General features: G+C 41.8%; 1 long non-coding RNA gene across 2 annotated transcripts; it reads left to right on the top strand.

Moving 5' to 3' along the window:
- Positions 1 to 29,980: 29,980 nt before the first annotated feature.
- Positions 29,981 to 60,358, top strand: Gm34576. 2 transcript variants are annotated; one of them, XR_867344.3, is made up of 4 exons: positions 29,981 to 30,225; positions 46,779 to 46,913; positions 58,907 to 59,088; positions 59,799 to 60,358. It is a non-coding gene; the product is annotated as a predicted gene, 34576 (long non-coding RNA). The 2 variants fall into 2 exon arrangements; XR_867345.2 differs by lacking the exon at positions 29,981 to 30,225 and adding an exon at positions 41,967 to 42,500.
- Positions 60,359 to 60,948: the final 590 nt, after the last annotated feature.

Here is a 60,948-nt window from a genome sequence, read left to right on the forward strand (position 1 = left end):
ACATCTAGTACTGACCACATGAACTCGCCATGAGGCAAGACATTTGCCCTCAGTTAGTGCTAGAAAACTGTCAGCCCAGGCCAGACAGGGCGGGGCTGTCTCCCAGGTTTGGCTTTGAGCACTGAAGGAATTACTTATCCTGTCTGCTTGTCCATCTGCCAGTAATTTTTTATTATCTAAATGAAGACTCCCAAGACTCGTACATTTTTTAAAATTTCATTTCTACTCTAAAAGCACTACTCATTAGTGAATTTACTATACAAATGCAAAAAAAAAAAAAAAAAACCCATAAACTGAAAAAAAAATCACTCAGTATATCAACATCAAGTCATTGGTATATAAAACGATTTTACATTACCTACCTATTTATTGGTATGCAGATTGTGCAAATGAGTTCATGCCAGGGTAGGTATGTAGAGACCAAAGGACATTTTGCAGGGGTCAGTTCTTTCCACCAAGCATGAAGCGGACTTTGGCCAGGTTTAGTATCAGGCACCTTTCCCCTAAGCACTGTTTCCCCGACCCAATGCCCAGTATTTTTAAGTGTGCTTCTTTTAGGACTTTATACATACTGCCCCCCACAACTATTTTATAAATTGTTTTATATGTCAATTTTCCCACTTGACATTGCATCACATTATCAGGGTTGGCATACAGACTAGTCCAATGGTTGCATTTTATAACCTAACTAGTAAGGTCCCTATAGTAAAATATAGGTATTGGTTTCTAATTTCTCACTGTGGTCCTAATTTACTTATTCTTAAGCTTTTTACAAATGTGTCAAAATATTTCATTCAAAAGACTAAGAAATATGAACATTTTGAAGCTACTGCTTTAATTGGTAAAATGGCTTTCCATACTGAGTCCTCTCGGTCTGTTCAGAGGACAGACTTTGGCATCTATCTATCTGGGCTGAATCCTGACTCCACAGCTGGATGCAAGCAAGCTCCCAGCACTGGTACGAATCTGTGGTGCTGCCTGCTCCCTTGCAAGATAAATACAAAATAAGTACAATACTCATCTGAAAATAAGTTGCGATGGAGGCTAAGATTAGGTATTTCCCAATGATTTATACTTTTTATATTAAATTCCAAATTTCAGAAAAAAAAAAAGAAAACCCACAAAAATCTCAATTGTTTGGAGGCCTTCCTGCTTTATCAGTGCTCAGCAAGGAGGTCCTAGAGATGCACCCTAGGTACCCCGAAGACCTCAGTATACCAGGGCTCTTCGAATTTTCTTTTTGAACTGAAGATAATCACATAACTTTCTCAGGTTTATAGTTAAATCATTCTACTTGCTTTGTCTAGTACTCAATGTGTAGTAAGCTTCCCAAAATGATAAAGTATAGCCGCTGCTGTTGTTTTCTAAAGGCTATGATAAGGACTGAAGAGGTGGCTCAGCTGTGAAGAACAACTGCTGTCCTTGGAGAATACTAGAATTAGTTCCCAGCACCTACGTCATACAGCTTACAACCTCCTGTAACCCCAGCTCCTGGAAATCCAGGGCCCTCTTCTGGCTTCAAGGGCACCCATACACACATGCCAGACCTCACATACACATAATGTTTTTAAATAATAAAATAGTTTAAAAGATTTTAAAAGGCTCAAGAGAGATCGCTCAGTGCTTAAGAACACTGGCTGCTCCCGCAGAGAACCAGGGTTTGACTCCCAGCACCCACATGGTGGTTCAGGGCCAGCTGAAACTCCAGTTCTAGGAGATCCAACACTTTTTTTCTGGCTTCTTCACCCACCAGGCATGCATGCATGCAGTGCACATATATACCCACAGCCAAAACATTCATACATATAAAATAGAAAAAAATTTTAATGTAAAGGCTATGGCAGGGCCAGCAATGTAACTCAGGAATTAAAAATGCTTAGGTTGGCAAACCTGAGGACCTGAGACTGGTCGCCTGAACCCACACAGTGGAAGAAGAGAACTGACTCCTGCAGTTGTCTTCTGAACTCTATGCACAAGCTGTGATCGCCACCCCCCTCAATAAAATAAATAAATAAACAGATAGAAGAAGGAGAAGGAGGAGGAGGAGGAAGAAGAGGAGGAAGAGGAGAAGAGGAAGAGGAAGAGGAAGAGGAAGAGGAAGAGGAAGAGGAAGAGGAAGAGGAAGAGGAAGAGGAAGAGGAAGAAGAAGAAGAAGAAGAAGAAGAAGAAGAAGAAGAAGAAGAAGAAGAAGAAGAAGAAGAAGAAAAGTTGTTATGACAGTTTTTTCTCAAATTCCAGAAAATTATAACTGGACTTAACATAATATCTCCTCTTTGCTTGCTTTCATTCTGAGGGAGCAGAGGCTTTCTGTTTCTGTACTGTTTCTTATAAATGGAGCCTCAATCTCAATGAGTATGCATATCTTTCCTTGCTAACAGAACTGAACCTTTCCCCAGGAAATGTGAGTTAATCCACTAATCTCACTTATGCTTTGTTGGATCAGATCTCAGGTCTTCATCTGCTTTTTTGTAAGCATAGAATGCTCAGTCTTCACAAGGCTAAGTACTAAAAAAGGTACGATCTCTCCAAAACTGAAACCCTTATTTAAAGCCATTTGGCCAGGAGTGGTATATTTAATGAGAATTTATTTCACTTTTTTTTTTTTTTTTTTTTGGTGAGGGCTCTTGGTTCTACCTAGTCTATGTAATTGTGAGATGTCTATCACTCTTTTGGGTATCCCACGACAAAAGCATGACTGGGCAACACAATGAGTTAAAAGCCAGCCTACACTACATATTGAGATCTTGCCTCAAGAAAAAGGAAAGGACAGGGCGCTGTGTGTTTCTAAGCAGGATACACCATGTCCCCAAAGCCCCTGAGATCATTTTTCCCTCACTGCAGTGACTGGACTTTACCATGTGTGCATCCTTAACCAATCACTGCAACCACGCCACGAATCCCACATGGAGAGCATGTTACACGCTACTTGGGGCTCACCTGCTGCCCTGAGAGGGATCCAATTCCCCTGATCCAAATGCCAGCAGAGAATGGGGAAGTGGCCGGAAGAGGAAACTGAGCCTACTTTGACCAAGGTGGTGCTGGGAGGGATGTTACTCAGCTTACATACACTTCTAACCCTCGGCTTCCCCTGGGTCTACCAGAAGTCTGTTCACCTTGTAAATGTCTTTATTTTAACTGAATGTCTGTCTGAAAGGTATCCAACACAAGCTGACCTAACATAGTTGCTCAGAAATTTTATTCTACCATGTTTTTTAATCTTTTCGATTTAATTTCTCTTCCAAAAGCTGCTTATATAAGTACTGGCTGCATTTCATACTAGTGCAGGGTTTTGTCTTTTGTTTTGTTTTTTTTTTTCTTCCTTTCTTTCTTTCTTTCTTTCTTTCTTTCTTTCTAAGTTTATTTCAAATTCGATCCAGGCAACAAGATATCTAGAGAAATTTGTAGGTTTTGTGGACAAGTACATTCTACCTTTAAATTTTTCTTCCAACAGCTTTAAGCTTAGAAAGCACCCTCTGCCTCTTTCACTGAGACCTGGTTACAAAGTCACACTATTTGCTTCTAGCCTTTTATGATGCAGGGTGTTTTGTACCTTGTCATCGGGGTCAAAGTATTGACTGAAAGATGCAGATCTAGTCTTTCCTAAACACGAAGCCACTCACTCCCACATCAATCACTTAATGATGCTTTGCCTCATTAACTGTGGTACCTTCTTGACAAGAGATCATATTCTTTTTTTTTTTTTTTTCCATTTTTTATTAGGTATTTAGCTCATTTACATTTCCAATGCTATACCAAAAGTCCCCCTTACCCACCCACCCCCACTCCCCTACCCACCCACTCCCCCCCTTTGGCCCTGGCGTTCCCCTGTACCGGGGCACACAAAGTCTGCGTGTCCAATGGGCCTCTCTTTCCAGTGATGGCCGACTAGGCCATCTTTTGATACATATGCAGCTAGAGTCAAGAGCTCAGGGGTACTGGTTAGTTCATAATGTTTTTCCACCTATAGGGTTGAAGATCCCTTTAGCTCCTTGGATACTTTCTCTAGCTCCTCCATTGGGAGCCCTGTGATCCATCCATTAGCTGACTGTGAGCATCCACTTCTGTGTTTGCTAGGCCCCGGGATAGTCTCACAAGAGACAGCTACATCTGGGTCCTTTCGATAAAATCTTGCTAGTATATGCAATGGTGTCAGCGTTTGGATGCTGATTATGGGGTGGATCCCTGGATATGGCAGTCTCTACATGGTCCATCCTTTCATCTCAGCTCCAAACTTTGTTTCTGTAACTCCTTCCATGGGTGTTTTGTTCCCACTTCTAAGGAGGGGCATAGTGTCCACACTTCAGTCTTCATTTTTCTTGAGTTTCATGTATTTAGGAAATTGTATCTTATATCGTGGGTATCCTAGGTTTTGGGCTAGTATCCACTTATCAGTGAGTACATATTGTGTGAGTTCCTTTGTGATTGTGTTACCTCACTCAGGATGATGCTCTCCAGGTCCATCCATTTGGCTAGGAATTTCATAAATTCATTCTTTTTAATAGCTGAGTAGTACTCCATTGTGTAGATGTACCACATTTTCTGTATCCATTCCTCTGTTGAGGGGCATCTGGGTTCTTTCCAGTTTCTGGCTATTATAAATAAGGCTGCTATGAACATAGTGGAGCATGTGTCCTTCTTACCAGTTGGGGCTTCTTCTGGATATATGCCCAGGAGAGGTATTGCTGGATCCTCCGGTAGTACTATGTCCAATTTTCTGAGGAACCGCCAGACTGATTTCCAGAGTGGTTGTACAAGCCTGCAATCCCACCAACAATGGAGGAGTGTTCCTCTTTCTCCACATCCTCGCCAGCATCTGCTGTCACCTGAATTTTTGATCTTAGCCATTCTCACTGGTGTGAGGTGGAATCTCAGGGTTGTTTTGATTTGCATTTCCCTGATGATTAAGGATGTTGAACATTTTTCAGGTGCTTCTCTGCCATTCGGTATTCCTCAGGTGAGAATTCTTTGTTCAGTTCTGAGCCCCATTTTTTAAGGGGGTTATTTGATTTTCTGAGGTCCACCTTCTTGAGTTCTTTATATATGTTGGATATTAGTCCCCTATCTGATTTAGGATAGGTAAAGATCCTTTCCCAGTCTGTTGGTGGTCTTTTTGTCTTATAGACAGTGTCTTTTGCCTTGCAGAAACTTTGGAGTTTCATTAGGTCCCACTTGTCAATTCTCGATCTTACAGCACAAGCCATTGCTGTTCTGTTCAGGAATTTTTCCCCTGTGCCCATATCTTCAAGGCTTTTCCCCACTTTCTCCTCTATAAGTTTCAGTGTCTCTGGTTTTATGTGAAGTTCCTTGATCCACTTAGATTTGACCTTAGTACAAGGAGATAAGTATGGATCGATTCGCATTCTTCTACATGATAACAACCAGTTGTGCCAGCACCAATTGTTGAAAATGCTGTCTTTCTTCCACTGGATGGTTTTGGCTCCCTTGTCGAAGATCAAGTGACCATAGGTGTGTGGGTTCATTTCTGGGTCTTCAATTCTATTCCATTGGTCCACTTGTCTGTCTCTATACCAGTACCATGCAGTTTTTATCACAATTGCTCTGTAGTAAAGCTTTAGGTCAGGCATGGTGATTCCACCAGAGGTTCTTTTATCCTTGAGAAGAGTTTTTGCTATCCTCGGTTTTTTGTTATTCCAGATGAATTTGCAAATTGCTCCTTCTAATTCGTTGAAGAATTGAGTTGGAATTTTAATGGGGATTGCATTGAATCTGTAGATTGCTTTTGGCAAGATAGCCATTTTTACAATGTTGGTCCTGCCAATCCATGAGCATGGGAGATCTTTCCATCTTCTGAGATCTTCTTTAATTTCTTTCTTCAGGGACTTGAAGTTTTTATCATACAGATCTTTCACTTCCTTCGTTAGAGTCACGCCGAGATATTTTATATTATTTGTGGCTATTGAGAAGGGTGTTGTTTCCCTAATTTCTTTCTCAGCCTGTTTATTCTTTGTGTAGAGAAAGGCCATTGACTTGTTTGAGTTAATTTTATATCCAGCTACTTCACCGAAGCTGTTTATCAGGTTTAGGAGTTCTCTGTTGGAATTTTTAGGGTCACTTATATATACTATCATATCATCTGCAAAAAGTGATATTTTGACTTCCTCTTTTCCAATTTGTATCCCCTTGATCTCCTTTTGTTGTCGAATTGCTCTGGCTAATACTTCAAGTACTATGTTGAAAAGGTAGGGAGAAAGTGGGCAGCCTTGTCTAGTCCCTGATTTTAGTGGGATTGCTTCCAGCTTCTCTCCATTTACTTTGATGTTGGCTACTGGTTTGCTGTAGATTGCTTTTATCATGTTTAGGTATTGGCCTTGAATTCCTGATCTTTCCAGAACTTTTATCATGAATGGGTGTTGGATCTTGTCAAATGCTTTTTCTGCATCTAACGAGATGATCATGTGGTTTTTGTCTTTGAGTTTGTTTATATAATGGATTACATTGATGGATTTTCGTATATTAAACCATCCCTGCATCCCTGGAATAAAACCTACTTGGTCAGGATGGATGATTGCTTTAATGTGTTCTTGGATTCGGTTAGCGAGAATTTTATTAAGGATTTTTGCATCGATGTTCATAAGAGAAATTGGTCTGAAGTTCTCTATCTTTGTTGGATCTTTCTGTGGTTTAGGTATCAGAGTAATAGTGGCTTCATAAAATGAGTTGGGTAGAATACCTTCTACTTCTATCTTGTGAAAAAGTTTGTGCAGAACTGGAGTTAGATCTTCTTTGAAGGTCTGATAGAACTCTGCACTAAACCCGTCTGGTCCTGGGCTTTTTTTGGCTGGGAGACTATTAATAACTGCTTCTATTTCTTTAGGGGATATGGGACTGTTTAGAAGGTCAACTTGATCCTGATTCAACTTTGGTACCTGGTATCTGTCCAGAAATTTGTCCATTTCGTCCAGGTTTTCCAGTTTTGTTGAGTATAGCCTTTTGTAGAAGGATCTGATGGTGTTTTGGATTTCTTCAGGATCTGTTGTTATGTCTCCCTTTTCATTTCTGATTTTGTTAATTAGGATTTTGTCCCTGTGCCCTTTAGTGAGTCTAGCTAAGGGTTTATCTATCTTGTTGATTTTCTCAAAGAACCAACTCCTCGTTTGGTTAATTCTTTGAATAGTTCTTCTTGTTTCCACTTGGTTGATTTCACCCCTGAGTTTGATTATTTCCTGCCGTCTACTCCTCTTGGGTGAATTTGCTTCCTTTTTTTCTAGAGCTTTTAGATGTGTTGTCAAGCTGCTAGTATGTGCTCTCTCCCGTTTTTTCTTGAAGGCACTCATAGCTATGAGTTTCCCTCTTAGAAATGCTTTCATTGTGTCCCAAAGGTTTGGGTACGTTGTGGCTTCATTTTCATTAAATGCTAAAAAGTCTTTAATTTCTTTCTTTATTCCTTCCTTGACCAAGGTATCATTGAGAAGAGTGTTGTTCAGTTTCCATGTGAATGTTGGCTTTCTGTTATTTATTTTGTTATTGAAGATCAGCCTTAGTGCATGGTGATCTGATAGGATACATGGGACAATTTCAATATTTTTGAATCTGTTGAGGCCTGATTTGTGACCTATTATGTGGTCAATTTTGGAGAAGGTACCATGAGGTGCTGAGAAGAAGGTATATCCTTTTGTTTTAGGGTAAAATGTTCTGTAGATATCTGTCAGATCCATTTGTTTCATCACTTCTGTTAGTTTCAGTGTGTCTCTGTTTAGTTTCTGTTTCCATGATCTGTCCATTGGTGAAAGTGGTGTGTTGAAGTCTCCCACTATTATTGTGTGAGGCGCAATGTGTGCTTTGAGCTTTACTAAAGTTTCTTTAGTGAATGTGGCTGCTCTTGTATTTGGAGCATAGATATTCAGAATTGAGAGTTCCTCTTGGAGGATTTTACCTTTGATGAGAATGAAGTGTCCCTCCTTGTCTTTTTTGATGACTTTGGGTTGGAAGTCAATCTTATCAGATATTAGGATGGCTACTCCTGCTTGTTTCTTCATACCATTTGCTTGGAAAATTGTTTTCCAGCCTTTCATTCTGAGGTAGTGTCTATCTTTTTCTCTGAGATGAGTTTCCTGTAAGCAGCAAAATGTTGGGTCTTGTTTGTGTAGCCAGTTTGTTAGTCTATGTCTTTTTATTGGCGAGTTGAGACCATTGATGTTAAGAGATATTAAGGAAAAGTAATTGTTGCTTCCTGTTATTTTAGTTGTTAAAGGTGGCATTCTGTTCTTGTGGCTGTCTTCTTTTAGGTTTGTTGAGGGATTACCTTCTTGTTTTTTCTAGGGCGTTGTTCCCGTTCTTGTATTGGTTTTTTTCTGTTATTATCCTTTGAAGGGCTGGATTCGTGGAGAGATAATGCGTGAATTTGGTTTTGTCGTGGAATACTTTGGTTTCTCCCTCTATGATAATTGAGAGTTTGGCTGGGTATAGTAGCCTGGGCTGCAGTTTGTGTTCTCTTAGTGTCTGTATAACATCTGTCCAGGCTCTTCTGGCTTTCATAGTCTCTGGTGAAAAATCTGGTGTGATTCTGATAGGCTTGCCTTTATATGTTACTTGACCTTTTTCCCTTACTGCTTTTAGTATTCTATCTTTATTTAGTGCATTTGATGTTCTGATTATTATGTGTCGGGAGGAATTTCTTTTCTGGTCCAGTCTATTTGGAGTTCTGTAGGCTTCTTGTATGTTCATATGCATCTCATTCTTTAGATTTGGGAAGTTTTCTTCAATAATTTTGTTGAAGATGTTTGCTGGACCTTTGAGTTGAAAATCTTCATTCTCATCCACTCCTATTATCCGTACGTTTGGTCTTCTTATTGTGTCCTGGATTTCCTGGATATTTTGAGTTAGGATCTTTTTGCATTTTCCATTTTCTTTGATTGTTGTGCCGATGTTCTCTATGGAATCTTCTGCACCTGAGATTCTCTCTTCCATCTCTTGTATTCTGTTGCTGATGCTCAAATCTATGGTTCCAGATTTCTTTCCTAGGGTTTCTATCTCTAGTGTTGCCTCGCTTTGAGTTTTCTTTATTGTGTCTACTTCCCTTTTTAGGTCTAGTATGGTTTTGTTCATTTCCATCACCTGTTTGTATGTTTTTTCCTCTTTTTCTGTAAGGACTTCTACCTGTTTGATTGTGTTTTCCTGTTTTTCTTTAAGGACTTGTAACTCTTTAGCAGTGTTCTCCTGTATTTCTTTAAGTGATTTATTAAAGTCCTTCTTGATGTCCTCTACCATCATCATGAGATATGCTTTTAAATCTAGGTCTAGGTTCTCAGGTGTGTTGGGGTTCCCTGGACTGGGCGAAGTGGGTGTGCTGGGTTCTGGTGATGGTGAGTGGTCTTGGTTCCTGTTAGTAAGATTCCTCCGTTTACCTTTCGCCATCTGGTAATCTCTGGAGTTAGTATTTATAGTTGACTCTGTTTAGAGATTGTTCTTCTGGTGATTCTGTTACCGTCTATCAGCAGACCTGGGAGACAGATTCTCTCCTCTGAGTTTCAGTGCTCAGAGCACTCTCTGCTGGCAAGCTCTCTTACAGGGAAGGTGCGCAGATATCTTGTATTTGGACCTCCTCCTGGCCGAAGAAGAAGGCCCAAAACAGGACCTTTCTCAGACACTGTGTTGCTTTGGCAGTTCCCAGGTGGTACAGACTCTCACCTAAGCAGACTAAATTCCTAAGTTCCTTGGAGTCCCGGGACCAAGATGGCGACCGCTGCTGCTGTGGCTTAGGCTGCCTCCCCTGCCGGGTGGGCACCTGTCCTCCGGTCCGGAAGGTGGCCGGCTGTCCCCGGCCCACACAGGGTGCTGCCTCAGCGCCTCTGTGCTTCTGCCTGTTCCAGAAGCTGTCAGGTTCTCTGGCGCACCCTCTCACCTGTTCAGACTAATTCCCTAAGTTCGGCGGGTCCCGGACCAAGATGGCGACCGCTGCTGCTGTGGCTTAGGTCGCCTCCCCAGCCGGGCGGGCACCTGTCCTCCGGTCCGGACGGTGGCTGGCTGTCCCCGGCCCACAAAGGGTGCTGCCTCAGCGCCTCTGTGCTTCTGCCTGTTCCAGAAGCTGTCAGGTTCTCTGGCGCACCCTCTCACCTGTTCAGACTAATTTCCTAAGTTCGGCGGGTCCCGGACCAAGATGGCGACCGCTAAGAGATCATATTCTTGTGAAAGCTGGGACACCAACCAGGAAAATCTCTTCTCCAAAAGCCAAAGGAATAAGGAAGAAACACCCATTCCACCCACTACACGTACTACAACCAAATCCATAAACCCAACAACTGTACACAATTCAGTCTGTCTATGGCCAGCTATACACGTCCTCAAGTATTCCTTGAGGTGGCTTTCCACAGTTCCTTCACATTCAGTTCTGTGCTGCTCATGCAGATGGCTGGAGGTGCGATCATTCTTTCTGAAGCACCTAATGTGGAACTTTGAGGACAGCAAACTGGAGTTGCCATGCAGCTGCTCCGTGATTTGGTTCCCATTGCCATCCTTTTTAAAAAAATTTTTTTTAAAAAAGCAATGTGTCCAATACAAATCCACATGCTGTTTTTTGTTTCATGTGCCCTACCATTAGAACACCATGGGTTCGGTTTGTAGTTATTTCTGTTCCTGCTATTCCTCAGCTCCAGCCAAATAAGATTATTTGTTAATCCTTAAACATGGTGTGTACTTTCTCGCCTCCACATCTTTTTAATACCATTCACTGAACTGGCAAGCACTGTGCTGCCACATTCTAACCACAGGGTCTAGCATTTTGTAAATAATCTAATGGTTAAGCAAAAAAAGACATTTCAAGCCAGTGGAACATTATGTAATGACCAAAATGGACAAAAGAAGCGAGGAAGAAGAAGAAAAGAAATGTAGACTAAAATAAGTATAAATAAGTTGTTAAGGACAGGTAAACTAGCTGGCCAGTCGTGGTGCATGCTTTTAATCCCTGCATTCAGGAGGTAGAGACAGGCAGATCTCTAAGTTTGAGGGTAACCTGATCTACAGACTGAGTTCCAAGACAGCCAGGGCTATACAGAACCAACAACATCAACAAAAGAACAGTTTGATTGTGGCAAGGGTGGGGCTTGTACATCCTTGAGATTTTTTCTGTCTTTCTCTGCCTCTTTCATCTTCTGTCTTTTACTATTGTTGTTTCTACTTTTCTTTCTTCACAGACAGAGCTTCTAGGCATCCTCTGGTGTGGAGGTGAGGGATGACTTTGTAAGCCAGCTGTAAAATTGCAAAAATCTTCAGAATAGACTTTGAGCTGGGTTGAGTTGAGCTCACTGTATAATGATGGTCACTGGATTGGTCAGTGTGAGACCTAGAGCAAGAGCTTGCCTCTGTCATCAGGAATGAGGATGTTGGGGCTTACAATAATTTTAAAATCATGCAATTTGAACACAGAAGAGATGTATGTGTGCACACATATATGCATGCCTGTGTGAGAGAGGGATGAGGGAGAGAGGGGGAGAAGGAAGGCAAGAAAGAGGAGGAGGGAGAGAGAAGAGAGAAGAGAAAAGAGAGAAAGGGAGAGGGAGAACAAGAAGACTGGGAAAGGAAGAAAAGAAGAAAACAGCCGTGATGCAGAGCACACAAAACACAGCCATCATGGCTACCATCATGGTCGTTGAAGGCCATCTATGATGCATGCCAACAATGTAACAACATTATTATCCCATATGCCTCATCCTGTGTGGGGGACTGAGAGAGGAGGGGAGTGCAGATGACATTAAGGGTGAGCAAATGGAAGTCAGGGCTCTCCTGGATAGCTTCTACTGTCACTAAATCAGAAGGCAGGATCTATGCTGAAGAGGAGAGGGGCATGAAGGGTGAAGAAGCTTGGCACTCACTCCTCACCTATCTCAGATCCCACCTGGCTCCCATTCTACTTATACTTTATTCACAGCCTACAAGGCCTCCCGGGTCCCTCACTGCCTGCCTTGCTGATGCCACATCTGCAGTTGAAAGCTTGAGTGAACCTGGCAGCTGCTCACATGTGGCGGAAGTTGTGCCCTACATTAAGAAGAGTAGATAGACAGCGAGATGCCACGTGATTCTTCACTCCTTTGTGCCTCTCTCCTCTTCAGTGTGTGACCCCGACTCCTGCTTTAACAGCAGTAGAAGCCATGCAGGAGAGCTCTAACATTTCTGTTTGCTCAGCCACAGTCACCTGCATTCCCTCCATACTCCTTGCTCAGCCTCACAGGGAACAATGACCTGCCTCTGCTCTAGATCAGCTTTGCAATACCGTCCGTCGTTACTATTTTGTCTCCTGTGTTTTCAATCATCCCTCATTGCACCCTTAGACAATATTTGCTAACTTATAAATCGTTTGCTTTTAGTATTTACTTATAAATGTTTATAGAGTAAATAAAAGAAGAATTTGTTAATGAATGGTAAGTGCATCTGCCCAGAAGGATAGTTACATGGCAATAGCTATGTTTCCATTTAAGATACTTTAAAGACTATCTTAAATTATAAACACTAAAGTGTATAACTTTCAGTAGACACTCGAAGGTAATATCAATTTATAGAAGAAATACCTGGTTGTGGTTCGTTGTGGTTTTGTTTTTACATGGTTGGAATTGAACCTGAGTCCTTACATGCTGGGAAAGTGCTCTACCATAGAGCTATCTACCGACCTTATATAACAAATATCTAAATCTTATGGTTGCCATATTCTGGGTGCTGCAGGTATAGGAACTAACACTAACAAGTCATCTAACCTAATAAGACTAATGTTGTGGATGTGGAGGTCAGAAAATCACTTAATAATAAGGAAATAGCAAATGTTCAAGTGGTGGAAGAGATTGTGAAGGAACCAAATATAGTAATGAATAGGAAGCAGCATGTTTGAGAGAAACCGGAAGCTCAGGCTTGTGTGGCAAGAACATAAGACCATGGAAGATGGGCTGAAGAAGTAGGTCAGTTGTTAAAAGCACTGGCTACTCCTCCAGAGGACTCAGGTTCGATCCCCCACCACCCACATGGCAACTGACAACTGTCTGTAACTCCAGTCCTAGAAGATCTGACACCCTCTTCTGGCCTTCATGGGTACTGCGCACATGTAATACATGTATATTTGGGTAAAATAGCCATATACACAAAATAATAAAATGAAATGATTTGTTTTAAAAGACCATGAGGAATAGTTAGGCGTAAGGAGAGGAAAACAGGAGCCAGGCCATGACATGACTCACCGACAGAGATCCCTGGGCCTCGCTAGACATAATCCTATCTATACTTCACCACTAAACTATCCCCCAGGCCCAGTGTGAACTATCTTCAGTGTCAGAACACAGTCCAAAAATAGAGTAGTGTGAGAATTCTGAATGTTTGTGAGAAAACTCCAGGAAAAGAAGACATGATTTTCATGACCTCAGCTCCTCCATAATGCAGAATTATTCTTGGAATGTGTTTTCATGCTCCTTCCAAGGGTAGGGGATAAGAGTGAGTTTCCTTCAGCTATTGATATGCATATACCTCTATGGAAAAACATGTTTTGCCACATGAAACTTGTCCTTATGATTGTACACTTTACTCAAGTGACTTCTCTTAACCCTCAGATTGTAAAGTACCTGTTGTTTCTGAATGAACTTGGCTATTGCATGAGTCTTTAGTCTACCTCGTTTTTAAGCCCTGGGAGGCCTTGGTTCACGTGGCCAACTAAAGCAGCAAATACTTCAACATCTTTGTATGGCTATAAGGAGCCATCGACTCTGGGTATTTTTTTTAACTATTTAGGAAGGATTAGGAGATATAGCCTTGTTGGAGAAGGTGTCACTGGAGTGGGCTTGAGGTTTCAAAAGGCCACATCAGGCCCAGTCTCTCTATCTGCCTGCTGTTTCTAAGATGTAAGTGCCTTCCCGTCTGGGTGGGTGCCTTGAACAGACCTTGGGCTCGAAATTCACAGTCAGTCCCACTCCCAAGTGCTCTAACACACCTAGGATCACAGGATCTCAGGAGCTTGGTCACACCAGGATCTCAGGATCCCAGAGGTAGCTTGACTCCCAGGAACTCTGACATACCCAAGATCTCAGGATCACAAGATCCCTGAATCACAGAACCACAGAGGCAGCTGGACTCTGAGGAGTTCTGACACAACCAGGATCACAGGAAGGACAAGGAAGAAATAAAGAAAGAAATTAAAGGCTTTTTAGAATTTAATGAAAATGAAAGACACGTATACCAAACTTATGTGACACAATGAAAGCAGTGGTGAGAGGAAACTCATAGCTCTAAGTGCCTCCAAAAAGAACCCGGAGAGAGCTTACACTAGCAGCTTGACAGCACACCTGAAAGCTCTAGAACAAAAAGAAGTAAATGTACCCAAGAGGGGCAGGAAATAATCAAACTCAAGGCTGAAATCAATCAAATAGAAACAAAAAGAACTAAACAAAGAATCAACAAAACCAGCAGCTGGTTCTTCGAGAAAAACAACAAGATAGATAAACCCTTAGCCAGACTAACCAGACGGCACAGAGATAGTATCCAAATTAATAAAACCAGACATGAAAAGAGAGACATAACAATGGACATCGTGGAAATTCAAAAAATCATCAGATCCCTCTATAAAAGCTTATAATCAACAAAATTGGAAAATCTGAATGAGATGGACAATTTTCTAGACAGATACTAGGTGCCAAAGTTAAAACAGGATCAGATAAGCCATCTAAACAGCCCCATAACCCCTAAAGAAATAGAAGCTGTCATTAGTAGTCTCCCAACCAAAAAAAGCCCAGGACCAGATGGGTTTAGTAGAGAATTCTATCAGACCTTTAAAGAAGACCTAATACCAATACTCTTCAAACTATTCCACAAAATAGAAACAGAAGGTACACTATCCAATTCATTCTATGAAGCCACAATTACATTGATACCTAAACCACACAAAGGCTAAACAAAGAAAAAGAACTTCAGACCAATTTTCCTTATGAAAATCATCATAGAAGCAGGTGGAGGGGGGATGTGACAGGGGGGTTCCAGGAGGGGGTGAAACCAGGAAAGAGGATAACATTTGAAATGTAAATAAAGAAAATATCCAATAAAAATGTTAATTTCACATTTAAAAAAAAATTAAAATGAAAACTCTCAGCTAAGGTTCCAGTTGCCTGACTGCTGACATGTTCCCGGCCATGATGGTTATAGACTAGACTCTAAAGCTGTAAGCAAGCCCCTAAATAAAATGCTTTCTTTTATGTATTTCCTTTGTTGTGGTGTGTCTTTACAATAGTAAGACAGTGATCGAGACAGTTAGGAAGCCCAGTTAGAACACACTGAGATATATTGCTAAGCAACTTTCCAGACTCGGGATGTGTTGCCACCCATTAGCACTGTATGCAAGTTCTAGCTCCTCCACTGCCTTGCAATATGTGGTACTGGTCAGGCTTTTAATTTTAGCCATTTTGTGATGTGTAACAGAATCTCATGGTACTTTCCCTGGTGATTAATAACCATGAACATCTTTTAAAAACTTCCAATAATTGTGTTTGGGGATTTTTTTTTTATCTAAAGTCAGCTTTTAGGCAGGTGACTGAAATGATTAGTCATTTAAATAAATCTCTTTCAAGTTGCTCTGCGGAGAATTGGCTGTGTGGAACATGACAGAAGCCACGGCAGGAGATAGACTTGGACTGCGGTAAAGGAGTTAAAGAGACAAAGGTACTAAAGGCATTTTGGAGGAAGCCTACAGAGCGGAGCGCGCACCCACCGACTGGCTGTGGGAGAGAAGAGGAGGAGTCAAAGATGACCTGATCAGGCAAACCAATGGTGTGGTGCGTTCACCACTGGGTAGAAACCCAGAGTGGGTTCGTTGAGTTAGCAGGAAAGTAATCGGATATGAGAGACTGAATCATACCCTAGCGAACTGTGCCAAGCCCAAAATAAAGCATAAAAAATAAATTCTAGTCACAAACTGTGTTCAAAGAAACCACTGGGCACTCAGAAAACCACAATGGCTTTGACTAACTTCCCTACCTTCCAAGTGAACCGAGTGGCACGGAGCAGTCAGACTTGGTTTCTTTTAGCATGGGCGGTGCCAGGTTTTGTTTTGTCTTGTTTGTTCTTCAAAGAATAAGTCTGTCTCTACACAAAGAAATGAAAAGTCCTAAAATTTAAAATTAGATTAGTTTGGAAATTACTGGCATTTTTCTTCTCGTGTGAGGTCGCTCTGCCCTTGCAGGCCAGTGCTGGGCAAATGACACATTTCTTCCCCAGCCCACACTTGCTTGTTTTCATGCACGGCACAGCAAAATTCCCACATTTCAAACATGTGGCCCACGTGGTAAATACTTTAATCCTCATTTAAAACTTTGACTCTTTTTATACTTTGAATTGTGTTATTATATAAAAGGTAGCATGCCAGAGAGCTGGCTTACTGGGGCATTTCTATATAGGAAACAAAATTCCACCCTTGCAGAAATAATAAGCTGACTCTTCAAGTTGCTACAGTGTTTGACTGCCTGCTGTTTTGGTTTGTATAGTGCTTTTCAGTTCTCAACCCAGTGATAACACTACAGAAAAGAACTTCGTAGTTAATAACAGCTTACTATAGATAGTCCCAGTGCAAAACACCAATCCCATGAGCTATGCACTATTATTATCTCTACTGGACATATCAGAAAACCAACTTCAGTAGCTGGCCCAGGATCACTTGACTGGGAAGCATCAGGGTCAAGATCAAAACCTCGGTTTATCTCAAAACTGAAAACTGAAGCTCTTAATGGTTTCCTAGCCAAAAGAGGGCAGGGTAAAATTAAGTGTGTATTCAGGAGCCAGGCATTCAGCCGACTTGCTGTGTGGCCTTGGATAGTTTCCTCCGGGAACCTCCAAAGTCCGTTAGTTTAGACTGGTACTTTCCTTCCTGCCATGGTTCCTATCTCGCTGAGTACTATAAGAATTAATTGGAATTAATTAGAAACATGGCTATATTCTGCTCTGAAAATGTTATCTATCACTGTGTGGAAGTTGCTTTGTTGCAATATAACCCACATCCCATACATTTGCAGAATTATAATTAGCCATTGCTAATTTACTCTCTCGTTTTTTCTACATCCCAGGGCTTTGTGCAAGGCAGGGCTGGGGCAAGTGACAGGTTCCTTTTCCCATCCCACACTTTGCTTATTTACACGCATTGCAAAGCAAAATTTCCACATTTCAAACATGTAGCCCACATGGTAAATACTTATGTTAGTGCCCTGCCACGGAGCTATATACCCCAGCCCAGTTTCAGAAAACCCTTGTGATAGCTATTCATAGTTGTCAATTCAACACAGCTGGGAAGAGAGAACCTCAACTGAAGAATCACCTGTACCAGACTGGCCTAGAATATGTCTGTGGGGCATGTTGTTGATTATTATAGTAAAGTCTAGCCCACAGTGGGGGGTGCCATCCCTGGCCTAGTTAGCCTGGACTTTATGAGAAAGCTAGATGAACAAGCCAGCAAGCAGCAGTCACCCACGGCCTCTGCTTTAATTCCTGCCTCTATGTTTGTGCCATACAACTTTATGTCAACTTGACACAATCTAAAATCAGCTGAGAGGAGGGAACCGAAACTGAGAAAAGGCCTCCATAAGATTGGCCTAGAGGCAAGCCTGTAAGCATTATCCCAACTAGCGATTAATGTGGGAGGCTTAAGTCCATTGTGAATGGTGCCATCTTTGAGCTGGACACACTTGACTTCTATAAGAAAGCGGGCTGAGCAAGTCATAGGGAGCAAGCCAGTAAGCAGCACCCTCCATGGCCTCTGCATCAGCTCCTGCCTCCAGGTTCCTGCCCTGCTTGAGTTCCTGTCCTCACTGCTTTTGATGGTGAACTGATATATGGAACTGTGAATGAAGTAAACCTTTTGCTTCATGAGTTTCTCTTGGTCATGGGGTTTCACAGCAGCAACAGTAACCCTAGCTGAGATGATGTTTCTGCCTTACACTCCTTCCTGGGCTTCCTGAGAGATGGACTCTAACCTGGAAGCAGAAATAACCCTTTCCTTCCCACTGCTTTGCCTAATGGTATTTTCCACAGGAACCAGAACCAAGCTTGAACAATTTCCCTAGTACAGAAAAAGAGACTTAGTATCTACTGACACTCTCTTCCTCCCCCCAACCCTCTCACACATGCCCATTGGCTTTCATGTCTGTTACGATCTCTAGGCATTTGACATCTATAGAATCATGGAACATGGTACCTATTGTTGCTGACTCATTTGGCCTAACATTTCCAAGTTCATCCATATTGTAGCATATAGAACTATTTCGCTTCTTTCATTGTTGTTTACATTTGGCTTTTCTTTGGGGTGGAGTTATTTGTCAGCTAGTTTTTTATTTTGAAACAGAGTTTATGTATCACTGGCTGACCTGGACACTCAAAGAAGATTGGCCTGGAACTTGCAACAGTCCTGCCACCTCTGCCTCCTGAATACCGGAATTACAGCTATATGCCATCAGAGTAGACTTCGACATTTCATCTCTCTCTCTGTCTCTCTGTCTCTCTGTCTCTCTCTCTCTCTCTCTCTCTCTCTCTCTTTGTTGTTATTTTAAATTTTTTTTAATTAGGTATTTTCTTCATTTACATTTCAAATGCTATCCCAAAAGTCCTCCATACCCTCCCCCTCCCACTCCTCTACCCACCCACTCTCACTTCTTGGCCCTGGAGTTCCCCTGTACTGGGGCATATAAAGTTTGCAAGACCAAGGGGTCTCTCTTCCCAATGATGGCCGACTAGGCCATCTTCTGCTACATATGCAGCTAGAGACACAAGCTCTAGGGGTACTGGTTAGTTCATACTGTTGATCCACCTATAGAGTATCGCCAAATAATGTTGCATTGTGGAGGTCTACTACAATCTCTTTGTTCATTCATCAGTCCATGAATATGGAAGTTTTTCCAATTTTGACTATTATTAATAAGATACTATAAACACTTGTGTATTACTTTGTGTGTGGACACATACATGTTTCCTTTGGGAATGTAACCAGGAATGTGGAGAATCCCATCTCTTACTTATCACAGCCTCCCTCTAAATCTCTGAATGTGTAGATGTAGGATTCTCACATATAAACATATTCTTTAGTGTTTATCTTCTGAATGACCTAATAAGGAAAATATCTTCCTATCTCACATCACAAATAAGACTGGGAGATTCGCCTGTTTGTGCCCACAGGCTTCCCAGTGCCTTTTCAAATGTAATCCTCACTTTTCTTGTCAGCCCCACTTGTCAAAAAAAAAAAAAGTCTTGCTTAGCTCCCACAGGAGGGTCAAATATTTTACCCTGTGCTTCCACAGTGTTCTGGGAAATGCTTGTTCATCACCCTGTGACTTTCTACTCTACTCTGCTTATCTCAACCCACTAGACAAGCTAATCAGGCCAGGATCCCGGACCCAGCTAGGGTGGCATCACTGTCTCCCTCAACCCCATCTTCCATGCTAAGCACAAGGTTTGGCAGTGCAATGGTTGCTCACTAGATGTGGCTGGGTGTATTAAAATAAATTAATAATTAAAAGGGGGCTTATGGGGAGAAAGGCACTAGCTAAGCAAGCCTGAAGCCCTGAGTTTGCTGCCCGGAATCTACTGCACAGAAAGCAGAAGTAGTGGTGCACATCTGTAGTCCCAGGACTCCTGCTGTTAGACGGAAGGTGGGGTCTGGAGAATTACACAGACGCTCTCAGCCCATCTAGCTGGAACACAGTGTTAGCAAGCCACAGAAACTAGAGAGACACATCTTAACATCGTAAAAGGTGGAAGCCAACTTCTGAAACATGCCCCCTGACTACCAACACGCTCACTGTGGCAACAGCACCCATATTTTGGTTTGTTTTAATTAAAGGTAAAAGGGAGACTGGAAACTGATCCAGGTGCATGCTAGGAAAGCCACATACCTAAGACTCGTAAGCATTTTCAGTCACATCATGTAGACTCCATCTTCATGCAGATTGATAAATAGTCTTCATTTTGAGGGCCAGGGTTTGGGACCTAGGGCCCTTTCTTTGCCATGTTCTATTGCTACACCCTCAGTCCAATTCTTTACTTTTCAAAATCACTCAACACCAACTTTATGCTACGATTGAGTTTCTCCGGAGAGTGGCCTCAAAGGATGGCTTTAATGATTTATAAGGCACATTTTAAACTTACATTTCTTACTTATGCCTAAATATATTATAATGGAATGAGTATGGCAAAGTTTATAATACCTGTGATATTGAGGTTTTTATTTTCAAAATTGTGTTCATTTTATTTTTATGCGTATGAATGTTTTGCCTGCATGTATATATGTGTACCGCATATGTGCCTGATGCACATGACAGTCAGAAGAGGGTCCCAACCTCCTGGAACTGAAGTTATGGACCTCTTCATATCTTATTTGTAGGAATAGACTAAACATCTTTTTTTTTTTTTTTCAATTAAGATGATTCAAGCCGGGCGGTGGTGGCTCACGCCTTTAATCCCAGCACTCGGGAGGCAGAGGCAGGCAGATTTCTGAGTTCGAGGCCAGCCTGGTCTACAGAGTGAGTTCCAGGGCAGCCAGGGCTATACAGAGAAACCCTGTCTCAAAAAAACCAAAAAAACCAACCAACCAACCAAACAAACAAAAAAACAACAAAAAAAATGATGATTCAAAATATGTATCAAGTAAATAAGGATGCAGATGGAACATAGATATGGGGAAATATTATATTCATAGTACAAAATCATTCAAGTTTTGTCTTACTATTTAAAGATGTTGTAAAATATAAAAAGCAGTAAGCAGAAAGTATATGTTATAGACTTATAAAGCAGTGTTGTCTCCACAGTGACAAGGTGGGGTGAAGAACCAGGGATACTGTAATTCAGTATGCAGCACATCTAGGGCGGCTTTGAGACCCTGTATTTCAAAGAAGCATGTATGGAATGCTGACACTGCTGAGCCCAAGCCACAGTTGTAGTATCAGCGTTTAAATCATAAATGTAGTTTAAAGTAATAGTATACTATTAACTTAGTAGTATAAGGTGATAGTAATACTAGATACTAGCTTTTGAGTTCTCTTCTGAGTTCTAGAAGGGTACTTTTCCAGTGGTTATTTATTATCTCTGTCTTTCTGACTGTCTCTCTCTCTCTCTCTCTCTCTCTCTTTCTGTATGTATGTCTGTGTGTCTGCATGTCTGTCTGTCTATGTCCCTGGAGGCTACAAGAGGGTGTCAGATCCCTTCGAGCTGGAGTTACAGGCAGTTGTAAGCCACCAACTTGGATGCTGGGAATCAAACTCTTGGTCCTCTCCAAGGGTAGCAAGTGCTCAGAGCCCACTGAGCCATTTTCCAGTCCCTCTTCCAGGTAGACATTAAATTTATTGCTAGTCACAGAAATTTTGAGAAAAAGAATTCCATTTTAATAAAATCAAAATGACTAATAGTTCGGCTTTTCATCACAATCCTCCAGCCTCTCCATACACTAAGACAGAGCCGAAGTGGGATGATCTGGCCTTTCATTCCCATTATTACTTTATTATTATTTTTTTTAATAAAAGCAAAGCAGTCACGCCAGAGGCCCTGAAAGATGGCCTTTGCGTGGGCCAGTGCAGGTTCTCAGCATGTGCTCTGTTCCCATGTCCTGTCTGTGACCTCATTGTGAGACAGAAAATAATCTGGTCCAGGGATCAAAGCCTGAAATGTATTCTCATTTCCCCACATTCAAAACAAAGCAACTCCGGGCAAAGGATGAATTTCTATCCCATGGTTCTGATGAATAAAAAAAAATACAAAACTCAAACCCAATCTGGCACAACAATATATTCTTAAAGTAGATACCAATGATCAGTGACTTAAAAATAAACATTCATGCGTGTTTCTGTACATAAACTCATAGTCATATGTATACAGATGTTAGCATTTATAACAGATTCAAGCTGCCTATAAGGGAATTAAAATGCAATTAAAATGCAAATACTACTAGTTCACTTCCACATGTGCGCTAACTACTTCACCTTTATATGGTCCTTGTTTTTGTAAAAATTTCAAAGTTTCTAGTTAATCATAAAGCCAAAACAAACAAACAAAAAACAAAACCAACAAAATAAATAAAGAAGATTAGGAATCTTCTGTTGCCAGTCACAGGGTAACAGGCTCCTTCACCTGGTTGAACTGCAGATTTCAAAAATACCTAGCAGTTTAGGGTTCCATCTGCCTGCTCAGTTGGATCTGTTTTGTTTTGCTTAATCGGGGAAATGCCCATATAATCTGCGTATCTGGCATCCCTTGAAAAATCAGGCCTGGCAACACTGGGCACAGATTCCTGCTTGAGCTGCAGTTTCTAGCCCCTGAGGACAGCCATCCCTGCCGACTTCCCCAGCAGGCTTCACTCAGCCTGTCTGGCCCTGGGGGCTAGAGTTTAGAATCGCTCATTTATAAGTAGGGTTTGTGAACAGCCAACATTCACTGTCCTCATTACCATCCCGGGGAAAATCTGGCCAAGTAACTACACTGGAACACTGAGAAGCAGTTTCCTCTCAGCAAAGTGAAAGCAGCTGGCTCACCCAGCTTGGCTCGTTGGGTTTGTGGGAGCTGGGTGTACCCTCATTTAAAGACTTCACATGCCTCAGATGTGCAAGCGACAAATCCGCTGTGTCCACTCCACTTCCCAAACTCTGCAGCTGGTCTTTAGTTGGTAGACTCTTGGCTCAGTCCCTGGGAGACTCATTTCAAGTGCTTAGAGAGGCACCCGTGGTGGTCCAGTTTGCTAGGCCAGTCTTCTGTCCAGGTTGCTAGTGGTTAGAGCCGAAGATCCCCTGAGCCAAAGGGTCGAAAGAATGAATAAGGCACATGGCAAAGAGAGATGTTATCTGGAGAATCAAGTTATGTCTTATAAAATAACAGAGTATTTCTCATTTTAGAGGTGAGGAACAGCCCAGCCCTCTGAGCTTTTATTTATGCAATAAATATTTATTAGACACCAACTTTGTGTTACTCATTGTGATGAACTGGAAACGCAGTAATGACTAGGCTTGGCCCCTGCCCTGGAGAAGTTCATAGGGGAGGGAATTAATCTGCATACTTATAATTCCACAGCAATGTGGGAAGTGACTGGCACCAGCTTAGCGGTGGGCGGAGTTAGAGATCAGTGCTTCAGAACTGGCTAGAAGACTCTACAATATTCCCACCTGATTCCATTCTCTGTCTTGAAACTTACAAAAACAGATTTTTAAAAAAATGTTCTATCACCCACCCCACCCCCCAAACTACCCACACCAAGAAGAGGTACCAAGGCGAGTGGGAGCCCACAGGGAATCCCCAGAGCTTGTGATATCAGGGTTGGGTGGGCACACCCATCCTGGGCTCTGTTGGATGCAAAGGGGCCACTGCTACTCAGCTAGAAACTAGAATTGTTTTAAACATTCATTTTTAAAGTTAGAATTCAAAAACAGTTTAAAAACCCAATATGGATACATTTAAAATAAACTCTCACTGGGAAGTTAAGTTCCTTAGTCTTTGAACTTCACCAGAAGTCTCCCTAAACCTCCTACGCTTTGGGAAATTGAATACATTGTAAACTTGAACACATTCTTAAAAAAGAATCCTCTTAAAGACATAAGTGACTGAGAAACAGTTTGTCTCTCCCGAATCTAATTCTTATGATTCTGATTCACCGCAGGTACTCTGACTTTAAGTCGCCACCGGTCCCTGGCACTTGTCATTTACTTCCAGGCTGGTTTTGCTGCCGTGCCCGGCCGGGTGACTTATCTTTCACTGTCTGCAAAGATTTCCTTCTCTGTTACTCACAGGTGTCCTGTTTGCCCTGCCCAGATTGAGCCAACCACATGAAAGGTTTTGTTTTGATTTTCCATCTCTCTGCCCTCCACACTGCTTCCTTTTTATCCAGCTGCAGCTGAAGAGAAACACATGAGCCGAGAATGGACAGCCTCCCTGGCTTTGGCTTTGAGGGGTTTCTTTCTTTCTTTCTTTCTTTTTTTTTTTTTTTTAGTTTGTTGTTGTTGTTCTGAGAAAATATTTTCATTCTTTAATTATTTTACTGCAACTGCTCCTCTCATTAGGATCCAATTTATGCACAATACGTCGAATTAATTTTAATTACCAGCCATGGACTCTTAACTTCCCTTAGCAACATTGCAGAAGGGACTTCAGCTTCTTCTGTAATGTCTTCTATCCTCTGCTTCTAAATGGTATACGCTACAAAGCCAAGGATGCAAACTGGTGCCTCTAACACAATATCCATATTTTAAGTGTTCTAATATGTTGAAATGCTTTAGGTAAAACTTACTTTCGTTTCTCTAGTCTCTTCCTTGTAACCATTAAAAAAAAAAAAGTGGCATCACCAACTCTGACTCTCCTCTGGAAATGCATTGTCCCTCAGGAACATAAGGAATGTTTCATGCTGGAGTTTTAAGCTGAAGCCTTAATAATTAGTAATGCCTAAACGTGATCTAATTTTATGAGCATGAGGAAAGTGATCATTTATAGTGCCCAAGACAATGCTAGCAGCTGGCATTTCTTAATTGCTTGTTATATGACAGTGTTGCTCAGGTCACTCTGCATCTTCCAGCTAATTTAACTATTATTAGCCCATTCTAAAATGGCACAGCTGAAGCATGGAGGGGGCATTGAAACTTGCCCAAGGTTCAGTGGTGGTGGCAGGGTACATATGTGCACTAGAGGCCTCTGGCCCTAGAGTCCATAATGGCCTTGCCCAATAGACTGTCAACCTCTATGCTTGAGGTAAAAGAAAGCAGAGATGAGGTTAAAGCTGGTATGTTTCCTTACAAGCCCATTTTGGGTACCTTTATTTTTCTCATCCAAATTTTTTCACTTCTAAACCCAACAATCTGTTTACCAAGGTGCCATGGCAACTTATTATTTAAATGTATTCCCAGTTCCTTGAAAGAAAGGCTATATAAATATTAAAGAAGCATTTTTAAAAATATATGAAGTCCAGGTGAATACCTGAATATAATGATCTTATTTCTCACAATGAATAAATAAATGGTGCTGATTTTTCTTTCTCTCTGGCTCTGTGTCCCTGTTAACTGTCTCACAATCCAGGCTGCTGAGGGCAGACTCTAGACCTGGTAGGACTCCCCCTGTGGCCTCAGGAAACCACCTCCTGTTTTTGTTGTTGTTTTTATTAAAGCCCTCTTCATTTCAAAGTCATGTAAGAAAATTATGAAGAAGCAAAACAACTCATAAATGGTGGTACACTCACCCAGCAGCATGCTACTGGGTGACGGAAATGATGATGAAGGAAATATGTACATCTCATGGATGAGTTCCCCAAGGACTGGTATTGAAAGATGTGGGACATAAAAGGACCAGAGTGTATAATTTCATTCATAAGACATTTAAGAACAGGCAAAATCTAGACTGGTGGGTACTGTGCTCCCAGACCAAGGATGATTTGATTTAGCTTACAGAATGTGTTTTTGTGTGGAGGGAGTGGTTACATATTGATTCAGGTGTAGTGATATATACAGGTCTATGTGTGTGTCAGAACCATAAGGTGCGCCAAAGTTTGTATACTCTTTATACAAATCAGAGCTCTACACCCCCAAAAAACACTATATATATATGAACAGCATGCAGAAGACTGTCAAGCTGAAATACGAACAGTGGGATTTGAGGCCAGCTCACAAGCTAAGAGGTTTGGACTCAATTCAGTAAGCCCAGAGGCCTAAGGAAGAGATGCTGTGATCAGAACCAAGTGTTGAAAACTCAATCAAATAAGGCCATCCTCTGCTACATATGCAGCTGGAGCCATGGGTCCCTGCATGTGTACTCTTTGGCTGGTGGTTTAGTCCCTGGGAACTCTAGGGATATTGGTTAGTTCAGATTGTTGTTCTTCCTATGGGGTTGCAAAACCCTACAGCTCCTTCAGTTCTTCCCCTAACTCCATCTGGCATCAAAGGGAGGGGAGGCTCTTGGTCCAGTGAAGACTCAATGTCTCAGCATAGGGGAATGTTAGGGCAGTGAGGCAGGTGGAGGAGAACCCTCATAGAAATAGGGGGTAGGGGTGGGTAGGGAGTTTGTGGAAGGAAAACTAGGAAGGGGGATAACATTTGAAATGTAAATAAATAAAATAACCAAATAAATAAATAAAAAGAAAGCTCGGTCAAGGTCATTCAACATGGAGGTAGTCCTGAAAGTGGGGCAAGGTGGAAATCAAGGAGGCCGATAGCCTTGAAAATTCCTCAATTAAGGAGAAAAAAAAATCTACCTCTGTTTCTGTGGGCTAGGTTCATGTTCAGTACCTGTAAATACAAAGTGAATGTCCGGCGTGATGAAGAAATGGGGAAGAGGTGACTGTGTGAACCTCCCTCCCACTCAGAATGCTGACCATTTTAAACTGACTTCACCACTCGGGGCTCAGGTGACCCGTGAGTTTCCCAGGCAGGCCTTTTTGGCTCCATGTCTCAGCTTCTCATGTTTTTCTGTCCTCAGACTCCATTGTTGTGGTGGTTTCCTTCTTTTGGTCACAGTACTTGCAGGGAGGATGAAGTGGTCTTTGCTGGCCAGGCTGACCTAAATAGCATGCAGGTCACAAAGTCACTTCCATGCAGTGAGTACTTGACAAGCAGATGGTCAAAATGCAGGCAGGTTTCCATATTAAAAATAAATATTGCCGGGCGTGGTGATGCACACCTTTAATCCCAGCACTTAGGAGGCAGAGGCAGGTGGATTTCTTAGTTCAAGGCCAGCCTGGTCTACAGAGTGAGTTCCAGGACAGCTATGTGTGCACATGTGTGTGCATAGGTGTGTGGTTTATATGTATGTATATGTACATATATGTGCATGCATGTATATGTGTGTCTGAAGTGTAGTACATGTGTGTTTGGATAGGTACCTATGTGTATGTGTGTGTGATGTTTGTATAGGGTGTGTATATGTACATATTTGTTGTGTGTATGCACATGTGTGCATGAATGTCTATGTGTGTGGGATGTGTATATATGTATTATGTGTATATGTGTGTGGTGTGGTTATGTATACATGTATGTATATATGTTTTTGTGGTATTTGTGTGGCTAGGTGTATATGAATGTGTATGTATGTGTAAGCACACACCAAAACATGAAAATGTGCATGTTATGTGGGTATGTATGTGTATGTGATATGTTAGGTGAGTATGAGTGTGTATGCATGTATGTAAGTATAGTAGGGTGTGTAATAATTGCATATGTGCATGTGTCTGAGCATGTATCTTTGTGTGTATGTGCATTTGTGTGCATATGTTTCTGTATATATGTGTGAATATGGGTGGTAGTATATGTGTGCATGCATGTGTGGTATGTGTGTGCATATGTTTCTGTGTATGCATGTGTATCTGTATTTTCACATGTATATGCATGTGTTTCTGTGTGTTTATATGGTGACTGTTTACACCTTCGTGTTCATGCATGTGTGTGGTATGTGAGTGTGGTGTGTTTGTAGGCATGCATGTGTGCATATGTGTGTATATGATGTGTGTCTCTGCACATGTTTGTATATTTGTATGTATGCATTTGCATCTGTAGTATATGTATGTTTATAAGGGATATATGTAGAGTGTATATGTGATGTGTGATGTATGTGCTGGAGGTATACTGTGTATGTGCATATATGCATAATAGTGTGCTATGTGTGCATATGTATGTGTCATATGCATGTGCCCATATGTGTGTGCATGCATATGTGTGCCACATTCACTTGTGGGATGTACACTGAGTTGTAGCTTGCAAGGGGGATTACGTGATGCTTCCTTATGCAGTGGAAGGCAAGGTGTAACACAGTCAGTAAGCCCCAGGCCTAGGAACTGGCACAGGTCACACTGTTGATACAGATTGTTTATTAAACATTCTTTCAAACCCAGATAAAATGTGGATTTTTTTTTAAAAATTAAACATCCTAGTTAGATTTATTCTAATAATTAGAAAGGTGAAGAAAGAATATTTCAAAATATATAAATCTTGAGAGAGAGAGAGAGAGAGAGAGAGAAATGAGCACTTGTGGTGGGATCAAGCTGGCTATGAGTACAAAGTTAAGATGATGGAGAAACAGAGGATACTGCTCACACTTGAGAAAGAAAAAAAGGGCCACTCACACCTGAGGAGTGGCATCTACCTTGTGCAGACAGCAACTGATACTCTTCATCTAAGACAACTTGGGGCAGTTGCTTTTTTAAAGTTACTGCTACAAATCATAATGAAAACACTTAGAAAACTACAGATAAGAACATTTGTATGACAGTTCATTATTCATTGACTCACTCTGATTCTCACCCTGGTCCCAATAAAACTTTATTTACAAAACTAGGCAACTGGCGCACAAGCCATGTTTTTCTTTAATTATAGTAAAATATTGCTTATTTGGATTATTAAGTTGTTGACATCACCTTCACTGTTTTCCAAGTAAGAATGTTCTACTCACTTTAGCCTGGTTCTGTGGACCTAGCTAAACAACAAAAGTTATGCAAAGTCAATTGACTAAACCAAGGTAAAGTTACATGTGCACTATGTTTATATAGTTCTTCTACACAGCTGCCTTGCATTCTACAGAGAACATATTGGTGCGTGGCAGAGAAATAGAAAACAAAAGTACTTTCTAGTCTTAGATGGAATGGACCTGATGAATGTCCCTGATCAAATGGACACTCAGCCCTTTGAGAGAAAGCTGTGGCACCAATATACCCAGATCCCAAAATAGGGGCCTCTAGAGTCCTACATTATGTGAATACTGAGAATCTGCTAATTATCGTGTGTGTGTGTGTGTGTGTGTGTGTGTGTGTGTGTGTGTGTGTGTGTGTGTGTGCGTGTACACGAGCATGTGCACAGGCATTCTAAGGTCCATGTCTCCTAAAGCATTGTTTTAGGATTAGTGGGTTTTAAACACAGATTATGGTTAAAAGCAACTCAAGGATCTAAAGAAAACAACAGTCCAAAGGTGAGGTCAGAGTTTCTCTAGCATATAAGTGGCAATTTGTCTCAGTCTTGTGATTGTTAAATACATTTCCCAAATAATCTCCAGTTGGGAATATTACATCTGAGATGTTGCATCTACAAATGTTCTAGGACATTATATACTTTGCCGATTCATTACCAGACTTTGGATATTTCTTCTCTTAGTAAGGCTACAGTCAAATTCATTATCACTTCTAGGATCTACACAATTTTCTTCTAATGGATCTAGTTTATACTTCAGGATTTCCTGAGATTCAGGCCGTCATCCAGAAGATCATCACAAAATGGTCATAGCTGCCTTTAAATTCTGTGAGCAGTTCCCAGAAAGGACTATGTGATATTTAAGCATGTTAACCCACAAACTATTAATTCTGTTGTGCTAGAACCCTTCAGACTCATCTCTATAGCCACCTATCCTAGGACAAGTTTATTTCTTGATGTGGAAATTTTAAACAACTTGTACCTTTTGGGGTTTGTTGTCATCATTTGGGAGTAATTATATATATGTTTCTTTTGTTTCCTTTGTTATTATTATTGTTGATTCCTGAAGAAATGGTACATTTTCTTTTCTCTTTATATTTTACCAGATAAACTATTTGGTGTCACAAATAAATAATAATAAGGTCAGAAATGTAGGTCAGTTGATAGAGTTTGCTTAGTATACATACAACCCTGGGTTCTCTTCTGAGCACTATGTACAGTGTTGCATAAGCTGGGTGTGGTAGTGTGCACCCGCAATCGCAACCCTTGGGAAGTAGAGACAGGAGAATCAGAAGTTCAAGATTATGCTTAGCTACAAAATGAGTTGGATTTCAGCCTAGAGCTAGAGACTCTGTCTCAAACAAACAACATAAATACATACATATACATGTATATCTCACACAACAGCTCACTAAGGAAGAATATTCAAGTCATAGTGAATTTCCTGGAGACCAAGAACTTCCCTTTTATCCTCACTGTCAGGAGAGGCTATTTGAGATACAAAATTAGCACAAACCTGAGGGCATGCTGGCAGGCATCTTTCTCTGTGGTTGCCAAGTACAAGAGGTGAACCAAGTCTCTGATAAATATCTTCAAGGGTACATACTGGAGCTGGACAACTGGAAAATGACCACCCTGTCCTGGAAGGAACATAGCGCTCCTTCAGTAATTTACAGGCTCATTTTTCTCTTTGTGGCTGCCATACACTCTGGTAGCTCAGTTGGCTGGAGCATTAAGTACCAAATACTCCACAGGAAAGAACAAGCTCCAGTGCTCCAGGAGTGCAGAAATGGAGGTGCTCTCAGCATGCTCCAAGCAGGACAGTCTGGGGATGAGCCCTGAAAAGACAGACAGACAGGTAGGATGGGGCCATGTGCACAGGCTGGCTAATGGCCTCCAGGAATTACGAGCTTCCAAAGCCATTTGTTTTCTTTGTATGAAAGCAGAGAATGGTAGAGCAGAAGGGATTGAATCCAAGATTATGCTAAGCAAATGCTAAGCCACTGAACTGTGATGTATCCCCAGATAATTTTCTCTTTCTTTAGGGTCCTAGTACATTTTTAAAATGTAGTTTCAGCTGCTAGAGAGACTGAGGGACTAGGATCACAAGTTAGAGGTCTGTCTAGGCTCTATAATGAGCTTGAAACTAGCTTGATGAGCTTAAAAAGATCTTGTCTCAAAAATAATCATAATACTAAAAAACGTACAACCCACTTGTACATCAATGGTAAAGTGTTTGCCTAGTATGTGTTAGCCCTGCATTCAATTCCTAGTACCAGTGGATGGATGGATGGATGGATGGATGGATGGACGGACGGACGGACAGACAGACAGACAGACAGATGATAGATGGGTGGGTAGATGAACACATATAATATTAAAGTTATTATATATTAAAATACATAATATATTCTATACCTAAAGGTGCTTACAGCAATTAAAATTACAAGTTGAAAATATTATTATCCCACTAGTTGTTCCATTTTATTGAAAATTGTATCCACATTTGAAGCCACCTATGGTTGGCAGGCTCCACCCACATGCTGCCCACAGTTCACTATTAATAGGGATCAGATCTTAATTATTGTATGTTGAATAAAGAATTGGATACTCTTTAAACATCAGTAGGAACTTGCTTTTAATTTTGGTTCTTCCCTAAAATGCTTTGCCCAGCACTCAGCTTCCCCAGGTTTGCATCTAAACCACCCTTGATGGTGTAGCCATGTTCCACATGCCATATTGTTTAGTGAAATCTTTGTGATCCAATTAATACAGCTAATTGCCTCTATATTCTGATCCCCTGCTGCTTAGAGACAGAGCCATACATTACACCCTACACATTCAAGCCCTATTCTCCCTCCAGCCTAGAGAAAACAAGGTCATTACAGGCAAGAACTATGGCTTTCCTCCTTTGCTGCCTCAGATCCTGCTCTGAGAACCCCACTGGCACCCACCGGCACAGGTGATCATGCCAGTCCTTCTGTTTTCACATTGCCAGACAGGAGTCTCTGCCATGTAGCTGCTTCCATTTGGAGCTAGAATATTTCCCCAAGGTCCATGTGTTAAAGACTTGGTCCCAGCTTGACATCATGGGGAGGTGATAGAAACTTTAAGAGGTAGGTTCTAATCATATGTCTTCAGTCAATCAGAAACCTTTATTCAAAGGTTCAGTGGGACCCTTTAGTCCCCACCCCAGGACACTCTCCCACTGTGAAAGGGGCAAGCAGTATTGTTCAGCCATACATTTCCACCAAAATATGCTGCCTCAACAGAGTCAAGTAGTGATCCTGAACTGAAACTTCTGAAACCCTGAGCCCAAATATTTTCTCTTAAATATACTTTCTCTTAAATAATTTTCTGTTAAAAAACCCACCCCAACTTGGGTGTTGGATAGGGCCTTGCTCTCACCCTTTGCTGGACAAATCTGAGTGCCTAGTGCTGCTGGCTGGAGCATGCTTCCTGGGCTTGGGATCAGACGATATTAAGCTAATGGCTAACAGCCTTTGGGATTCCGGACTTACTGTCTTTAGGCCTCAGGGGGCTTTTGGTCTTGGAGTTGTTGACTTGTTTCTCCTCCAGGCCTTTATGTGCCCCTTAAAAAAAAAAAAACAACTTGTTTAGACATGTATGTTCAAATGTGTGTGGGTACACATATATGTTCATAAACATGCAAAAAAGTTGATGACAGCTGTCTCCTCTACAGCTGCCGACCTTACATATTGAGGCAGGGTCTCTCCCCTGTAGCCAGGGATCACTATCTTGGCTAGTCTGGATAAGCAGCTGTCTCTGGGGATTCCTTGTCTCTACCTCCCTTGCATTGGCATTACAGACAGGCCAACTGGCTATTATGTAGGTCCTAGGGATCCAAACTCTCTTCATCATGCTTGCATGCTAAAACTTTCACTAATAGTGCCATCTCCCTAGGCCCTTTTATGAACTTCTCAACAAAGATCGGGTTCCTTAGAAACTTGGCATTCATCCCAAGAGAACTCTGATCTTTGAGATTAGACTTTCTTGATGTAATTTCTGTGCCGTTTTAATGAATAGTGTATATGGTGTGACTCTTGGACTTGGCTCTGTCTAGACTATAACCCGCGGCTCCCTGTTCTTTAATATTGATAGTGTAAAAGTCTAAAATATCCTCTGTTAGCTGGACGCACCACAGAGACTCCAAAAGCCTCACTGGAGATTCTGTGCCCTTACCAGAGATGGAACTGTCATCTGGACAAAGACTCCTATCTGCCTTGATCCCTTATCCACTGAATCTGCTACATGTTACATGATCCTCAGCCTAACAGGATTTTATATCCCTACAAACCCATAAAATTATTTAAACAAGCCAGTTACATCAGGAGCCAGGGTCACCCAGCCCTTAGTTACTGGGAAAGCTGGAGGTGGTACATTGTGGCTAGGTGGTCACTGAGCAGAAATTGCCTATCTCTCCTGCAGACCTGTACCTTCCTTGAGTGGACACAAGATAAAGGTTAGGACAGCTTAGTGCTGATGAGTCAGAATAGGTTAGTCCTTCATAATTTCTGTTTTTCAAAGGCCTATCAGATGATCCTGGGCCAGAAGGCTGACGACTGATGCTCCAATTTCCTGTCTCACTTGGGGCTGTATAAGTAGGCAGCTGTCTCTACAATTTGTCTCAGTTCTGGAAGCTGTGTTAGGCTTCCTATATCTTCAGATAATGTTGGTCATTCTCAGATTTCTGATGGGGTTGGAAGACTACTTATAGTCTCATAGCCAACCCAAGCTATTTACATCGAGAGAACAGATTTGAGAGGATGGTTTTCAGATGGCTTACAATCTAAAGCCAGGACATAAGTAAGGTGTAGAATTATTAGTCTTTTAATTTAGGGCAGATGACAGTATTCTATTTTATCAACAAAAAATGTTGGACTGAGTGTTAGGTCTATCTTGTACTTTATAAATTACAAAATGGTAATAGTTGTGCTCGATTTATATCTGAGGTAAAAGAGTCTTTTAAGTGAACAGAAAGGGGGAAGTTTTGTGCATGGCCCTGGTGCTGCCTGTATTTTGATGTTAATTCTGCTTGCCCAGAGGGCCTGTTTGGAACAAGGAATGAATGAGTCATATACTCAGGTGACTCCTGGTGAACCATCCCCTAATGATAATCAATCACTGGGTGAGTAGGCAGGACTTCCAGGTTGGACAAGAGAGGAAGCAGGAGAGAATTAGGGACTTTTTGGACAGGGATAGTGTAAGGACAAGATGTAGCTGCTAATGTCTCCTGGTTTCAATGGTGGATGCGCCAGGATTTAGATTTTATAGGGCTTACATTGAGTTACCATTGTTTCTGAACTAAGTCTGTGTGGCATTTCCCTTCACAAGGCGGTTTGACTGGGTTCAAGAGACAAAGGTACAGCGGCAAAGCGGGTTTGCCTAATGTGCACCACAAAGGCCATGGAGGTTTTGTAGCATGGGGCTGGCATGGTAGAGACCTGCCAATGGGAACTTAGCGAGCTGGGTGGAGAGATTTTGGAGCTCTGAGTCAGAAAGTCTCCATGAGATAAGAACTGGCTGGTGAGACTGCCGGGACGGAGAATAGCAGGGTGTAGTACGGGAATATGCCATTCTTTTTAATATTTCCCTCAAGAAAATCTTGCTTCTCATAGCACATGCTGGCTTGCTCTATTCTGGAGTGCAGCTTCCCTGTGATCCAATGTGAGTGGGGTAGGGGGGAAGTACCCCTCCCAAAACTATATATACAACCAATAAACCACCGTCAACCTCAACTGTCCAGTCCTATGTTCAGCCACCTCACACTGTGTAAAGCAGGCAGGTGCCTCTTTCAACAAAAGTTTGTGCAGTAGGCAACCAGAACGGCATCCTACACACAGCTGACACTCAAACTGCCTTCATTATCTCACTTCATCCTATGAAATTTCTAATGAGGTAGAAAAGTGGAAATGACCAAATCTCTTCTGCACATGATTATAGATCTGTTTTCCTTACAAATAATCCTTCAGAATCAACCATATCAACAGTTTCTACTTGCTCTCCCCTCAATGTGTGTGTGTGTGTGTGTGTGTGTGTGTGTGTGTTCGTTCATGCATGTGTGGAGCCAGAGGTCAGTCTCAGGTGTTACTCTTCAGTAGTTGCCCTGTCCACCATATTTTTAAGGCAGAGTGTCTTTCTAGAACCTAAAACCAATTAAGGTAGCCTGTCTGGCCAGCAAGCTCTAGGGTTCAAGCTATCTCCATTTCCCCTGCACTACAATTCCATGCCAACACCACCATTTGCTTTGGGTTCTTAGAATTTGAACTCAGGTCCACATGCTTGTGTAACAAATATTACTGACTGAGCTATTTTCCCATCCCCTATTGTTCTAATTCTTTCGAGCAATATTTCCTTCTGATCACCATACTACACAGCAATAAAAGCAAACAAAATGACTTTAAACCAAATATGTGGGATTAGATTTTTCTAAACATACTTTATTTAGGGTTCTTGGACACATTAACTTCTTTTCTAGCCTACCAACCAGAGGTTAGGGTAGAAAGATGGTTAATACGACAGTGAGGTTATGGACCTGTTTAGAAGTAGTTCTTTGGGGCAATTCTAATCTTCATTGTCAGGATATCAGAAGTCCAGTCCAATAGCAAACACCAAACTGTAGCAGCAGCCGGATCCAGCAGAAACCACAAGGCTCAGCCAAATCTGCATGAGTCATTGGGAGTGGCAAGAATCAGCTGGAATACCACGAGAAGTTCTTTAGCACATTTCTCTCTACAAAGTGAAGACCAGAGAAGCTTCGCATGGCATCACCATGCAAGAGCATCCTTTCGCTGTCTGTGGGGTTCTACTCACACTCTTCCCAAACATCAAGCGACCTCTAAAGCGTCTGCTTCAGCCAAACATCCTCTCACACAACAGCTTCCAGAAAAACCATCACATGGCACAACTGAGTTTCTGAAGAAACCAGAAATTTCCACTTCACAAATCCATACTTAATTTTTATACAACGTATCTGACATTTATGCTGTAATTCATATGACTAATACAGGTAAATTGTAACTGTGTAATTATGGGAGTAAAAAGATTAGTGGATGTTGAGTCTAATCAAGACACTACAAACAACTGAACACAAACAGGAGCTTACATTTTCCCACAGAAGAGTTTAATCTGCTGTGCCTTCATCTAATCTTCCTACTTTGTAACTCAAAAGTCAAATATTTCCCAAACTCTGTAAAGCTGTCTGTGATTCAGCAAAAGTGTTTCCCTTGTGATATTCTGTTATCATCGTCCCCATGATCCAAGGAGATGGGGGGTGGGAGGGAGGTGCAGTTCACTTCTGAGGACTCTTGCCTATAGGATAACTACAGCAGCCTGTACAGGATCACTGACACAGGGTCTCACTAAGTCAGTAGTTCTTGCTGTCCTAGAACTTGCTATGTGGACCTCAAACTCAGAGATCCTCTGCTTTCCTGATCTCAGTTTCCCCAGTGCTGGTATTAAAAGTGTGTACCACCTCACCCGGCCCCTGCCACAGTCTTAACTGACACAGAACCTACCACCTCTTTGCCAGGGGTGGAGGCGTGGCGTGGGGATAGGAGTGGGGGTGGGGTGTAGAGGTTGGGGGAAGACGAGTCAGAGCAGAGGCTAGAATTTTCTGTGAAGGAAGACTGGAAGGAAGGCCTATGTCTACTTCCTGCACCAGAAGGGAAGTTGATAGTATTTAGATCTACTTCCTGCACGATTCCCGGATCTTGCTGGGATGTAATGACAACCTCAGCTCTACATGAGGAAAACTGCAGGAGGCGAAAATTAGTGGAAAACGATCATTAAACAATTCCAGAAAGCTCTAGACTGTAAGCGAAGTGTAAAATCCTTTCTGAAGCAGTGCTGGGCCTGGATCCGGGCACAGGCAACCTCACTGCTGCTCCTCCCTGAATGGCTGGCAGGATGAAACACCCGGGATGGGACGCTGGGACCTGCTGATCGTGCAATAATTCCAAGACTATTATCAGAGTCAAGGGCACATGCTCTGGGCGGGGAGTAGGAGGGTAAGGAGATGTTTCCAATCAACTCAAATGGCTCCATACTGGAGATGAAACACTTCAACAGCGGCCAGGGGCCTGCGGGCCAGGACCAGCAAGCACTGCCTGTGCTTAGAAACTGTGGGGACTGGGAACAGATGGCTTGGCTGCACACTGCTCAAGCCAATGTTCCAAGACTGAGCTCTCCCTGTGCAGGGGCTCGGGGCCTCTGCTTTCAAAACAGGCAGGAGGACGTGCTTTGTTCCCGGGAGAAAGTACAAAATAAAAGAACTTTGCCTACACTCCGCTAAGGGAGGGGGCAGGCAGGATGCCAACTCCTGAGAAAAAGCAGGACTGCATCTCCTTGCACTGAGGGATCTGTGCTCAGTGGGGAGGGAGCCCCAGGGCAGCTGCTAGTTCTCAGTTTGCCAAAGTTCACCCACTTGAGTATTGACTTCTGGCCACTTGATAGGCAAGAACAAATCCCTCATTTGAACACTAATACTGACACTATTCTCAGAACTCAATATATAAACTTGCTAATTTCACTTAAAATTCTTTAAGGAAAAAATGCAGAGGGAAAATTCTTTTCATAATCTCAGTCGTATTTAAACAGTTCCATTGTACACTGCCAGTAATTGAATATACGTGTTTGTAAATCAGAACATACCAGAGTTGTGTGACCTAATCTTTAAAATTTTTATTGAGGTCGAGGACACAACATTAGATTTAGCAACTTATTTTTAAGGGCTCGTTTCAATATTTGCACAGTCACACAAATGTATTACTAGACGATCCTTCTAAATTTTTCATCTTACAAAACTGACCTTCTTGGATTGGCTGCAGCTCAGTAGGGGAGTGTTTGCCCCACATGTGCAAGCCTGCCAACCCCTACCCTGTGACAATGAGAAACTCCATGCTTGCTAAATATGTATTCCCCAGCCACAGACACCCCCCCACCCCCCGCACACACACACACACACACACACACACACACACACACAGCTTTAAACCACCACCTGTCAAGGGTCAGCTTGTGTGATTTTGTCAGCCTTCATCTGAGCAGCAGTAATACACTGACACTGTCCTCTTGTGAGAATTATTCTCTTAAGTATAATGTCTCAACGTTTACCCAGTCTGTAGCAGGTGACACATTTCTTTTCCTTTTTTCTTTTTTTTTTTAAAGAAATATTATACTGTCATGAACAACACAGAGGTCTTTTAATTTTTAAATGTTTTAAAATTGTGTGTGTGTGTGTGTGTTATTCATCTGTAAACACATACAGAGGCCAGCGGAGGACCTCAGGTGTCCCCTACCATTCCTCTCTACTTTATATTTTAAGACAAGGTATCTCCCTGAACCTGAAGTCCCCCCTTTTGCTAGGCTGACGAGCAGCAAGTTTCTAGGCTCTACTGGCCTTCTGTGTCCAGTTCTGAGGCTATAGGCACACACAGCCAAACCTACCTTTTTCCTGGGTGCTAGAGATTGAAACTAAAGTCATGCTTGCACAAAAAGCACTCTTAACAGTTGAGCCTCCTTCCCATTCTTCGTATGTCTATACCACATCTTTATCCATTCATCTGCCAGTGAACATTTGAGGAGTTTCTACCTCTGGGCTATTATGATAATTATGTAATGCAAATATCTCTTTGAGACTTGCTTTGAATTCTTTTGACTGTACACCCAGAAGTGAAATAACCCAATCATATTGTAGTACTATTTTAATGTTTTTGAAGAACTCTCATACTGCTTTCCATAAAAGCTACACAATTTTACATTCCTACAATGGTAAACAGAGGCAACAATTCTTCTATATTATTGACAGATCTAGTCATTTTCTGTTCTTTGGATAGTGACTATTCAAATAGGTGTGGATGGTGTCTAATTGTGGTTTTGATTTGTTTTTCTCTTGTGAATATTATATTATGTAATTTTCACGTTTTTTCACATGTTTGTTGGTCATTTGTAAAGGTTCTTTGGCTAAATGTCTATTCAAGTCATTTGCCCTTATTTTAATTGGGTTCCTTGTTAATGTCATAGACTTTTTAAATAATGTGCCAGACTTTAGTTCCTTATCATACATACAATTTGCAAATATCTTCTCCCATTCCAGGGGATAGGTGAATAAGGCTTCCTCTTTGCCTGAATCTTCACTGGCATTTGTTAACCTCTGTCTATCGGTAACAGCAATTCTGTCTATCATAAGGTTGATGTTACATTTTCCGAATACTAAAATAAAAGCTCGCACTCTGTAGAGTTGGGTTCTCACAGAGCTGAGTCACACTGGAATGCTCCGGTTCCTGCCTCCCAGTTCTGCTGCTGATGACTCTCATCTCCACCTCCACTTCCTACTAAATGCTAGCTTTATTATTGCTGAAAGTTCTTCTAACCCACGCTGAGATTGCAGGACAGACAGTATTCCTTTCATCTTGATAAAGAAAGCACAGCTGGAATCGGGAACTGTGGGTCATAATCTAAGATCCATCCTTGTGGTAACAGTTTGGAGTGTTAGGAGATTAATTGCTTCCCTCCAGAATTCATTAGTTGAAGCCTAATCTCCTAGAACCTAGTACAGGATGTGACAGGGCCTTTAAATAAGTGATTTAAGTTTAAATGAGGCCATTAGAGTGTTCCTTAATCAACTAAAAACTAGTACCTTACAAGAAAAGGCAATTTGGACAGACACTGAGACTCTGAAAGCTGGCCTACACAAGGAAAGGCCTATGAGGACACAGGAGGAAGGGAGCCAACAGAGGAGCACAGGAGAAACAAAACTTGCAGATGCATGATAATTCCAGCCTTTAGAGCCATCATGCTTTGAGTCAGGCTTGTGTGTTTGAGTGCTTAGTCCACAGCTGGTGATTGGAGAATATACTGTTATGGAGAGACAAAGGGGAAACTAAAACAGGAGGATTAAATAGGGAGGGCGATGCAAGAAAATGGATAAGGAGGAAATGTGGGGAGAAACAACTAACACTAAAGACCATTTGAAAAAACACATGAAAACCTAATTCTGAAGAAGCTTCCTAAAATACATACATACATATATATATATATATATATATATATATATATATATATATATATATATATATATGAAAGGAATTCAAATAGTCACTAAATACTATAAGAGAACCCCATGTAGACATTTTATCCCACCAAGTAAAATCTTTAATGGCTGTTGAGTCATTAGCCAAAGGAACCTCATTGGAAAACCCCAAACATCACAGACTATGCCAAGCCTTGCTTTCCACAAACTGATGGTAAAGCACTACTGCAGAAGACAACACCCGCATATGTCATTGAACACAGAGAAGTCAAGCCAGGGGCTAGCTAGACTGAGTACTGTTCATGGTACTTAGAAGGTAGTCTTGAGGCTACCAGAGGAGGAAGATAACCATGGGCACAGCTACAAACCCTGAGATCTGCTACAGTGACCTGACTGCAAGACATACTGGTACAACAGTGGCACAGCACAAATGTTATTGGAGTAACCAACTGCTTTCTAACTAGATTTAACCCACTCCATGAGATGAAACCCATACTTAACATTGCAAAAATAGCCAAGAATCTGAGACCAAATAAGTGATGGGCCTGGGGAAAACCCTAATATTGTTAGTTTGCCAACCGAACATGGTAATACATGGCTCCTAATAGCATACTGCTATAGATCAGTGTCTCTCTCGGCCCTCACCAGAGAGACATCTTCTTGCAGTAGATGGAGGTTAACTTAGAGACACACAAACAAGCAATGTACAGAGAATGAGGGACTTTGGAACGCTCAGCCCTAAGTGGTATGTGTTTATAAAGGCTCTCCAGAGGAGGCACAGAGATCTATGTGAAAGAAGAGGCACAAAGCTTGTAAGAGTCAGAGGTGATGAATGGCTTCAAGGAAACAGTGTTTTCCCAACATCAGGCCTGCTACACATATCAACTCACAGAGGCTGTGACAGCACACACAAGGTTTACACAGTTCAAGCTAAAAGGGGGGCTTGGCGCTGAGAGGGGAAGTGGACACAGGCTCCCACGCCTACCCACAGAGCTATCTGCAGCTGATATCATCTGCTGGCAAAGAGAAAATCAGTTTACTCCAATGGACTCTCCCTGGATATATTAATCACACTTCAGGGCAGGCCACATGCTCAGGAGTAGTCCTTCAATGCAAAACAAACTCAGTGGTATTCTTGTCACGCTTCGAATTTCTGTTTGCTTGTTTGTTTGTCTGGAGGGTTTTGGTGTGTGTTTGCTGTTTCGGTTGTGTGTGTGGGGGGTTGTTTTTTTTTTTTTTTTTTTTTTTTTTTGCTTTGTTTTGTTTTGTTTAAAAGAGAGAATATTTAAAAGAACATAAAATTGGGTGGGAAGGAAAGTGAGAAGGGCCTGGGAGAAATTGGGTGAGGGGAAAAACATGATCAAAATATGCTTTGCATGAAAAATAGTTTTTCATTAAAAAAGAATAAAGTGCAGCAGTGAGAGCTCTTAGCTGCCGAGTCATCTATTCATCCCTTGAATGTGTGATTTGCCATAATGAGAGAGCACATCCAGAAGGAAGGATGTCAGAATTGTCAATTCAGGACATTCAAAGGATTTCACAGATCTGGGTCTTTTTTTTTCCCTGTCTTTGCTTTGTGGACCAAAATGTGGGCCTCCAGTTCTTCATTGGCTTGGCTGCCTGCAGCAACAAGAGCTAAATCCTTCCTTATTCACATCTAAGAGAGGCAGTGAGAGAAGAGGACCAGCTCACTTCTACTCATAGGTCATTAGCCAGAACAGCTTAGACCTAGCTCTGCCAGCTTATTAATTTAGAATTCGGGCACTGTGAAAGATTTAAAATGATATTCTGGCTAGAAAATATGCAGAGAGGCAAGGCACTAAAAAAATATCTCTTAAAATTGTTACTTCATTATGTTCTCTGTATAATCATGTCCATTTATGAAAGCCAGATCATACCATAGTATATCTATGATAACATTTTGTGGACATTCAATATGTTGGATATAACTATGACTTGTAGACATTTAGCTAAGTCTTTTCTGATTTTTTTATATCACTATTTTCCTTATATATACAGAAGCCAGTACTTTTTTCCCCCCACATCTTAATATTGAGCCTCTGCAAAGCTCTTAGACTCCAGGCACTGTGTGAAATAAAGAAAAAGGCTCCAGAGGCCAACTGGAATGTGATAGTAATTAAGAAAATCCAAAGTGCGATAAACTATTGTGTTCTTTGCCAGAAGGAAAAGTGGTACTTATAGGAGAACGAAAGTCCCTTTGCAGCATGGAAAGGAAATGTAAAAATAGTAACACCCTTCTGTGCGCATGTAGCACCATCCAGGGAAATCAGTTCTGACTAAGGAAACCAAGGAAGGGTAGACAGCCAGGACTCAGAAACCCCTTTGCCTCGCTACTACATCCTTGAAGCTATGAGTCTTGCAAGAAAGAAAGAAAGAAAGAAAGAAAGAAAGAAAGAAAGAAAGAAAGAAAGAAAGGAAGGAAGGAAGGAAGAAAGAAAGAAAGAAAGAAAGAAAGAAAGAAAGGAAGGAAGGAAGAAAGAAAGAAAGAGAGAAGGAAGGAAAAAGAAAGAAAAGAAAGCCAGACAAATCAACAAACAATAGCAACAAAATGACAGCAAACCTGGAAGAACTATATTTTCTCCTCTTTATTTTAAAGTGGGACATCATTCGACACGATTCAAATCAAAGAGGTACAGGGGAAAATTTGTGGAAAATTTCTACAAACCTGTTTTCTGATCATTCAGGAGCCTCCCTTTCTCTGCAACATTTTCCTCTCTCCTCTCTGCAAGATGCAGATTACTGGCTGGAGATGAAGCCGTCATTTTGAGACTACAACTCGGTTAGAAACACCAAACCTAGTGAAGCAGAATGCAGCAGAGACTAGTTAGAGGTGAGAGGTGTCTGAGAGCTGCTACCTGCACTGCCCACCTTTGGGTACAGGAGGAGAAATGGCTGTTCGGCTGAGACTCTTAATGTGGTTTCCTTAGCTTGCAGCTGAATAGGATCACTGATTAGTATAGGATTTGAGCACTGGACTCAAATGGTGAATAACACTTTAACAAGAACTAAAGTGCATCAAGGTACGGCAGCCTGAGGAGCAGAGCTGAGCAGGAGGAGAAGTGAGTGAGTTTATCTTATCTTGGGAAAAGAGAAGAATCAGTCATACTATTTATTCATGTGCAAACACAGGGGAGAGAAATAAGGCTCAAAGGCTGGACTGAGAACAGATTTTAAAGCATTATTGTTCAGCTTTAACTTAAAATTCTCTAGTAACCACAATGAAAAAGGGGGAAAGCAAAAATTAACTTTAAGAATACATTGTATCTAACCTATTGAAATGCATGTTATTTCCGAATGCAATCAATACAAATGATAACTGATATGTTTTTACCTGTTCTTTTCTTGATCTTGGCATGTATTTATACTGTTGTCCTGCTCCGTGGCTCTGTGGGAACAGCTCAAATGGCCACATATGGCCAGTGACCACCCTACTAGACAGCACATTTTTAGAACCTTAAATTTGGGGGCAGGAAGATGGCTCAGTGAAAGATGGCTAAGAGCATTTTCTGTTCTTATAAGGGTATGGATGCGGTCCTCAGCATCCACATCAGGAGACTCACAACCACCTGTAACTACAGTTTCAGTGAATCTGACGCCGTCTGGTCTCCAAGGGCATTCACACATAAATGATACACATACATACAATCAGGCCCGTGCAAGTACATGTAAAACAAAAATAAATGTTAGAACCTCAAATTTCATATTAAAAAGCTGTGAACTTTGGAGTCGAAGAGATGGCTCAGTGGTTAAGAGCACTGACTGCCCTTTCAGAGGTCCTGAGTTCAATTCCCAGCAACCACATGGTGGCTCACAACCTTCGGCAAAGAGATCTAATGCCCTCTTCTGGTGTGTCTGAAGACAGCAATAGTGTTCTCATATACATAAAATAAATATTTTTTTTAAAAAGCTTTGAAGTTAAATTACATAAATGCAAAAACTGTAATCTAATTCCTAATAAAACTTCTAACATAATACTGACATGAATGGTATTGTATTTTGTTCCTAAGTATTACAGCTTTGGAAGATAAAGGCAATATGTTTCCAGAGAAGTTGCAATGTATCATTGCATACTTCTGTGGGACAGTTATAGGGATGGTTGGGAGCAGTCACTGGATTTTCTTAGCCTCGGTCCACTTTTTTCAGAGTCACAGTTTTAAAAATATTGCTAAGAAAAATAGAGGCAAATAAGAATAAAAATACATTTAAAAATATGTATTTATTTATTGAATATGTGTGTGTATATTTGCCTGCATGAGTTTATTTGCACCATGGGTGTACAGGAGTTTGCTGAGGCCAGAAGAGGGTGTTGGTCCCCTAGAATGGAAGCTACAGTCAGTTGTGAGCTGTCACATGGATGCAAGGAACTGAGCCCAGGTCCTCTGCAAGAGCGGCAAGAGCTTTTAACCCCCAAGTCAGCCCCAAGGGTAGGCTTGTTATACTACTTTTTTTTTTAAGATTTATTTATTTTTATTATATGTAAGTACACTGTAGCTGTCTTCAGACACTCCAGAAGAGGGAGTAAGATCTCATTACAGATGGTTGTGAGCCACCATGTGGTTGCTGGGATTTGAACTTCGGACCTTCGGAGGAGTAGTCGGGTGCTCTTACCCACTGAGCCATCTCACCATCCCGTTATACTACTCTTTACTCAACATTATTTCATAAGCCTTTTCCTAGTATTAAAAATGTCTCCTCAAAAATAACGTCCTCACTAACTTTCATTATACTCCCTCTCTATTAGTGGTCTGAGTGTGTACTGACTGTTACTTTAATGCGGACATGTAGGTTGTTCCAAGCTTTGTGCTTCCTTTAATAATTTCTGCTAGCCAACTGACATCATACAGAAAACTGCTCTCCTACCTTCGCTATTGCTTTATGAGATTTTCAGTAGTAAAATTGCTGAACAAATGCATGAACACTTACTAATCTTTCTCTGTCTCTTTGTCTGTCTGGGGGAGGGGGGAGACACGAGTGCGCTATGCCAAGAGACAGACAAGAATGTTAAATCCCTAGAGTTACAGGCACATGAGTTCTAGGAACTGAACTCAGGAATATACACTCTTAACCCCTAAACCATCATCATCATCATCATCATCCTCTCTCTCTCTCTCTCTCTCTCTCTCACACACACACACACACACACATACACACACACACACACACACACACACACACACACTATAATGCTTGTTTTAAATGCTTTTCTTACTTTTCGTTTTGTTGTTATTGTTCTGTTATATTTTTTTAAGATTTATTTATTTTATTTATATGCGTACACTGTAGCTGTCTTCAGACACACCAGAAGAGGGCATCAGATCCCATTACAGATGGTTGTGAGCCACCGTGTGGTTGCTGGAAACTGAACTCAGGACCTCTGGAAGAGCAGTCAGTGCTCTTAACTGCTGAGCCATCTCTCCATCTCTCCATCTCTCCAGCCCCTTGTTTTATTCTTAAAAGTTTAATTGTGTGTGTGTGTGTGTGTGTGTGTGTGTGTGTTAATTTTACTTACAAGAATTAGCTCTTTTTAGAATGAAGTTCCATACATTTTCACAAGTGTATATGGTTAGGTAAGCAATCTCACCACCTCAGTAGAATACATTTCATCATCTTAACAGCCATTCCCCATGCCCTTTTACACTTGGCCCTTGTAATTATCTCCTGCTTCTGTCAGCCAGTCAACTGTTTTCCATTCCTATGTTGGTTTTTCCAGAATGTTCCATTATGCCAAATATAGCTTTCTGGAGATGCCTTCTTTCCATAAAATAAAGCAATTGAGAGAACCAGCTATATTGTTGTGTGCCAGTACTTTGTTCTTATGTGTTACGGAATAATGTTCAATTGTGTAGAGTCCCAACATTTTAATTTATCTATATACCAGTTGGCGGACAGCTGAGTTGTTTCTAGCTTTTGTCACTAATGAAAGGCTACTATAAACATTCACGTGTGAGTAAGTGTTTGCACAAACAATTTTATTCCCACGGGTAAAATGCTCACAAGTGGGACTGCTGGTTCTATAGTTTTGATCTTCAAAACACCCTCCCTCCCCCAGGCTGTGCTCCTGACAAGCCTCATTGGGAGATGGTGAGACAGTAGGAAATGGGGCCTTGTGGGAGGTCTTTAGGTCACGGAGTGAATGTCTTTGAAAGGACATGAAGCCCAGTGTCTTTGATGTCCTTCATTTTTCTGAGCTTGCTCTCAGGCACATACTCCTACACCCTCGCTGGCTCACCACAGCTCTGAAGGCAATCAGGCCAGTCAACAGAACCTGGAGACTCAGAAACAAAAGCACAACTTCCCGTTTTGTAGATTAGTTTAAGAATTCTGTTCTAGTGATGAAAGGCCAAGTAACACAGTTGGATTTTAGGGTAGGTGTGTCCTCCAAATTGGCTGCACACTATTCTATCCTCACCAAGATGTGTGGAAAATTCTGTGTCCTTGGTGCACTGGGAATTCTTGATTTTGCTTTGTTTTCTTTTGCTTTTCAGAAGGAGGACTGCTCTTCTAATAGACATAGGAGCTCATTATGGGTTTAATTTGCATTTTCTGAGAATTCAAAAACAAGCAAATTATACCTAATGGAATACATATCCCAAGGAAATTAGCAGAGTTTGTGAATTCAAATACGTTGCACTTTTTTTTTAATTGGATATTTTATTTGTTTACATTTCAAATGTTATCCCCTTTCCCTGTTTCTTCTCTGCAAACCCCCTATCCCATCCCCCCTTACCCTGCTTCTATGAGGGTGCTCACCCACACACCCACTCCTGCCTCACCACCCTAGCATTCCTCTACACTGGGGCCCCTTCAGCTCCTTCAGTCCTTCCCCTAACTCCTCCACAGGGGTCCCTGTGCTCAGTCCAATGGTTGGCTATGAGCACCCGCATCTGTATTGGTCAGGATCTGGCAGAGCCTATGAGGAGACAAATATATTGCTCTTTTCATCATACAATTTTTAGGTTGGAAAGTTTTTTTTTGTCTAATGGCAAATCAGAAGAAAATTCAGTTATATTTTAGAGAATATAACTTGGGGGCTCTTGTAAGCAGATGCTTGCTTCTCCTCAGGTTCATGCTAAATCAAAGGGGAAGCCACTACAGAACTAAGTTCAGAGTAATACAGTCAGGCTTACCTTTTAAATAAGGATGGAGTAAAAACTATCACAGTGGTACATTGATATCCAAACTGTTGGAAATGTTGGTTTATCTGGGTGTGGCCAACATCCAGGCTCTGAAAACTCCTGAAATGATATATTTTTCTTTTAATAGAGATCCTTTCTTGAGTTTTTCTAGAAATTCTAAATTCATCTCTCTCTCTCTCTTTCTGCCTCTCTCTTTCTCAGTCTCAATGCACATAATCCAGAATCGATTCACTAATGTCCTCGAGCTCACTCTGCAGCCAAGGATGAGTTTGAACTTCTGATGCTCTTGCCTCTACTTCTGGAGTGGTGGGGTAACAAGCAAGTGTCAGCACTTGGGTAAGCACTCCAACTGACCTAGAGTCTCACAGCCCATCCTTGACTTTTTTTTTTTTAATTATTTATTTGAGAGCTGCCACAGCCCAACAATGGCAGAAAGGTACAGCTAGAAGCAGCTCCAGCTCCTAGTAGGGCCAGTAAGAGAACTCAGCAGGCCAAAGCTCCTGTTAGATAAGCCTGGGACCCGAGCTCGAGCCCCAGAACCCATGTAAGGGCAGAAAGAACTGTTTCCTCATGTGGAGTTGTCCTCTGATCTCCACTTGTTCTCTGTGGCATGTTCGCTGGTGTGTGTCTGTGTGTGTGCACACGTGTGCACTTGCATGTGCACTTGCACACACACCATGCATGCACACAATAAAAGTAAACAAACAAAAAAATCACCAAAAAGAAAAAGAAAGAAAGAATAAAGGAAGGAAGGAAGGAAGGAAGGAAGGAAGGAAGGAAAGAAGGGAAGGAGGGAGGGAAAGAAGGAAGGAAAGAAGGGAAGGAGGGAGGGAGGGAGGAAAGGAAACAAGGAAGGAAGGAAGGAAGGAAGAAAAGAAGGGAAGGAGGGAGGGAAAGAAGGAAGGAAAGAAGGGAAGGAGGGAGGGAGGGAAGGAAGGAAGGAGGGAAGGAAGGAAGGAAGGAAGGAAGGAAGGAAGGAAGGAAGGAAGGAAGGAAGGAAGGAAGGAAGGAAGGAAGGGGAATATAGAGTTTTACTTTGCCTAAGCTGCTCTTTTTTAAGGCTTTTATCATTCACAGCTTCATTTGATCCTGGCACCTTATACATCAAATTTTCCCACTTTCCTCAAAATCAGAAACTGTTTATAAACTAGAAGACAAAAAGTCTAACAGTTAACAAGTCCATGGATAGAATCCTTATCAAACACATACTCTTAGTTCTGGCCATATTCAAACCACAAACTTAGATCGAGTTTTGTTTTTTGTTTTTTCCTAATATTTTCCAGATGAGTTCTGATTACATAGTGAAGTCGTTGCTTTACAAAAATATTCAGTGTCCTGAGGTAGCTTAGAGAGAAAAGAACAGGTGTCAATGACGACCGCCCGTACCAGGATCACATACATGATGAAGCATGAGGCCCTGGGGCCTCTGAAGGGGTAACCGGGGTCTTGGAGCTAAGCTGCTGCCTCACCTAGGAGCCCCCTTAGCCTTTGGCTCAACCCTTATACCTAACACTGCCAAGCTGTCCTTCTTTCCTTCCTTAGCTCTTGTTGCTAAAGAAGGCTCTCTGAACTATGGCAAAGAGGGTGGAGGCTTTTTTTTTTTCTTTTCATTTTGCACCATATACCACAACGTATGGCACGAGTCAATTCCAGGAAGTTTCAAGCATCCTGGTACTTGGTCAATGAAGTGCTGAAAAAGGCCTCCTTGGAGGTTTGGAGGATACATATAAGCAAGCCAACCTGTAGGAGGTAAGAACAAAATGTAACTTCAAAAGAATATGGTTTTCACTCCCCACTGGTTTGCAACACTGCTCCCCCTGCCCAACTCCTACAGCATTCTCTTGAGCAAGTCTGCTGGCTTCTGAAAAGCCCAGTGTATACCTGCTACTGGCTTTCCCATAGCAACGGACTAGCACTCTCCTCTGAATTCTGTTTCTGAAAGTGTGTGTGTGTGTGTGTGTGTGTGTGTGTGTGTGTGTATGTGTGTGTTTTAATGATAAGCTCATTCAAACCTTTTCTAGAGATATTTATCAAATATCTTATATTTTTAAAATTTTTTAATATGTAAAGATAGTTTGCCTGCCCGTTTCTCTGTGCACCGCATGTGTGGCCAGTGTCTGAAGGGCCAGATATCATATCCTCTGTAACTGCACTTTCAGATGGTTGTGAGCCACCATGTGTGGATGTTTAAATCAAATTCAGGTCCTCGGGAAGAGAGAGCAGCAAACGCTCTCAACCCCTAATCTCTTCCCAGCCCTTAGCAAACATATTGTTTAAAGCCAAAATATTAAACACTGCCTCCTTATTCATCCTTCGTTGGCACTATGATTCCAAATTCAGAGATGAAATAAATGAAGTTAAGAAATTTGTATATGACCAGGCACACTGGTGGCACATGCCTTTAGTCCTAGCACTTGGGAGGCAAAACCAGGCACATCTCTGAGTTCAAGACCAGCTGGTCTACAGAGTGAGTTCCAGCCAGGGCTACATAGAGAAACTTTGTCTCAATGGAGGTGCAGAGGTGGGAAGAAAGTTGTGAGTCCTGAAGCAAATATGCCCTAGAACTGTGTGCTAATCTCAAACCCACACAATTTTCTCCACTACTTCCTTTCACATGCCAGAAACTGAAATATGAGCATTACTTGTTACCAAAAAAGGCAAAAAGCACAGACTTTGGAATCAAATATAGCTAGGTTTAATTTCATTCTGTTGTTTCCTACCTATGTGGCCTGGGAAATAGGTCTCAAGTAGTTTCTCTTATTTAGAAAATGGGAGTCATAATAGTCTCCTTGATGAAATTGCTACGTGAACATAAAAAAGAGTTTGATACATGCAAATGTTACCCATATAATTATGATGGCTTTTTAACATTAATTTTAAATTTCAGATAATGGCCAAGAACCCAACAAATGAAAGGACTAAAATATCCAGTTACTATTAGAATGACACAAAAAAATATAAATTAATCCTTTTTATAAATTTTCACTGATACTTTCTGTAAATTTTTATTAAAACTTATTCTTGCCAGGACAGTTAGGGGTGAAGAGCTGGTGTGACCCAACGCTATGAGTTTGCATCTCAGTGGGTGCAAAGAAAGGTTTGTTGTAGGAGCAGGGACACAGTGGTGTGTCTGGGCAAACAGACTCATACAGGAAAAGATTCCTCATTCCAGGGGAGAGGAGCACACTGGAGCGTGTTCAGCTGAGGTCATACTTCATACACTGTATGTTCAAACTACGGCAGAACGTTTACTGTTACAAAGAGCCAAGCTTCACTCTAGGTAAGCGAAAAGTGGTGGGGTGAAATGACTCAGCAGTTCTCACCAGTTGCTTTTGCCTCCCCTGGAGGGCCCTGACCTGAAACAAAAGCTAACTTGGACAACTTGACACAAGCTGGGACCATCTGGCAAGATAAAACCTCAATGGAGAACATACTTCCAAATTGGCAGGTTGACAGGTCTGTGGGGCATTTTCTTGATAAATGATTGATGTGAGAGAGCCCAACCCATTATGAGTGGTGGCTCCCCTGGGCAGCTGGTACTATGATATATAGGGAAGCAGACTGAGCAAGTCATGGGAGCAAACCAGTAAGCAGCATTCCTCCATGTCCTCTGCTACAGCTTCTGCCTCCAGGCTCCTGCCTTGGGTTCCTAATCTGACTTTCCTCAGTGATGAATTATAAACTGTAAGCTAAAATAAACTATTCCCTCCCCAAGTTGCTTTTGGTTGTGATGTTTTTATCACAGCAACAGAAAGGCCCTTTAAAAACAAACCATAAGGCAGTCTGTCCCTGTGAGCAAAGGTGGCTTTTGAAAGCATCTACTTAGCAGCTAACAGTGACAATGGGGAGGGGTTGGGGGAGGGGTTGGGGGAGGGGGGGGAAGACAGTTTAATTATACAACATGTTAGAAGGTCAGTGCCTGGAGAGAACAGAAGGAAGAACAAGTTTTGGTCTTATAGAAAACGCCCGTGGCAGGCTCCACTAAGACAGTGAGATTATGTTACAGATCTTGGAGTTCTTCCATGACTAGATGTCCAAATGATACCAGGAAAACTGGGGTTCCCCCTCTTAGGCTTCTTAATCTCATTGATAAAAGAATGTAAGAATGAACTCAAGCAGACGCCCAAGGTCAATTTTATTAGTACTAAAAGAAAAACTCCCAAGGGAGGCAAGCTGTAAACCTTGTAAACTCCTTAAGAGGAAGAGAGTGGAGAACAGAAGGGAAAAGGAGAAAGAATGGAAAAGAGAAGGGGGGAAGCTATGCTACCGGAGTTACCAACATGGAAGCTTGTCTCCTGGCAACAGGCAGCCATATGGTGGAGACGGGGACTTTAGAAAAACAGGAAGGAAGCCTAAAGTGTCAAGAAAAGTACTTGGGTTTTGACCAACATTCAAACAACAACAACAACAATCAAGAAACAGGAAAGTTGCACTCAAAAAGGTGGACAGACCCACCAAAGCTCACAGCAAGTCATGGTGGTCGATAGGATCTATGTGAGGGCAGGAATTCATTAAGGGAAGAAAAGGTATAATATCTCTTTTTTCTTTTCTTTTTCCCCCCCCCCCCCCCCCCCCCCGTTGGTTTTTCGAGACAGGATTTCTCTGTATAGCCCTGGCTGTCCTGGAACTCACTCTGTAGACCAGACTGGCCTCGAACACAGAAATCTGCCTGTCTCTTAGTATTTCATCAGAAGATTAATTATAATTAATTTCTTTTGCATGACTTAAGGTGAGCCTCCCTCCCTAGGGGTGGCCCCTTGGCCTGTTAATTTACCTGTCCCAACTGGAGTGCTAGGTTTCCACCCAGGTCAGAGAGATTCTATTCTCTATAACAACAGAAATTTTTCCTTAATGGGCCTTTAATGTAACCTTATCAATACCAATGATAGTGATATGAAGTGGCTGGCTCCTGCATGTCTTGAAGGTCAAGTCAGTGGATTAAATTTTGGGTTGTGGAGACATGAGGAGCATTTAAATGGACAGTCAGTATAAGAGCAACTACAAAGTGAGCCAAGAAAAGGAGAAGCCCAGGTCCTTACAGCATACCAATTCTTCAAAGTGAGCTTTGAAACCCTGGTTTTAGACTGAATACAAGTAAAGTTGTGTTGGGATCTAATTCATTCAAAATTTAGTTATGATGTGATTGTATGAACAGTTAATTAAGGTGAGTGAAACTAATGTGTGTATAAGATTAATCTACTCTTTGCAATGTTTATGGAAAAGATACACTACATTAGGGGACTGGAGTGATATTTGAGTGTTTAAAGGCCCAGACTACTCTTCCATAGGACCTGAGCTCCATTCCCAGCACCTATGTCAGGAAGTTCACAATAGTGTATATCTATTCCAAAGGGCATCTGCTATCTCTTCCTTCTGGGACAGCAGCATTGAATGCACATACCCTGCCCCCTATACATACCTATACATATACATATCCTATGCATACACTCATATACATGATAAAATAAATCTTTATTTTATTTTCTGTCTTTTAAGATAGTGTTTCTCTGGCTGTCCTGGAACTCACTTTGTAGACCAGGCTGGTCTCATTCTCAGAAGATCTGCCTGTCTCGGCCTTCCAAGTGCTGGGACTAAAGGCGTGTACCACCGTGCACAGTTTAAAACTTTAGAAAAAAAAAAAGATACATTTCATTAGGTTAAAGATTTACGGTCTAGTACTAGAGTTATTCTGGTGACAGGAGTGTGAACAACTCATTTAAGCCTGTTACCCTTAACTTTTTCACCGATAAGTTAGAACAAATGCCTCTTTTCTTTCTGCATATATATTGTTTTCAATTGAGTCTGTAATTGGCACTAGTTTTGTTTGTCATGGTATTAAGATAATTTCAAGCAGAAATAACTTGAAAAATATTTTTTATTCTTCTCCCTCATACACATCTCAATCTGTAAGGGAAGGACACAGTGCCAACCCGAGGCTCCAGCTGGCAAGAAATCGGAACATGATGCCCCGTCGTCGTCATCCGTTACAGGCTTCCTCTGGAGATTATCCAGTGCACTTCCTAAAGTTCACTGAGAGGTGCTTCACAGACCTGTGACTGGGGATCTCCTGCAGGCATTTCATCTGACTTATTTATTTATTTATTTATTTATTTATTTATTTATTTATTTATTTTTGGTTTTTCGAGACAGGGTTTCTCTGTGCAGTCCTGGCTGTCCTGGAACTCACTCTGTAGACCAGGCTGGCCTTGAACTCAGAAATCCGCCTGCCTCTGCCTCCTGAGTGCTGGGATTAAAGGTGTGAGCCACCACGCCTGGCTTTTATTTTTTTTTTAATCAGCAAAGAAGTCCAGAAAGAGGCAGCTTTCACCTGTGTGGGGTCATGGACCCTGCTGAGAAACTGATGTACAATCTGCTCCATGGGGTCAAAAGGAAAGAGTCATGGCTGCCAAATGAGAAAAGGAGCCCTCACCCTTTAGGTTTTGCTGTTAATGAAAAGGGATGGAAGCCTGTGCCCCATGTCTTTATGCTCAATGTTCTTCATTACACATGTTGCTTTGGTTCATTTTTCCTTTCTTGTTTCTTGTTTTCTAGAGTTAGGGAGGCTCTGTTTTGTTCTTAACCGTATTGTGCGTCATAATTCATATGCTGTAAAATTCAACCATTTAAAACACACAATCCCGTGTTTTTTAAGTATTCAGAGTGGTGTCTCGATCATTAATTCCAGAACTTTTTTCTTCTTTGCACTTTGATAAGACCGTGTACTTACTACAGTCATTTCACTTTCTCTTACCCTTACTTCAATTCTACTTTCTGTCTCAATGGATTTTTATATTTTGGGCAGTTAATATAAATTGAATCATATATCATTCCATTGTTTGTGACTGAGCTTTTTCAACTTAGCATAATGTGTTCAAGGTTTCCTCATATTGTGGCATGAATATGCATGCCATTTCATGGTACTGAGTGTTTTATTCATCATTTGATATACAGTCTTACTTTTGGGCTACTGTGAGTAATTCTGCTTTACGAATGATTGTACAAATTTCTGTGTGAACATTTGTGTGTTCTTGTTTCTCTTGGTATGTATACATTAGGAGACCTGCTGGGTCTTGAAATCACTCCACCTTTTTGAGGAACAGCCAAACAAGTTTTCCAATGGTCACATCATAATATATCTCTAACAGGGATGTGTGCAGGTTCCAGGTTTTCTATCACTTTTCAACATCTGTTATTATCCTTATTTATTATTACAGTCAGCCTACTCTCTTAGTTACTGTTCTGTTGCTAAGGTAAAACTTACAGAAAAAAGGGTTTACCCGGTTCCAGGGGGATAAGATCTATCATTATCATGACAGGGAAGCAACAAACATGGCGGCAGGAACAGCCAAAATATCACATCTTCAACCTCAGACAGGAGATAGAGAACTCAAAAGGGTACAAGTCTTTTGAAACCCCAAAGTCCACCCTCAGTGACACAGGAGCTCTGAGCCTAGAGAGGCAGAGATCTCAGGTCTTGCTTTAGTACTTTAGTAACCAGACCTAGCAACTTTATTGAAAATAGTTTTTCTTCTCACATATTATATTTTGATTAGTTTCAGCTCTCTGCATTCCCTCTCATCCAGATCTATAACCTTTCTGTCTCTCAGTAGAAACAGAAAGGTTTCTTGTTGTAGAAATTTTTAATCCCCATCTGGAACTTCTACCCCACTTTTGACCATTTAGTTTCTGAATAAAAGACGCATACAACCTTTATATTTATAATAAGCCTTCATCAGCACAAGAGCTGGGCAGATACCCACACTCTATGTTATTTGAATCTACTCTCCTATCGATAACCCCAAGTTATTACTTACTATATTTCATCTGGGCTTCTCTTAACTCCAATTGTCCAGCCCTCAAGGCCACGTTTTCATGACTCACCTTACCCATGGTGGCTGCATCTCTGTTCACTTCTCCCACCTGTGGTTCTCCCTGACCCCAAGCCCTGGAATCCTAAATCCTGCCTATGTCTCTTCAGCCCAATTATTAGCTATTGGCATCTTTATTTACCAATCAGAAATAACCTGGAGGCAAGGTCTCATAGCATCATTTGGGTTTATGTGGACTCTTTGGGGGCAACCAGATCTTGGGGGCCTGCACTTATCATAATAATACACAGCAAAAGACCAAACCTCAACAGTGTCTAATGACTATTAGAACTATTTCTGTGGCCAGTCCTTTCCGTTCTTAAGCAATCTATCTTTGCAGTCTTTTACCTTCTGTGGTCTCAGCCCATTGCAGTCCCAACTCTCCATAGTGTCTGCTCCTAGCTACTCTCTGGAATTCTTCATGTGCTTTTAGCTGCTGTTGCTATATGGGGATGCTACCTCCAAACTCTTTTCCTCATTGCCAGCTCAACCTACTGTACCAGGATAAAGCAGTAGAATGGAGTTTCTCGGGACCCAGAGGAATACACAGAAGGGAGAACTTCCAAAGTTTTCCAAAAAGAGTGAGAAAGAGAGTCACTACTTATGTTGTGTTTTATAAAAATAAAGAGAGAGGGAATCTGTTTGGTGGCTGTGCAGTCAGGTGTTGGGGGGAAAGGGTTGCCTCCGAGGGCCCATCTGAGGCATCCCTACCCCTGAGGGACCAGCCACACTATGGCATAATATAGAATAGAGTTTATTCGGGGCATGGGGGGAGGAGTTGAAGGAGTAGAAGCAGCCCCTTGTATAGTGAGTCAGGCACACTACTGTTGCCGGGTAGCTGTGGGGTGGAGCCTCGACAAAATGCCAACAATTTATGTGGCTTGTTTCATTGTGCACTGACTGAGCAGTGACGGGTGCTTCTCCTTAACCACACTGAGGACAGCTGCTATGGACGTCAGTATCTCTGGACAACCGCATGGAACTCAGGGACTGATGACAGCAGTAGTATTCAGATCTAGCCTCTGTCCCTGTCAGCCCTGGGGCAGTTCTGGGTTCCTGCTCGGAGGCTGCCAATACTGCCAGGCCTGTGGTTGATAGCTGACGGTCAAATAGCTCTTTCTTGACAGCTTTCCTCACTCCAGGTGTTTGTGATATACAATGAAAATTGAGAATCATTAGTTTTGTTAGACTTAAATTTGGTTACAATGATAAAAGGTAAGACCATACATGGGATAGTTTATTTTTCTCACCCAGTAGTAACATGCCCAGAATACTCAGTCAGTGTAGATCTAATACCAAGTTCAGTGCTAGGAGCCAACCCCTTCTTTTGCATACCTCGCATCTTCAGGTTATCTCATTGCCTGGATATTATACAGAATGGTACTTGCATTCCAATTAACTACGATCTGGAGGGTGACGCAAATACCTGCTATCACCTTAACAATCACATGGAGAGTCGCTGCTTTCACTTCATGCCTTGGGCCAGAATTGAGACTACTATGGCCACTGCCCACTAGTGATATTTCTTTTATGACAGAGGAATTCTAAAAATTGTGCTGTCAGGGCTTGAGATTCCAAGCATTCAGCACGAAGAAATTTTTTGACTTGGTTTCTATATTTACTTTTGCATAAGAAGCTTGGACATACTTTGTATAAAACTCTAGATCCCATAATAGGGTGACTAAAAGGTGATTCTCAAACTTGACTCCATAGAGGACTGAGGAGCTTGAAAAACTACCACGGCTGCTGGGTGTGGTGACCTGAGACGGGCATATTCCAAGTTCAAGGCCAGCCTGAACTACAACTAAAAGAAGCAAAACAACAAACTACTGATGACTGGCTTCCACACCCAATCATTCTATTTTAAGTACTATAGACAGAAATTTGGACAACAGACTGTTTAAGATGCCCCACGGTGGTTCTACTGTGTGGCAAAATTTGGCAATCACCGGATTAATGATAGGAAACACTCCCAATTCTTGCCTTTAAATCAGATTATCTTCTACCCAAGACCCACTAATACAGGTTAAATCTTATGTAATTTTCTCTGCTGAAGGCCTTTTTCCTCTGCAGCTAAAATCCTTGCACTTGGGCTAGAGCATGTCCCTGGTAAATGTGATTTGGTATGGTCAGGGTTAATGTATAATCAGCCTTGCAGAAGAATAAGAAAGACAATTCAGAGGACACATCCTATTTCCAGTAACCATTTTCATGCTTAAAGGAAAACAGTTTAAATGTGGTTATACTTAAGCACACATGTTATTCCTATGTGGCATGAAAATAGCTCCTCATGCGTGCATGCGTGTGTGTGTGTGTGTGTGTGTGTGTGTGTGTGTGTGCGCGCGCGCGCGCGCGCGCGTGCCCCATGTGCGAGTGTGTGCCTCTGTTTAGCAGAGCTTAGACACCATGGTGAATCATTGCTAATATGGTATTAACATTTCAAACACAGAAACCTATTTAAATTAAATGTGAATGCCCCTCTCTGTTTGGCAGTGTCATCTAGAAGCTCAAAATAGCCTTTTAGAGCTCTAAGTAGTCTGTGCTAGAGGCATCTCAACCTATTACTAGCTGTCAGATATTTTATCCATTCAAGCAGATAGGCAGACAGGGGTCATGTTTTCTCTGAATTGTTAATGCAGAGGTCTATCTTTTAAGATGAGACGTGAAATGAGATGAGGGGTAAAATAGGAAATTTCAAAGAAAACTAGACATGTCATTCCACGCACCTCTTCGCCTTTATAAGGAACGGCATTGGAACATTCTAAACAAATGGAAGTCTATGGCATTTTTTTTTTTTTTACAGCTCTTCAATAACAGGATTGTGCAACTTGGTCCCCACTGCACCACATCTCTTTGCAACAATTTGCAGCTGGGAAATTCTTCTTTGCATCTAACCCAAGGGCTGTGACCCCACTGATCCCATTTCCCCGTGCTGTTCTTCAGTTTAGAGAGGCAACAGCATTCTTACTGGATTTTTTTCCTCACATACTCGAAAGCTGTAATTCAATAAAACAGTTTTCTTTTCCATCTTAATAACATTCCTTCACACCTCCCCCTGAAAATTGCTTTTAAATGTAATCAGTTTCATGGCAATCTTCTCTTATCTCAGGGTTCTCCAAACTTGTCTGTTTCTGAGACTCGCCTGGGGCACTTTGAAAGCTGTTGAACGTGACCCACGGCCATCCATAGTGAATTAGCAGTCTGGGAAGGTACCTTGTATCTGGGAATTCTTAAGGATTCCCAAGGGTTCCAAAAATGCATACAGGTCTGAATATCGAAGTCAGAATCTGGGTCCATTACTTTCCTTCTTTTTCTTACTAATGGAATCCTAACACCAGCTCCCGGGGATAAAGGGTGTGGTTTGCCAAATCCAAAGGCTCCCATTTCCTGCTACACTTAAAATCATGTTTGACAATAAGGATGCTTGAACTGCATAAAGGAATTCAATCAGAACATCTAGCGATAGGACCCAGGGCATCAGTACCTTAAATGTGCTCTCCTGGGGCTAGGGAGATGGCTGGATCTGTTAAGTGCTTGCTATGCAAGCTTGAGGGCCTGAATTTGATCCTTGCTTCCAGTGTTTTTAAACAAGAAAGAAAAATCGGGCATGGTGGTGCACAGAGGATCTCAGTGAATCTGAGTGCAGCCTGGTCTACGTAGTGAATTCAAGACAGCCAGAGCTATGTAGTAGGAAGACTACATACTGTCTCAAAAAAAAAAAAAAAAAAAAAGCTGAGCATTGCAAGCACACATTGTAATCCTAGTGCCAAGAAAACAGAGACAGGAGCCTCTCTAGTACTTGTTGGCCAGCCAGTCTAGCCAAACTGGTGAGCTCTGGGTTAAGTAAGAGACCCCTATCTTAAAATAAAACTCCTCTCTCTCTCTCTCTCTCTCTCTCTCTCTCTCTCTCTCTCCCTCTTTCTATAGAATGTAACCCCAGTACTTAAGCCAGATGGCACAGGAGTTCAAGGCCAGCCTGGACTACATGAGACTATCTTAATCTATCCCTGCAAGGGGTTGCCCCCCAAAATGCTCTCCAGATGTTATCAATCCACTCTGGTGAAAGACGTTAGTGGAACTCAGTGGCTCTCAGATTGTTTTCCTGAGACCAGTAGAGGCACGTCGTTTGAATGTCACGTAATAAGAATTCTTAGGTCCTAACCTAGGATTGCTAAATTGGTCTGTCTAGGGAGTGGATCCCAGGTATCTCTGTTTTAGTGAGCCCTCTAGGGAATCTGGTGCTTATAACATCTTGAGAAGAACCAGGCTAAGCCCACTGTACTGAACCTGCTCCTTGTTTCCCAGCTTCCTTAAATCAGCAGGTAGCCCGGTGAGTTTTAGCCAATGAGGTTTATGAGAGGTCATGTAGGAAAGGGGGGGCAGTGGCAAAACTTTCCCATTCTTGATACAAAGGAGCAGAGACCGGAGATGGCTGACCAGGCACTTCTGCTTCTTTCTGAGACTCTTGAAGGCATATGAACCCCAGAAACAGCTGTCACTTGAAGACCTCGAAACAACAGCTGAGGAAAGCCTGAGAGGATACAGAGGTTTTGACTGTTATCTGCAGTGAAGGACAGCCGGACTTCAGAAAACAGAACTCTAACTGTATTAGTCAATATTCACGGATTTTGTTTTACTTACAGGTAAATACGATCCTATATATAGAATTCAATCTCTGTACTGGCTAGTTTTGTGTCAACTTGACACAGGCTGGAGTTATCACAGAGAAAGGAGCTTCAGTTGGGGAAATGCCTCCATGATATCCAACAGCAAGGCATTTTCTCAATTAGTGATCAAGGGGGGAGGTCCCCTTGTGGGTGGTGCCATCTCTGGGCTGTTAGTCTTGGTTCTATAAGAGAGCAGGCTGAGCAAGCCAGGGGAAGCAAGCCAGTAAAGAACATTCCTCCATGGCCTCTACATCAGCTCCTGCTTTTTGACCTGCTTGAGTTCCAGTCTGACTTCCTTTAGTGATGAACAGCAATGTGGAAGTGTAAGCTGAATAAACCCTTCCCACCCCAACTGCTTCTTGGTCATGATGTTTGTGCAGGAATAGAAACCCTGACTAAGACAATCTCTAAATATCTAATTCCAGGAAGAATCACTGTGTTGGGTAATTTTTTTTTTTTTTTTGGTCAACTTAACACAAAACAGAGTCACCTGTGAAGAGGGTCCTCAATTAAGGAATTGCCTCCATCAGATTGGTCTGTGGGAATGTATGAGGGACATTTTCTTAATTGCTTATTGGAGTATGAGGACCCAGCCTACTGTGGGTGGTGTAAGTGTGCCTGGGCTCTCTAAGAAAAGTAATTGAGCAAGCCCATGAACAGCATTTGTTTGTGGTCTCTGTTTTCAGTTCCTGCCTCCAGTTCCTGCCTTGGCTTCCCCTGAAGATGGACTGTCAACCTATAAGCCACAGAATACCCTTCCCTTCTCAAAGTTTGTTTTGGTCAGTGTTTTATCACAGCAAAAGAAATCACACTAGAACAATCACCTTCCAATCGTGGTATTGTAAACTTTACACCAATGGCTCCCAAACCCAACTGCATATTTGTGTGATGAGGCCTATGTAAAGCAACGCCAGAACCCCACCTCAACTGTACTGAATTGGAATCTCCCAGACTCAGGTTATGAAGCACGCCAGAGTCACATGGTGATTAATTTTGTCCTCAGCTGACCCCATGCCACCCTCTGCTTGAGACAAAGGTGGAAAATTAAGAAAGTGCTCCCTTTCATGGCTTTGTGAGGGTAGAGTCTGATAGCTGCATGCCCTGAGAGTGTTCCCTTAATTTCACATCCTAAACACCTCATTTGGCCTCATCCAGTCTCTACTCCAATTCAAATAATGTAAACTTAGCAAATAGAACCTGTCGTTTGTCATACACAGAAATCTGAGCCAAACTGTTGTTCACAAATAAATAAATAAATAAATAAATAAAGCCACTGATGTTTTTAATGTTGGTTCCGGTATCATGAGGACATAGATAAGTAATACTTTTTGTAGTTTGTTTTCAATTTAGGGCATGTAGGTGGGGGGTCAAATGACATCAGTTCCCTTCTGAGCAGGAAACTAACTGTAGCACTGATTATCTCAGTCACCCACATGTAACAGGAATGTAAGCCCCCTGGAGAAGAAGTTTATTAGATGAGTCAAAAGGTCTCAGATGTCAGTATGTTGGTGGCAGAATCCAAGACCATGTCCCTCATGCAGCTACTAAGTAGCCATGTTTCTTGAGTTAAAAGTAAAAAGTAGTAGATGTTTGTGAAAATATGAGTCAGGGCTTGACTGTTGCTGCTTCGCCCAAAGCATTTTAGGTTCCTATATGCTGCCGTCTACCAGAAACAGAATTGAGGGTGACTTAAGCCAAAAATCATGGTTTCTAATATTGAACAACGTGTACGCAGAATGCATGCAGAAGAATCTCCTCTGACGAATGTGTTGCTAGGGTAGGCAGGAAGGTAGATCTGCTGACCTGGAAGACAAAGGAGGCTCTCACATAGCTTTT

Source organism: Mus musculus, chromosome 3 (genome assembly GCF_000001635.26).
Source record: "Mus musculus strain C57BL/6J chromosome 3, GRCm38.p6 C57BL/6J".
In the NCBI taxonomy this organism is placed as follows: domain Eukaryota; kingdom Metazoa; phylum Chordata; class Mammalia; order Rodentia; family Muridae; genus Mus; species Mus musculus.